General features: G+C 46.2%; 3 protein-coding genes and 1 pseudogene across 6 annotated transcripts in view; 2 read left to right on the top strand and 2 right to left on the bottom strand.

The window, feature by feature from the left end:
* LOC149356613 (DDB1- and CUL4-associated factor 12 homolog pseudogene) overlaps window positions 1-467 on the top strand; it is a 1,374-nt pseudogene extending 907 nt beyond the window's left edge.
* Window positions 468-14,987: 14,520 nt separating this feature from the next.
* Window positions 14,988-16,217, top strand: LOC149356612 (uncharacterized). Its single transcript, XM_089577806.1, has one exon. The coding sequence runs from the start codon at window positions 15,068-15,070 to the stop codon at window positions 16,040-16,042; it is 975 nt and encodes a 324-aa protein (XP_089433932.1). The 5' UTR covers window positions 14,988-15,067; the 3' UTR covers window positions 16,043-16,217.
* Window positions 16,218-38,561: 22,344 nt separating this feature from the next.
* Window positions 38,562-58,685, bottom strand: LOC149356611 (uncharacterized). Of its 4 annotated transcripts, none has more exons than XR_016291659.1 (4): window positions 58,468-58,685; window positions 57,920-58,132; window positions 57,692-57,854; window positions 38,562-41,765 (listed from the first exon to the last, which is right to left on the bottom strand). XR_016291659.1 is itself a non-coding variant. In XM_089584204.1 (4 exons), exons 1-4 carry the CDS (start codon window positions 58,605-58,607, stop codon window positions 41,621-41,623), a joined length of 519 nt encoding a protein of 172 aa, XP_089440330.1. In that variant the 5' UTR covers window positions 58,608-58,685; the 3' UTR covers window positions 38,562-41,620. The 4 variants fall into 4 exon arrangements, 2 of the variants coding, with proteins under 2 accessions (XP_089440330.1, XP_089440331.1); XM_089584204.1 differs by having other exon boundaries at window positions 57,920-57,990; XR_016291660.1 differs by lacking the exon at window positions 38,562-41,765 and adding an exon at window positions 45,558-45,657.
* An 8,784-nt stretch (window positions 58,686-67,469) lies between these two features.
* Window positions 67,470-71,850, bottom strand: part of LOC149356610 (uncharacterized) — an 8,160-nt gene continuing 3,779 nt past the window's right edge. Inside the window, exons 4-5 of the mRNA XM_089576388.1 lie at window positions 69,737-69,893; window positions 67,470-67,507 (exon numbers count right to left, since the gene is read on the bottom strand). Coding sequence (XP_089432514.1) covers window positions 67,470-67,507; window positions 69,737-69,893 — 195 coding nt within the window. The remainder of the gene's footprint in view (window positions 67,508-69,736; window positions 69,894-71,850) is intronic.

Here is a 71,850-nt window from a genome sequence, read left to right as displayed (position 1 = left end):
GGAAGGCGTCCTACAAGATCCCCTATTGCCAGGAGAACGCCTGCCTGGCGCAGCAGCCCGAGCGGAGGGTCTACGCCGTTGGTTCTAAGTCGTTTGTGACATTCCTGGACTCGCGGACACTGCAGCAGACGCACAAGGTGCCTTCCAAGTGCAGCGACTGTGGAATCTGCTCGCTGAGCTTCATGGACGATTTGCTGACCATCGGGACGGGCATTGGCGTGATACTGTTCTTCGACCTGCGCGCCTCCAAGTACCTGGAGGGCGCCGACCGTTCGCGTTACAGCATGCTCAAGGCCAACAGGGGCTGGGTCCACTCGGCCGAACTGTTCCGCGAGGTTTTCTGGAACGCCGAGTACGACCCGGCCATCTACACGCACTGCTATGACCCGTCGGGACTGCGGCTCTTTGCGGCCGGCGGGCCACTGCCTGCTCTCCTCCAGGGCAACTATGCCGGTTTGTGGTACTGACGAGGGAGTAACCTACGGCACTGGACACCTAGTAGAGGCACCGGCCGGTGTACTGAAGATACTTAGATATGTGGACGATTACCTCGTCGTTGTTAGGAACGATAGCTTTACTCAGCCTGTGCTGGACACCTTTGTCAGGAATGGCCATGGTCTTACCTTTACCATAGTCTATTCAACATGGCAGGATTCAGATTCTGGATCTAGAACTGAGGCTTGAGCCGGGGCATGTTTGCTGGTTGTATTCACCACGCTCCGTCAAGAGGTTACTAAGCTTCCATTCAGGGCATTCCAAGTTGGTGAAAGACGGCGTTGCCACTTAATGTATTCGAGCCACTCTAAATAAGTCGTGCCTCCATTCGAATAAGGAAAGTGTGAAAAGCCAAATTGCCAGGCTCAGGGAGGCAGGTTTCCATGAAGTTGCGATTGGAAGGCTGTGCGAAAGAATGGTGTCAAATGAAATCCAACCACATCCGTGAAGCAGCCAAGCGCCAGAGGGTCGCGGTTATTCCGTATGTCCACTCGGTCTCTCACCGTCTGAAGAAAGTGGGTCGTAAATATGAGGTAGACGTTTTATTTTCATCCCGTAGAAAATTGAGTAATATTTTCCCTGCTGTACAAAGAAGGCGTGAGTCCCTACTTGGTAGGAGGACCGAAAGTGAATGCACCACTAATCATGCTGAAAGGAGGGTCGATTGCGTGAAAGGGATAGTATACAGAATTCCCCTGTCTTGCGGCGCATGGTATGTAGGGCAGACAGGACGCTGTTTAAACGACCGCCTGAGGGAACATTTTAATTCATTGGACAAAGCAGGCGGATCAGACTTAGCTCTGCATTGCAGACAACGTGAACACACCTGTACCCCTCTGCTTCAAGACACGTCTGTAGTTTTCCAACACAAAGATCAGACGGTAAGAGAATTAGTAGAGGCCTATCACATTGATAAGGGGGGTTCTGCGTGTGTCGCTAAACCGTCATTGTCATTGATGAATCGTGAATTTGCCCTTCTTGAGAAGTCGTTGCCGGATGTTTAAGATAAGTAAAGTGGGTTTTTTGTGTGTTTGTTTGGCGCGATTATGTATATATGTCTTTTGTGTTAATACATTTTCAGTTGAAAGTCAGCGCTCGTGTTGTTGTGTGTGTAAATGTCGTCGTCTTTTCGCGCTGTTAAAAAATGGATAACCATAGCCTTTCGCGAGAATGCCAAACCCTGGTGGCAAGCCGCAGATTGCGGTTGCAGTCAGATGCATGCATTTTCTGCTGACTGCGTGTCACAAAATTCGGCGCATTTATCAAACAAACAAAGAGAAACACCGCCGCGCGCACGGCGTCTCGCCGGCGCGAGCCGAATGGGGGAGAAGGAAAACCCCCCCCGCTGAGCGCGTGGCTCTTTCCCCTCCACCACGGCTCACCGACACGGCGTGCGCCCAGGGCATGAATCATCAACGCCGATTTCTCTAGAACGTGCGAATCGTTTCTACTGTTTAAACGGGGGAAGAGGGCGTAGCCTTGCGTGCACTAAAACACGTCCCCCTCCTTTGCGCTCGGACGTCGGCGACGGCGCCACGCCAGAACACGCTCGAAACTTCGAGATGCGACCCCCGTACTCTGACCAATGAGGATGCGCGGCTGGCGAGAGAAAGGAAGGGAAACTATACGGGAGATACTGCGTGTATGTGCGCGCCTACTTTGGCGCGTACAACAAACAGACGGGAGAGCGAGCCTATAAAAGAAGTACGTGTACCGCTGTCAAGTCAGTCCGGACCGCCGTTTAAGCTTCATCGAAGCGTGCCCGTTCGACTCCCGGGATCACACCACTCGGCCAGCATCGGACCAACGAGGCAACGTTCGCCAGTCTGCGGGACGGCATCGTAGTGGAACTCTGGTCGTCGAACTGCCGCAGTGCCCGGTGAACAAATTGTGTTTTGTTTGTTTACCTCTCTCTCTTGTCCCGCAAGGGCACCTTGTGTAACGAGGTGTTGGTGCTTGGCGCCACCACGGACCCTTAGCCCCCATACCGAAGCTGTCATCCGTACCGTGGCGATAGGTTGAAAGGTGGAGGGAAGAAACCTTGAACGGTGGCGGTCGAGGAAGTGGTCAATCCTCGGCCGATGGGCTCCTCGTCTGTCTACCAGGCGGGGAGTCCCGGGACCTTCCCCTGTGTATAAGGGTGAATCAGAGGCGACAAAGTATGAGGAACCCTTAGCCAGTACATGCCGTATGGAAAAATTTGCAAAAAAATCTGATCGTCCCCCAGAAAGGGGTCGCACCGATGCGAAAAAATTGATGCCACAGAAACCAGAAGCGTTTCCAAAGTTTTTCATGGTTCACTCAAATACAGATGAACCTGTAGCAAACTTGTGTGCATTTGTGATCGCCAACACCCTACAAAGGTGTGTAGGCAAAGACTACAAAGCAAAAAAGCAGCGAACCGGAGATCTCCTTGTAGAAATTAACACAAAAGAACAGAGCACCAAACTGATGTCGCTACAGAATCTAGGAGAAACAAGTGTACAGGTAACCCCGCACCACATCCTGAACCACTCAAAGGACGTCATATCTGAATATGAACTCCTACAGAGTACCGATGCGAAAATGGAAGAACTATCTGAACAAAGAGTTATAGCACCCAGACGAATAACCACCAGGAGAAACAATGTTGAAATCAAGACAAAACACATTGTCTTAACCTTCAATACCACAACTCTGCCTGACTCAATCCCCGCCGCATACCTCCATTGTAAAGTCCGCCCATACATACCGAACCCGAGACGATGTTTCAAGTGCCAGCGCTTTGGACGCAGCATGTTGGCTTGTCGCGGTAAACCAACTTGTGTCACATGCGCAGAAGACGCACATACAGAGGAAAGATGCGAACGCACACCAAAATGCATCAACTGCAATGGCGCACATGGCGCGTACTCCAGGTCGTGCCCAGTCTGGAAAACAGAAAAACAAATCATAACTTTGAAGACCACAGAAAACCTGTCCTACCTTGAAGCAAAAAAAGGCGTCTCTTTCCAACAGAAAGGGACATACTCTGAAGCGGTGACGCGGGGACCGTCGCCGCCTTCAGTTTCTGTCGGCACACAGGTCGATCCGAAGGACCTGGGGTCGACAACCAAGTCCCCACCACAGAAGTCGGTGACACAGTCCACAGGGCTGAACATTTCGCGGGAAGACCACGGGATCCTCGCCGGAGGCCCTCAGGCCCCACTTTCAGCAGCGGCATCCTCGGCGAGAGACACCCAGAACAGCTCTGCTGAACTGGACCTGTCGCCCCACCCCTCTAAGAAGGCAACTGCTGGCCCAAGAGACTCTGCCCCTGGAGCAGAGCCTGGTTCAGTGGTGCCAACAAAAAAGACGAATGCGAAGGCCACGGGCCATCGTAAACAAGAAGCATCCTCCACGTCCACCGTGGAGGAGATGGATGTCAGCGAAAGTCCGCTGACATCTAAAACACACGCATCCGCGGATTCTCCGCGGAAATCCGGCGCCACGAAAGTGGCGATGGATACAACTCCTGGTTCGCCACCGCTGCAGCGGCGGCGAGACTCCCTAGAGAAAAAAGGGAAACCACGAATCACTGCTCCTGAGAATAAGTAACTTTCCCCAATCCCCAACTTATCACAATGGCGTATCTAATACAATGGAACTGTAGAGGTCTGCACAGAAACTACACAGACATAACCGATATGCTCAAAACAATGGCACCTACAGCTGTGTGCCTGCAAGAAACGAACCTTGGGCCACAGCACACAAACATCTTAAAAAAATATATGTTCCGGAAAGACCGAGTACAAGCTAGCCGACTCTCAGGAGGCGTCGCTATCATTACGCAAAGCAATGTCCCTGCAAGAGAGGTATCATTAAAGACGAACTTAGAAGCGGTCGCAGTAAACATCATTAGCCATAAAACAATAACAATATGCTCTGTGTACATACCACCACACAACACAATAGCCATGCATGACCTAGAAGAACTTCTGGAACAGTTGCCAGAGCCATATGTGATAATTGGGGATTTTAACGCACACTCCTCATTCTGGGGAAGTGAGCATACTGATTCCAGGGGTCAGCTCATCGAGGATTTTATTCTTTCAAATAACATATGTTTAATGAATACGGGAAAAGCAACTTACTGCTGCCCCAGCTCTGGAAACATGACCTGCCTAGATTTAGCGTTTGCATCACCATCGGTTTTTAATGATTTTATTTGGGATGTTTTAGACGACCCTCGGGGAAGTGATCACATACCTACAGTTTTAAAGCTAACATCAGCGACATCCATCCTCCCTAAAAAGCCACGGCGATGGAAAATTCACCTCGCCGATTGGGCACTTTTCAGAACGAAGGCCACACTTTAAAAAGAATATGCCGAAACCCTTACAATAGAAGAAATAAATGAAAAATTTGTCACATGCTTAATATCTGCAGCAATAGAAGCCATCCCACAAACGTCTCAAATTGCACGAAAAACACATAAAGTTTGGTGGTCAAATGAATGCACATTGGCTAAAAAGCAGCAAAACAAGGCTTGGGGCAACCTTCGCAGATATCCCACTGCAGGGAACTTGCTCACCTTCAAAAGGGCTAGAGCCAAAGCACGATACATTAGACGCAATGCAGAAAGGGCATCATGGCAACAGTACATATCCTCCATAAACAGCTCAATATCATCAAAGAAAATGTGGGAGCAGGTACGGAAATTCACTGGAAATTTTACTCCATTCACATTTCCAATGCTAACAACACCCGGTACTCAAACAACATTAGAAGATCAGGCCAACATATTGGGGGAGCATTTTTCCACAGTTTCAAGCGCATCCAACTACACACACACATTTCAAAAGCACAAAACAATAGTAGAAAAACAAAAACTTCCCTTCAGAACATGCATACATGAAGACTACAATCAGCTTATTACAATACACGAACTAAACACAGTACTAACATCCGGTAAAATGACAGCACCAGGCCCAGACAGTATACATTATGCCATGCTTGCTCACCTCTCTGAGACTGCCATAGAGGCTCTCCTAAAATTTTTCAATAAAATATGGATGAGTGGAGAAATCCCCCATGCATGGAAAGAAGCCATCATAGTACCCTTCCTAAAACCTGGCAAACCACCAACTAGCCGCACAAGTTACAGGCCAATAGCACTCACTAGCTGCATAGCAAAATCATTCGAAAGCATTCTAAACATCAGACTAACCTTCATACTTCAGTCCCGGCAACTTTTAGATATACATCAATGCGGGTTTAAAAAGACATGTTCCACAACCGATCACCTTGTCCGCTTCGAGAACACAGTCCGGGAAGCGTTCATCCACAACCAACACTGTATCGGGGTCTTCTTCGACCTGGAGAAGGCTTACGATACCACGTGGAGGTTCGGTATCCTCCGTGACCTAGCGGACCTAGGTATCCGCGGCAGGATGCTGAGCTGTTTGAGCGACTTCCTGACCAATCGCACGTTCAGAGTCCGCCTAGGCGCAACCTTCTCCAAGACTTTTTTCCAAGAAACTGGTGTACCCCAAGGGTGCATCCTCAGCACGACCTTATTTGTCATCAAAATGAACTCCATAGGAAAAGTAATCCCAAAATCCATAATGTACTCAGTTTACGTAGATGACCTCCAAATAGCATGCACGTCATCCAGCATACCTACCTGTGAGCGGCAAATACAAATAACAATAAACTGGCTACCTGGGCAGATAGAAACGGATTTAGATTTTCCCCTCAGAAAACAGTAGCGGTTCTGTTCTCTTTGAGACGAGGCCTACAGGCCGACCCCACACTATATTTAAACCAAACCCCATTACCGTTCAAACAAGAGCACAAATTTCTAGGGATAACTTTCGATAAAAAACTCACTTTCTTGCCACATATAAACAGCTTAAAGAAAAAAGCTTCCCAGGCCCTCAATGTGCTGAAAATACTATCAAGAAAACGCTGGGGGTCTGATAGAGCTTCCCTGTTACATATATATCGTTCTCTGGTTCGCTCTAAGTTAGACTATGGGTCCATAGTATATGGCTCAGCAAGACCGTCCTACATAAAACGACTCGATCCTGTCCACAATCTTGGTTTAAGGCTTTCTTCCGGTGCTTACAGAACTTCCCCAATAGCAAGTCTGTATGTGGAAACTAATGAACCTTCCTTAGAAGATCGAAGAACTGTACTAACTTGTGCATACATCCTAAAAATCCTTTCACAGCCCAAACATCTCTGTTACCCAATTGTCACGAAATGTCCATCCCGAATGCTCTTCAACAACAAGCCCCATGCGATTAAGCCGTTGCTCTTGCGCTTCGAAGAAAAATGTCAGTCTCTGAACATACTAAATGAAATCAAAAATATTGCCCCAAGACACGAAGCACTACCACCGTGGTACACTCTCCCCACAGTGTGTGACGTCACACTAACACGCCTTAGTAAAACCTGTACGCCACACGACCATATAATACAAGAATATCTAGCACTACAAGAAAAATACAGAAATTACACGTCATTTTATACTGACGGGTCAAAAACTCATGCACATGTAGGAAGCGCAGTAATACAAGGATAAAATAAAAATGCAGTACCACTGCCGTCTTGTGCTACAGTTTTCACCGCTGAGTGTTATGCCATTTGTGTTGCGGTACAGAAAATAACAAATGAAGACATCAAAAACAGCATCATTTATACAGATTCACTGAGCGTCCTTACAGCATTAAACTCCAAAAATGCCACGGAGCCACTGATAGGAAGCATCATACACAACATAGTAAAGATCACAACACAAAAACATGTTATAAAATTCTGCTGAGTTCCCAGTCACGTTGGCATTAGGGATAATGAGAGAGCCGACATGTGTGCTGCACAAGCCAGAACCATGGAAATAAAACATGTGAATTTGCCTCCTAGGGATTACATGAAGTTAGTACGTAGCAAACTAAAAGCCAAATTGCAAGCCTATTGGGAAAATGAAGGAAACAACAAGCTGCATACTGTAAAGCCCATTTTATAAGAATGGAAATCATGCCGCCATAAAGAGCGTTTTATCGATGTAATTTCATGTCGTTTACGCATAGGTCACACACACGTCACCCATAACTTCTTATTAACAAAAAAAGACAAACCTCTCCGTGAAATGTGTGGTGAGGAGCCCACAGTAAATCACATTTTAATTTCTTGTTCGCATCTCGAAGTACTTAGAAAAAGTTTTTTACGGTATTTTACAATGAACACATTCCATTTCATCCCGCATTGCTTTTAGGCGAGCAAACACTTGTCGAGTTTTCACTTGTTTGTAAGTTTCTAAAGAAAGCCAATGTTTTAAATCTATTATAGTGTAACCTCTGTACACTTGACATAACATCATCTAACTTTGTGTTTGGCGCATGATAGCCATAGTTGATTATGCGCCATAAAACACCATATAACTAACACCTCCCAAGCAAGAGCCGGAGAAGAACGCCGAGAGCCTCCTGCACCGAGACCTCCGCGTCTGCAGAGTCTCAGGAATTTTCCATACAAAGTCATCATCCGACCTAAAACCACGGTGGAACTACAATCTGTGGCTCCACGCTCCTACGATCTCGAATTAGGGATCCAAGCAGCCCTAACACCCCTCCACAAGAAAGGCCAACGCTGCGCGTTGTTAGCCACCAGAACATTATAATGGTGCGTACTCACTGTGTGAAGACGCGTTCCGTCTCGCCAAGCTTAATTGTCTGCACCTCGCCGGCAAGAGTACAACGGTCACCGCCTACGTTGCCTTGCCAGAGGATGTTTGCAGGGGTGTAATACATAATATGAAGCCTGAAGTGAGTGATGACTCTATCTTCCAAGACGTCTCCTCACCCAGCCATACAATCCTGGGAGCGCGCCGACTGGGCAAGACTACGTCGGCAGTCATCGTCTTCGCCGGGCAGAAGGTTCCTTTCACGGTCAACTACGGGTGGTCAGAGCGCCGCTGCTACATCTACCGTAAAACGAGGGCTGCTTGTATCAACTGTGGAACGCCAGGTCACCGAGCAGACGTCTGCCCGAAACCCAAGGGGGCTGCTTGCCAAACCTGTGGAACGCCGAGTCCAGATGAGACGCACGAGTGCACCCCCGTTTGCGCGCTGTGCAAGGGCCCACACAAGACTTATGCAAGAGACTGCAAGGAGAAATTCCAGAGACCGCTGAACAAGAACGCTAGTACCGCGTCATCAAACGCGTCATCAACAACGAAACTTGAAGACCAAGAAGGCAGGAGTAGGCCTAGGCAGAAGAGGCAGCCTGCACAGCGACAGCGAGGAGCGTCGTCATCACTCTCCCGCTCTCGTTCCGCCTCTCGCGGCCGTTCGAGCTCAAGACGCCGGCCAACAGGCTCCAACCAGAACGCCAGTCAAGTGGAGGCGGGTAAAGAACAAGGGAAGGAGAACCTCATCAAGCCCACCGGGGCGCTGAAGAAGACATCCTCGGGCCAGCTTTCAGATTCGAAGGTGAGCTTTGCAGAGTGGCCTCCCCTCCCCTCGTCCTCACCCCAGAATAACACGGAGTTGGCAGCACTCAAAAAAGAAATAGAAGGTCCGAAAAAACAAGTGAGCGCTTTAACAATCCAAAACCAAGAGCTTAAGCGAGCAACTACTAACGCAATAACGCTGGTAAATCAGCCGACTCCTGACAACCAAACACAGCAGGCAGTACCTAGCTCCCAGCCTGCCTTAGGCGAGGTCTACCAACAAATCATCCAAGAACTGAGGTCCTTCAAGGTGGAGTTTCAAGCTTTTCCAATTTGCGTGAACGCTCAATTCCAAGAAATTCGAGAGCAGATTGCAAACAACCGACGATACACGGAGACGGCAATTTGTGCACTTCGGAAGGAACATGCGTATAAAAGACATAAGTCGAAATTCGCCCGTACAATACAGGTGGACGAGGCATCCGATACGGATTCAACATGCCAGCCAAACCTAGAGTAAAGATCTGGCAGTGAAACTGCCGGGGATACAGGAGAAAGCAGGCTGCTCTTAATCTTCTTCTATCTAAGGAATCTGACCCACCGGCAGCTATCCTAATTCAAGAACCCCACCTAATGCCTAGTAAACTCCAAGACTATGTGACTTATCAGCACGACCAGTTAACTGCCACGTTAGTGCACAAATTATACACTGCCATATTGCATGATTCTTTCCAGCTGGACATTGCGCATTGCTATATAACTATTCTTCCTATCCAAAGAGGAGCGGCAAGCACGCACGTATTGAATGTCTACAGCCCTCCAAAAGACAGGCACGCAAAATTGGGTTCCCTCAAAGAAATTTCTCACCTTAGCGGGCCATGCCCCCTGCGTGATTGGGGGCGACTTCAACGCACCACACCCTTCATGGGGCTACCCGGCGGCGACACCAAAAGGCAGAAAACTGGAAGAAGTAGTGACGCAAGAGGTGTTATCGATCCTCACCGATCCCACTTAACCTACGAGGCTGGGAAACAGTGTCAGTAGAGATACATGTCCTGACCTGACGTTCACCAAGAACATACAAAACGCCATTTGGAAGAATACCGAACAGCACCTGGGAAGCGATCACTTCATACTCTCTCTGGAGATAAGCACAAACGCGTGCAAGCGCAAAATAGGTATCGCAAGAGTTACGAACTGGGACAGGTGGAGAAAGGCCAAGGCATCTACTGCAAACCCTATTACCGACCTAGAGGACTGGGTTAAAGATGAGGTGCATACTTTGAAAGCCTTTACGAAAGAGATCTGCACGACAGAAGATTGCCCAGCGGTCGATCCGCACCTTCTACATTTATGGGAAGCGAGGCACTCATTGACAAAGAGATGGCGCAGACAACGGCTTAACCGCAAACTGAAGAAAAAAATAGCCGCCGCGGTGACTCAGTGGCTATGGTGCTCGGCTGCTGGCCCGAAAGACGCGGGTTCGATCCCGGCCGCGGCGGTTGAATTTCTTTGGAGGAGAAATTCGATGCCCGTGTACTGTGCGATGTCAGTGCACGTTAAAGAACCCCAGGTGGTCGAAATTTCCGGAGCCCTCCACTACGGCGTCTCTCATATCCTCAGTCGCTTTGGGACGATAAACCCCATAAACCAAACCAAACCAAGAAAAAAAGAGAAGATAAACAAAAAGGCAGAATCCTATGCCATATCCTTAACCAGACAGAACTGGAATTCGCTCTGCGATGGTATTCAGGGGAAGCTAGGTGTGTCAAAGACTTGGAAGCTCCTACGTGTCCTAATCGACCCCCGCAGCAGCAAGTCGACCACTAAAGACAGGCTCACGAAGATCGTACACACCACCCCGGGTACGGACACAGAGTTGATGGAAAAGCTCAAGACCAGGTATCTGTGCACGGACCAAGTCGTGGAACAGCCGGAGTATTCTGGACTGACAAATCCCAAGCTGGACATCCCACTCACGAAAGAAGAAATCAAAGCAGAAATCGCGGCCATGAGAAAAAATGCAGCTCCAGGTCCAGATCAAATAACAGCGAAGCTCTTATTTAACCTCAGCGATGACACCATCACCTCGCTGGTGGAATGCTTCAACGAACAGCATTGGGCTACAGGAACGTTACCAATATCCTGGAAGACAGCCGAGGTTCGGTTCATTCCGAAGCCGAACAAACCCCTTAAACTGGATAATCTAAGACCGATATCGCTGACCTCGTGTTTGGGGAAGCTCATAGAGAGGGTCAACAGCACGAGACTGAGTAGATACTTAGAAGAAAACAACCTCCTACCTAATACTCAATTCGGCTTTCGCCCTCACCTATCGACACAGGACGCCCTCTTGTACCTGTACAAAGACCTCCTTGAGACACCTCCCAAGTCACAGACAAGGGCCATACTGGCACTTGATTTGAAAGGAGCGTTCGATAACGTTCTACATAAAAACATCCTGCAAAGCCTCGCCGATACCAACTGTGGCGCAAGAACCTACAACTATATCAAACTTCTTATCAGCCATGCAAGCAACTATAAACTTCGGCGAAATAAAATCAGATCCCATCACTCTAGGCCCGAGGGGAACTCCGCAAGGGGCGGTACTGTCACCCCTCTTGTTCAATTTGGCTATGAAACATCTACCAGGCCTTCTTTCCGAAATCCCCGGCATCAAACACACATTGTATGCGGATGATATCACTGTCTGGTGCAACTCGGGGAGTGACGCCGAGATCGAGGAGCGTCTTTAAGCAGCAGCCGACACGGTGGACCGGTACGCCAGGGAGAGAGGCCTCCAGTGTGCGCCGGAAAAGTCCGAGTTGCTAATCCTGAAGAACCCGAGGACACCCCTAGCGCAGAACATCTCGGTGTATATAGAGAACCATCCAGTACAGAAACTCACGGAGATAAAGATCCTAGGGCAGTATATCCCGCAGGGGCGACAGAACACCACCACTATGAAGAAGCTTACATCCACCGAGCAAATCCTCCGGATGATACATCGTATCCGAAATAAACACCATGGCAGGAAGGAAAGGGAACCATCCGCTTAGTGCAAGCTTTCGTGATCTCTCGGATAATGTACGGGACGGCATTCCTTAACCTCTCCAGGTCGGAAATTGAAACGTTGGAGGTACTCATCAGGAAAGCCAACAAGACGGCACTGGGGCTACCGAACTCCACGCCAACGGCAAAGCTCATGGCTCTAGGAGTACATAATACCCTCAAAGAGATGTGGGAAGCACAATGGCTCTCTCAACTGAATAGGCTCGCACTTACAAAACCCGGCAAAGAACTGCTCGAAAAAATCCATGTTAATCTGCCCTATACAATTGACCAAAGGGAAGAGGTGCCACGCGATGTGAGAAGACGCATAAACATGCACCCCATTCCGCGGAATATGCATCCCGCATATAACATCGAGAGGAGGAAAGCAAGAGGTGAAGCCCTGCAGAAGAAATGGGACAAGCAAATTAACACCCTTTACGTGGACGCAGCAGGACCAAAGAATGGAGTCATGACTATTTATTTTTATTCAAGAAAATTTAGACAACACAGTGCCTTGGTGCAGAGGGCAAAAGGCGAAAATCAATCCGCCTGACTGGGCCCTAAGCACCACTCGAACACAACAGCAAGGGGCACATATATGCACATACATAAACGATATAATGATCACAGTGCAAATGATTGTACAACACAACTTCCTAATAGAAACATTCATTATATTCTTATTAAGCAGAAAACACGTCTAAAAAATCACAGGAAAGGACAGTGCAAGAACATAGATCAAAAATATGTATGGAAACTAATAGTATACCTAGAAAAACAAAACAAAGAAGGAAAAAAACACACAAAACAGAGCAGTGCAAAAGCAGATACAGATCCCCCATATATATAGAAACTAACTGTGTACAGAAAAATAAAACAAATGTGCGATCAAAAGAAAGATGTAAGCAGAAAAAAATCGTGCATTTTCCTGAATATAAATTTTCGCCCGCTTACGAAAAGCAGAGAGGAAGATTTCTCCATAATGTCAATTAAGTCGGGATAGGAGATCAAAAGGTTTGGGATTTGCCAGTTGAAAGACTGCCTACCGTAGTTTGTTCTGTTTCTTGGTTTCTGTATTTTGGTGTGCCTGAACTCATATCGTGTTTGATCGGTCGTGTATTTAGAAAAAAATTGTTGACGATTGGCTATGAGTTCCAAGAATGCCACCTGAGACAGTCGCTCATAATGTTTGTATCGGTAGTATTTGGTTTTTGCTGAAGTAGGAAGATGTAGAGTCATATCTTGATAAATTTTCGATAAAGCGAGTAGATTTCTTTTGCAATAAAAAAAGGCTTTCAAGATTTTCTTTTCCAGTGACTCCCCAGATAAGCAAACAATAGCGCAACCTTGAATGAACTGCACTGAAATAAAGCTGGCGCCTTAGCCGGAGCGGTAGAAATGGGCGAAGCCTGTTGAGCATTCCAATGCATTGTGCTATGGTACGCTTAATGCGCTGAATATGCGGTGTCCAGCGGAGATTTTCGTGGAATTGTACGCCTAAGAATTTTACTTGCGTAACGCGCTCTAAAGGTCGAGACTGGAAAATTATTGGATTAGCGAGGCGAATTGGTCTGTTGCTAGAAGAAAATACAATATATTTTGTTTTATTAACATTGAGTGCTAGTTGGTTGGCTGCAAGCCACTGTGACAAATTCGTCAGCCATATATTTATAGTAGCAACTGCAGTTGATAAGTTAGGTGTAGAAAAGAAAACGCTGGTGTCGTCTGCATAGAGAATTTCTGGCGTGCCTGGTATTGATACAATGTCGTTAATATAGAGAAGGAATATCATAGGACCCAGTATGGAGCCTTGCGGTACACCATATATTATGTTTCTAAGTTCAGATTTAACGTTGTTGGCAACGACATATTGGGAACGGTTTGAGAGAACTTTCTAGTAGTGTAAGGGAAATACCTCGTATTCCATAAGACGGGAGTTTTCTAATAAGTATGTCATGTTTAATGGAGTCGAACGCTTTGCTAAAGTCTAAGAATATGCCCAGGGTATAGATATGAGTTTCTATGTTCTGAATAAGTGTTTCTTTTATACTAAGTAAGGCAGATTCAGTTGCCTTATGTTTCTGAAACCCATATTGACTGCTACATATCAAGTTGTGTTTCTGTAGATGGCTAGTAATCCGAGAATTAATAACCTTTTCAAAGATTTTTGAAAACAGAGGAAGTACTGAAATTGGCCTGTAATTTCCAAGATCGTTCACCGTGCCGCCTTTGTAAAGGACAACCACCCTCGCTATTTTCATTTTCTCTGGAAAAATGCCTGTTGTTAAAGTAAGATTTGCTATATGGCAGAGCACAACACATATTAAGTCAGAAATTGCTTTTATTGGTGCTGCTTTGATACCATCATAACCAGAGGAACAGTTGTTTTTTAAGCTATATATTAGGCTGCAGATTTCTGCAGGGCTAGTTGGAGACAAAAACATCGTATCTGCTAGCCTATGCTCTAAGTATTAGGCTTAGGCTTAGGCTTAGGTATTAGGTGGACTTGGTGGCACCGACCGGATACCAATGCTCAAACACTTCGTTTTTGTCGTACAGGTTGTTCTGTGGCCGTCCAGCCTCATCACCAGCACGGACGCGCATGTGCCGTTGGAAGGCAGTTTATCGGCGGTGACGGCAAAACAGCTGCTTTTCCACGAAGATGCATGTAATCTGCACTACAGCGAAGCAAGCCCGGAGAGCCGCTATCGCCGAGGTGCTGCTGGAACGTCAACGGAGCCACGCCTACGCGGGTATATAACCAGGATCCCGTCAGCTGGACACTTCAGTGGACTTGGTGGCACCGACCGGATACCAATGCTCAAACACTTCGTTTTTGTCGTACAGGTTGTTCTGTGGCCGTCCAGCCTCATCACCAGCACGGACGCGCATGTGCCGTTGGAAGGCAGTTTATCGGCGGTGACGGCAAAACAGCTGCTTTTCCACGAAGATGCATGTAATCTGCACTACAGCGAAGCAAGCCCGGAGAGCCGCTATCGCCGAGGTGCTGCTGGAACGTCAACGGAGCCACGCCTACGCGGGTATATAACCAGGATCCCGTCAGCTGGACACTTCAGTGGACTTGGTGGCACCGACCGGATACCAATGCTCAAACACTTCGTTTTTGTCGTACAGGTTGGTGGAAAATACTCTGTTTCCTCAGTTAGAGACAATGATGTAACCCTGACGGTGCTACCAAGTCCACAATTTCTCCTGAGCATGCTTTGTGACTGTTATAGTGTCATTAGGCTTTTACTGTTGACATCCGGTGACATTGAACTCAACCCAGGCCCTAGCTCTGACTCTGACTCTGACGGTCATCTTAGCAATGAACTACTGAAAAAGATTCTGAAAGAACAAGCAAAAACAAACAAAACTTTGCAGGAGTTAGTTACAAACCTAAAACATGTCGAGAGAACGGTTGATAATATGAGGTTGAGAATTGAAACAATTGAAAACGACTTAGGTAGGTTGAAGAAATGCGAAGAAAGACTTGATGAAAGTGAAAGACTAACCAGAAGTACGAACAAACACATTCACGGTATAGCAGCAAAAATAGATGACTTGGAAAACCGAAGTCGACGCAACAACTTATTGATTTATGGTGTGACCGAGAAACCGGAGGAAGACGCTAAATCACTTGAGGAACATGTTAAGCAAGAAATCTTCAGAGACAAGCTGGGCATGGAAGTGAAATCGGCCGAAAGAATTCACAGGATAGGTAATCCTAAAGGCAAAACACCACGTCCAGTCATAGTTCGGTTCTTCAATTCCGCAGAGAAAACAGATATTATGTCAAACTGTTTCAAACTAAAGGGCTCTAACATTTCCATATCTGAAGATTTTTCAAAAAGGGTACGAGACTTACGCACTAAGCTATGGCGCTCATCGGAGCGAGAGAGGGCGGTTGGGGCAAAGGTGTCGCTTTCCTTTGATAAGCTAAAGGTCAATGGCAAGGTTTTCATTTGGGATGAAACACAACAAACCAGGGTCGAAATAACAAGAAGGGCCGATGATGCAAGGCACACCCAGCCTAACTCAACTCCAGGAGCAGCAAGCTCGAACAGTAATCATATCTGACCGGCCAAAACCAAAACACTAAGAATCCTGTCATTCAATGCTAGAAGTATAGTAAACAAGTTAGGTCACCTCGAGCAGCTAATTCTGGGACACCATCCTCACATCATAATTATAACAGAAACATGGTTACAGGCAGGGGTACGGGATTCGGAAGTTGTTCCATCAACATATAAATTGCTACGTAAAGATAGGGGTTCGCGAGGGGGTGGTGTAGCTATAGCTATTAAAAACAACATAAAATATTCAGTCCTGAAGGGTATTGATGACCACGAAAGTGTGTGGTGCAAAATAACATATTCCGGTAAATGTATATTACTGGGAGGCGTGTATCGACCCCCAAACGCCCCGCCAGATTATCTTGAAAAAATGAACGATTATCTGTCCCAGCACACTAACTCAAGATCTAAGTTGATTTTATCGGGGGACTTTAACTTGCCAGGGATAAATTGGGCGGACTTTTCACACGACGGAAAAGATGCCCAAAGCGCGGAAACGCTTTTATTTACAGCATTTAGTTTTTCCTTAGATCAGCTGGTTACCGATAACACCCGAGTTCTGTCGTCTTCCTCTTCACTTCTTGATTTAATTTTTGTTAGCAGTACACTTCCAGGGTGTTCAGTGCGCATCGAAGACGGCATATCTGACCACAAACTGCTAGTATTGTCATGCCCCATAGTAGTCACTTGCAAAAAGAAGAAAACACTGCCAACCTTTGTCAAGGACTATGAGCGTGCAGATGACCCTGCAATTCTAAATGCACTTGAGAACAGCTTTGCCGAATTCAGCGCACTGACCGATGTTCATGAACTATGGTCCTGTTTCAAAAACATTGTAAATACTTGCGAAAAGAGATACGTTCCGCTTCGAAAAAAACGCATAAACAGGGAGTACCCGTGGATAACGCGCGAGATAATTCAACTTAAAAGAAAAATAAAACGACGGCGTAAAAAAGGAAACAAGAATGACATTGCAAGTCTTGTTAACTGCTTACAGAGCAAAATCCGAGACGCAAAAACTCGCTTCTTTGATTTGACGCTGCCTTCCTTCATGGCTCACAACCCTCATAAGTTTTGGCGCTACTTATCTGAAGAACAGTCAACTGGTTCCATCATTACAGATTTCAGCGACACCATAAGTAAACCTGATGACATTGCAAATGAATTCAATAAGTTTTTCCAGTCTGTTTTCACCAGAACAGCCTCTCACGCTTCTCTACCCGCATACACAATCAAGGAACCCATGACAGAACTAATCATTAGTGAAGATGGAATCCTTTCTCTTTTACAAACACTTGACACAAAAAAATCTCCGGGTCCTGATTCCATCTCGAACACATTTTTAGTCCGATACGCTGACTGGGTGTCTAAATACCTGCATAAAATTTACACAACATCTTTACAAACACTCGTAATTCCAGATGACTGGCGCTGTGCCAAAATAATTCCTATACACAAATCGGGTCCTAAAACTGAACTGAATAATTATCGTCCGATATCGTTAACAAGCACTAGTTGTAAAATGATGGAACACATTATTTTTAAAGCCATAATCTCATATCTAGAAAATAATAATCTCATTTATGAAAAACAACATGGTTTCAGAACAGGGCTTTCAACAGTAACGCAGCTTGCTGAAATTACTCACGACATCGCTAACACAATTAATGAAGGCTACCAGATAGATGCTATATTCTTAGACTTCTCTAAAGCTTTTGATGTTGTTCCTCACGATGACCTTGTAACAAAATTACTATCTTTTGGCATTGATCGCAACATTGTGTCATGGATTTCCTGCTATTTGCAGAACAGAAAACAATGCGTTAAAATAGGTGAATACGTTTCGCAAAACCTGGATGTGTATTCGGGTGTACCCCAGGGATCAGTACTTGCGCCTCTTTTGTTCCTCATTTATATAAATGATATTCATTCCTGTGTTAGTTCATCGATCCAGCTTCGCCTTTTTGCAGACGATTGTGTCGTATATATAGCTGTAAAAAAATCTGACGATCAAATTCTCCTTAACAATTCCCTAGAATCAATCCACGCTTGGTGTATGACCTGGGGAATGAAACTTAACGCAGATAAAACCAAAAGTATCACATTCACTAATAAGAAGCATCCTCTAAGTTTTACATACACACTTGGTGACACACAGGTTAAAAAATATGATCAGGTGAAGTATCTGGGGCTCATCCTAACATCTAACCTGCGTTGGGAGCCCTACATCAAATCCATTTGCTCTAAAGCTGAAGGTAAATTACATTATTTAAGGAGAAAGCTCCGTAACACGCCGGCCCATATTAAACTCAGTGCCTATAAAACTCTTATAAGACCTACCCTAGAATATGCGGATATAGTCTGGAGCCCCCATCAAAAAAGTTTAATCAACAAATTATAGCGCATCCAAAAACTAGCAGTGAGGTTCGTCTATTCAAAGTATTCACGTCAAACTAGCGCTACCAGTCTAATAGTTCAGTCAAATTTACAAAGCCTGTCACAGAGAAGAATCATTTCAAGATTAAAGTTTTTGTTCCAACTTCTTCACGGTCACTTCAAAATAGCCAATTCACAATACTTACACCCGCCATTCAAACACTCGTCTAGAACAAACCATAGTAAAACACTTCGTCAACCAGTCAGCCGTGTAAATATCCACAGGTACTCCCTGTTTCCAGATGCTATATCATATTGGAATAAATTGCCTGAAGATGCGGTGAAGTGTACGTCCGTGGAACTATTTCTTAAATATATCGAAAAAATTGACTTTTCTGTTTAATTCTCTCCTGGTCTTTTTGTGTTTGGGTCAGAGAACATCTCTGTATTTTTGAATTTTTGTTTTTACTCTGTTTGATCAATGATGTATTGTAAACACTCCTGCATGGGCCCGAAAAGGGCCTGCAGTATGTTCAAATAAATAAAATAAATAAATAAATGTCCAGAGCCAACCCCATCAAAATTTCCAGAAGTTAAGAAGTGTTTGTTCATTACATTGGCAAGAGCTTCACCTCTTAGGACCTCCCCCCCCTATTTCCATTTCAAGCGGGATTTGTGTTTGCGATCTTTGCAGAAGTTTCTTGACAGTACGCCACGTTTTCTGCGGATCATAGTAAATTTCTGAAAACCTTCCACTGTAGTAATGAATTCGAGATTTCTTCAGGTCCGAGCCTAATTTATTCCTAACTTTTTTTATACTGTTCTAGAGTTGACAAATCTTTCGTTTTTATAAATCTGTCAAACAGATGGTTTCGGGCTCTTATGCGCTTTACTAAATCAGAAGTAATCCAAGGGTTTCGTGCTTTTTTGCACTTGGTTAAGATTGCTATAGGAAAAGCGCAATTGTACAACTCTATTATTTTTTCTATAAACGTATTGTATGCTACACTGGGGTCGATTTCGTGAAGACAGTCGTTCCAATTTACAGAGGAAACCAAGTTTCGGAAGTGTTGAATTTTTTCCTGTGTTATTGGCTGAACCGTAATTTCCGAGGATTTCAGTGCAGTGATTTGTGCACGCGATCTTGGAATAAAGCAAAAGGTTGACAGGTGGTCACTAAAATCGCTTAACAAGACACCTGACGTCGGGTCCTCTTCGTCGTAATTAGTCAGGCATAAATCAATTAGGGTCTCACTCGAGCTAGTAACACGTGTAGGCACAGTAATAATGTTAGAGAAGCCATATAAAGATATGATGTCGAGAAAGTAACTTGTTGCCGGTGATTCTTCCAACACATTCATGTTAAAATCACCCATAATTACAATTGGTTTCTTATCAGAAGACAGCATATCTAATGTATTATCAAGGAAAGAAAAAAATTCTTGCATAGACGCAGAAGGGGGTCGATACACAACACCAAACACAAAACCACTTGTTTTGATAAAAAGTGTTTCATAGTGCAGAGTTGACAAACTGTACTCAGGAATAGCCTGATACGAAAGATTATTTTTAATGTACAGTGCAACTCCACCGCCTTTATTTTTTCTAGACATGGTTTCGCACCTGTGTCCTTCGAAGTGGACAATGTCGGCAGTATCTGCATACCATGTTTCACTGAATGCCAATACGTCAAAACTGTGGTTTAAAGAAGACAAAAAAATGTTGACCTCCTCATCCTTATTTTTTAAGCTACGCACGATTGCGTGGTCTCAACGCCTTCAGGGTCGATGGTGAACTGCGCCTCGGTGAAAACATCTAACCCCACTCACGCAGAGGAGTCAGCTATTGCATTAGCTGTAGCATCTAACCCCTACGCCGTTGTGCTCACTGATTCCCAGAACGCCTGTCTCGCAACTTCAATAACGGATTAATTCACAAGTCAGGGTTCTCATTGCTGACTAAGCATCCACCCAACCAGGTCTCAGTCATCTGGTTCCCGGTCACCTGGAACTACCAGGAGGAAACGAAGCCGCCCACAGGCATGCCCGAGCTCTTCTATACCGGACGTCTCCCCCTGATGACCATGAAGGGTGCCGCGACCTAATATGTTTAGCAGTGCATGCTGACAACCTTGCGCCATAAAGAACAGCCAGAAAGGAGTACCCAACACCACACAAATCCCTCAACAAGTTAGAAGAGAACACCCTTAGGAGACTACAAACCAACACATACCCAACACCAGCTAAATTACACCAGTGGTACCCTACACTATACTCTCCGCAGTGTCCACATTGTGGAGCGGTAGCTAACCTCTACCATATGGTGTGGGCATGCCAATATAATCCCTTAGTTGACCCCATTCCCAACCCCTCGGAGGAGCAGTGGGAGGCTATTCTGCTCAGCGATGATCCTGACCGTCAGCACTGGCTGGTGGGGAGGGCCAGCGCAGCAGCAGCAGCCAGTGGACTACCGGACTAGGCGGCCCACCCACATGTTCTGAGAATATTGAAGAAATAAAGATGTTTGTAATCAATCAATCAAGTGAAGACTACCACATCATTGACTGCGCTCCTTAGCCTCCGGGAGAACTGGTACCTCATGTTTGTCCGTCTTTCCCATAGTAGAACTGCCCGACTATGGTAGACAAAAGCTGCAGTTGACAGGGTCATACATGCTTGCTTGGTGGCCCTTAACCATGGAGAAAGTTGTTATAGGGGACTCTGTGTTTTGTTAAATGTTAAAAAGATACTCCATAGCGCTGCACTCAATCAAGCTAAGTGTTCTCACCTCAAGCCTATAGTACATGTGCATCTGCTCACGCTCTTATATGTGCCACACATCGTCATGAGTGTCGTTCTACATGAAAAAAAAAGTTTCGAACATTCGTTAACAGTGCTTTATGCTGAATAGGACTGGACGTTCATCTTACGAGTGTAACATCTATTAAGCATGCTTGAGGTGAAAAGTGTACTGAGGTCCCTCAAGGAGTGTTTTTTTTTTGTCATGTGCACAATGACAAACAGGTTGGCAATTACAATGCCTTGCCATCAGTGTTCACAGCATCAAACTCTTCGTATCAAATTAATGGACTGCGAGGCTCTCGAAAGGCTACCCAATGGAAGACTGGACTCAACCTCAAGATAACCTCAAGGTGGTCGAAATTTCCGGCGCCCTTCACTACGGCGTCCCTCAATAAACCCAATAAACCCCATAAACCAAGTACAGGGCGTGACATGCAGCACAATTGTTGTGGGCCTGTTGCATTCGCAGAAAGCTTGCAGATGAGAAGGCAGGGCTTTGCATTGAGAAGTACAATATGCACCAGGTGTAGGTGTTCGGCTGAACAGAAAAAATTTTTTGCACACACTGCGCGCAGTGGGTCATTTGCAAAAATTAAGAAACATAACAAAATGATAAAAACATAGCAAAATATACTTACTGATTCTTAATGCCCTGGGCACTTTAATATCACATATAATCAAGGCTCATGCGTACAACGCGGTCTGCAGTCAAGAAATTGCGTCAACTTTACAGCAGTGCTTTTTTGACCAAAATAGCCTATTAAAGGTCATGTCGTCCTCGTGGCACTTCTTACACTTTAGATTCATTTGGGTTTACCGTCCCAAAGCGACTCAGGCTATGAGGGACACCGTAGTGGAGGGCTCAGGAAATTTCGACCACCTGGAGTTCTTTAACCTGCACTGACATCGCACAGTACACGGGCCTCTAAAATTTTGCCTCCATCGAAATTCGACCGCAGCGGCCGGGATTGAGTCCACGTCTTTCGGGTCAGCAGCCGAGCGCCATAACCACTGAGCCACCACAACGGCTACAGTGTGCAGTTCAAATTGTAACCTGATTTCACTTTTAAATAGCAGTCAGCAGTTGCATATTTAGTAGATTGAAATGATAGCGTACAAACCTTTGCTTGGGTGAAATCGCTTTGTCCAGTGTTCTAGTAGTACATTCCATGACGGTGAGGCTATCTGTGCCGCCTTTGATCTCGTCAAAAATGCATGCCAATATCGGAGGCATTTTGCTTCCATGACTCATATGGATGGCATCTACTACCTTTTGCTGCTGTTGTGGAAGAAAACAGTAATAATAGCAGGATACATTGCTGGGCTAGTTGAAACCAATGGAGGCAGGCTAGACTGTCATACTTGCACGCGATGAAAACCTGCCTGCATTTTCATAACAGGGCCCCCCAAGAACGTGCACACATGTTGCTTGTGTTCTTAGAAGTGTTCTTAAAAGCAAGACGAATTATGTGTACTACAGGAGTTAGATGTATGCTGTCAACGTTTCTGTCGGCTTCATTTCTAGGAACTCGCCATGCTGCTGGCTCGGCCAGACAGTTTCACAAGGCCGCGATGTGTTGTACAGACACTAGCAACTGTTACCATGTTGCCAAGGTGGTAGTTATTTACTCCCCGATAACACACACAGACTAGGCACAAGTACCAAGGAAGAGAGAAGGTGGACAAGCGGGTGAATATTCTGAACCGCTATTTTCAACCAAAACAGCTTTGCGTAGAAGCCTTAAATTTATGGGAGTAACTTCCATGAAAAATACCACCTTAAAGGGCAACTGAAGGGGTTTTAGAATTTGGTGAGTTTAAGGTTGCCGAATGTGTGAAATGTGCAGGTAAAGCCTGTGAAATCGTTTTGTTCTAGCATTTGAAATGATGGCGTAATCGCCGAATAAAGTCATCGTCGGCGTTCAGGCTTCTCTGAAGTGCACAGCGATGGGCAGAGGCCCCAATAATGACGTCGCGTATGATGGCACTAAGTTTCCTGCAAAGAAACGGTAGTGAAGGCCGGTTAGAGTGGGCAAGGGCAGGTCCGGTCCCAGAACAGTTGGTGCTCTCGCCTCGCGCCGCGCGTCAGCTCTGCTGCTTCAGCTGCTGATCGTCTTCTCGCCTCGCGCCGCGCATCGGTTCTGTTGCTCCGACTGCTAAGCATCTTCCTCTTTACATTTGGCCCCGGGGGAAAAAGAGCCATCCTGGCGATTTAGGGGGTCAACAGAACGCAGGGGTCGTAATACGGCTTCAAACGCGAAACGTGGACGGTCTCGCGCCAACGTTGTCGGAGATCGGGTGATGGCGTCACGGGCTCAACGATGTAATTGACGGGAGAAGTGCGCTCAAGGACACGGTAGGGTCAGTGGTTGTTTGGGAGCAATTTTGTAGAGAGTCCTGGTGCACATGGAAGAAAACCGACGCCATCGAGGTTGAAGCTCACGATGCATTGTTTGGCGCCATCTGACGGCGCACAGCAGCATGCAGGCGTAAGCAGCGGACATCTTAAATTTCAGCAACAATGACGTCACTGCCGAGTTTCCTCGCACTCCTTCAACGTAGTGAGGAGAAGCCTAAACATAGTCGCTGTTTTAATCGATGATTATGTCACCATTTTAAATGATAGTGCAATAATACTGTGCATGCTTTATCTAGAAGCTTCATAGATTTGAATTTTTAAATAACCTCAAATTCTCAAAAAACCGTTTCAGCTTCCATTTAACAAAACTTTTCCTTGCGATCTTTCATGTTTTTTCATACTGCTGATTATTATTTACATGGCTTGGGCGCACAGCCTCAAGGCTAGCGATGTGCACCGGGTGTTTCACCTAAGATGTTTTGAACTTTTGTAAAATAAGCTTTTTAAGTTAGAAAAGCGCTTTACCCAATATACCATTGTCGGCAGTGTGAAGTTATAACTGAACAGGCCTATTTTTCAAAATTGCAATACATCTCAGGTGGAACACCTTGTATATCAGCATGCCTTTTCAACAATGCCATGGTCTTGACAGTAATGCCCTACCTGTCTCGTTTTAGTGAGTGCGATATCACTTTGCTTGTTTGGCTGAGAAGTTACTCCTCCTTTCCTGAACACATGGTAAGAGTTCTTCACGAGGTAGAACCGGAGCAGGAATCTGAGGGAGCGAATACTAGCGCAGGCAAGAAAGCGATGTTGGGAACAAAAATAAACACATTTTTGCGAAACTTCAGTGATTCTCTAGACATATTTTACTTAATACAGGTGAATATAATGTATTTTCCAAGAGCACAAATCGGAAAATTCTTCACACAACTAGATATGACTGAAATGCTGTAAGATGCCTTTTCCATGTACTGAATACACAGCAAAGAAAGAAAAAAACCAAAAGTAAAGAAATTAAGTTTTTTAAAAGAGTACAACGTAATAGATTACAATAGGTCTCCACCCACTGGCTCACCTGAATAAATACTGCAGGGGACGTTTCCACCCTAAGGGTATGATGCAATTACCTTAATGGGTCAATGCCCATATATGTGGAATCGGCCATTGTGCAGACGTCGCCGCCTTAAAGAGGGACGCAGAAGATGAAGAGGCCAAACTGATACAAAATAAAATCCAACCTCATCTATCAGCACCTTTTCTTGATCGTCTTTTCTTGGGCTAGTTGGTTTTTCATGCTGTAGGTGTTTGCAGCGCACACGAAACACGGACGGACAGAAAAGGGAACGGACGGACAGAAAGGGGGCAGCGCTGTGTTTCGTTCCCTTTTCTGTCCGTCCGTGTTTCGTGTGCGCTGCAAACACCTACAACCTTTTCTTGGTTCCCGACAGTTTACATGGCCAGTTTTGAGGTACTGCAGCAAAGAAGCTCAGTACGTACACTGCAGCTGATGCTGCTAGCATAACAACAATATCGTGGCGGCAATTTTCTAAAGCTTCAAGCTTCGAGAAGTCAGTCCCCAAATCCTCTTCTTGCAAAATGGGTCCTCACACACTCGGAGTGCAATAAAGCTGACCAATTTTGTTTGTATTCTTGTAATATTTTACTCTTTCGTAAGGAAATTGATACTCTGCCAACATGATGACTAAGGTTTTAAATTAATTAATTTGGTTTTTGAGGAAAGGAAATGGCGCAGTATCTGTCTCACATATCTGCCCATTTTTCAACATATGTGTTGAGGACACGAGGGTAAGCTGACAGCTTCATCCTGATATCAGCAAAATAACGTGTGTGCACCAAATTTCATTAAATTTTGTGTAAAAACAGCCAAGCTTTAGTTGTCATGTTTCCGTGAAAAAATATTGACACGTTAACACTAAGCCCGGATTCCCAGTCGTGCAGAAAAGCAGCTTGATAAACGAGGACATTTTCTATCGGCGGAAAGACGGCAGACTAACCACAGTCCGAAACTAGACTCTGGAAACAAAAAGAAAAAAAGAAAGCGTGATTAAATACAGCAGCACACTCCCGTTGTTTATTTGCAGTAAAGGAAACCTGTACTCTTTCGCAGATGTACCCCATCGCAAGTGCGCTTGAAATTGAGCACCCGTGACAAGACGTTCAAATCAGAGCCGTGGACTTACACTCAACAAAAGGCCTTGCCTTTGTTGCAGGGCACCATTCATGCAGTGTCCTGTAAAAAAGAAAACACAAATAAATGTAGCTATTTATTGCACGCTGCACAGCTGCATGAGATTCCGCTACAACAGCTGTGAAAAAATAAGAGATTATAAATATGGTTGTACGACTTGGGACCCTGAAACAAGCAAACTTGAACGAATTCAAAAACGAGCGGCAAGGTTTGTGTCCGCAAACTATGATTTCGTCAAAAGCTCCTCTCAGATGTGCAAAAATTTGGGCTGGCCTCTATTGCAACACAGACGCAAATAGCTTTTGACAGGCACAACAGGTTTGTCTAAAGATCCATACATGAAAGCCACCAGCTATATATCCTACCGTTTAGATCGTTCTTGAAAGGTTCAAGAATACCAGTGCCGTATAAATGTCCTTAAAAACTCATTTTTCCCCAAAACAGTGCATGATTTTAATAAATTGCCAGAAGTTGTCTTAGCCCCGCACTCTTCTTTTGAAAATGCTCTGTCGCACCTTCTGTTGAACTTGCCTTTTTTACGTCTTTCTTGGCTTCATGATTCTTTTGTTATCAGTTTGCTCAGTATTGGAACGCGTTGTATTTGCTATTGTTTGTTTGTTTTTGCAGTGTCATCTGCATGACGATGTATGCTTTGCAACTGTATCCGCCCAACAAAAATGCCCTCAACGGGTGCTGCAGGTACCTAAATAAATAAACAAACAAAGATGGCACGTACCACCATTGAGTTTTGCAATATCAGAAATGGTTATCAAAAATCGTTAAACCTTAATCTAAAGCCTTTAACTGTACTCACAGGGCCTACAGGGTGAATCAAAGCTGGCCATAAGAGCACTACAGTTGTACTGGCGCCCACAAACGTTTTCGGAACATGAAAATTACAACAAAGTCTAATTACTGGGTAGCCTACCCAAGCAGCACAAACTGATTGGTCCAACAGTGACAAAAGAGTGGCGGAAATTGGCATAAATATTGGTCCTACATCGGCATTTGAGCAATCCGAGACTTTTTCCAACAATGGCCCTTAATTCATACCAAGATTGGGCCTATACTCAGCCAGTCTAGCTACCAGCATTGACCCATCATTCACGCCTGCGTTGGGCCTACGTTCAGCCAGTCTATCCACAAAGGCCCAACGTTCGTGCCAAGACTATGCCCATGTTCAGCCAATCGATTAATTATGGCCCGACATTCGTGCCAATACTATGCCCATATTCAGCCAATCTATAAATTATGGCTCGACATTCACGCCAATAGTATGCCCACATTTAGCCAATCTGTCAATAATGGCCCTACGTTCGCACCAATCGTATGCCCACATTCAGCCAGTATCAATAATGACCCCAGGTTCGCTTCGACTTGTGCCCGCTTTTCCACCCTTGATCTAACTTTTATAGGTGGCATATCAATTGCAAGGCCAGTGGGAAATTGTATTCGATCGGGGGTCCCACTTAGTTTTGTACCACACCTCTTGCGGGCAAACAACAATGCAGACATATTCCACTTGTTTTCCACCAGCCGGAGCTTGTATATGTAACATTTTACATATAAGTAGACATACAAAAAAGAAGGAACGGATTCAAGGAACGAAATTTATTGCATCTACGGTGCCAGTACATCGTGAAATGCATTGTGCCCGGAGCCGCTGGATCGATGAGTCATATCGGCACTAATCGTTGCACTCCTCTCGTAAGAGAACTTTTGCAGTGCCTTGAAACAAATTCCTCGCCAAGCTCTTGCACGCTGACCTGGCTCTGCATCGCAGCTGCAAAGAGATGCATGATGTGATCTTGAGTGTAAGTACAACCATCGCAGAAAAAAGACAAGAAATAAAATAACACATTGAGCTTAGTGGCGCGCCGTATGCGAGAAGGTACTCGCAAGACATGATGAAGGTACAATTTCTAAATGATGCTTAATATAAATCCCCACATTAATAGCAAAATGTTGAATGGAATTTACCAATTTTTTCCACCGTATTGCTAATTTGTAATCCCAATTTGCCGTGTCACACCCTCAAATACATATTAAAAGTCAAAAAAGAGATCAATATAGTGTTTAATACAAATCAATCTATTTTTATATTTCCTATCAAAAGTACGTGTCTATTGCGAGCTAGTTGTTTGCCTTTTTGTTCCAGCAAAGTATGGCACAGGTGGTAGCATCTCCTCCCCATTGAACAGCTGTGAGCTTTTTTTTCTCTGTGAAAAATATTCCATGCAAAGACGGCTTGCACAGTTTTGCGAAATGCGCTGAACGCAGGAGACCGAATACACTTTTTTTTAAAGTAAGCAGATTAGCGATGTCGCTTTGCATGCATGTAACAGGGGAAACGGAAATCTTACTTGAAGACCACACGAAATCACTCTTCGATAGTCCATGGGTGATTAATTCAGAGACAACATGGATAAAGTTTGCTGGGACCAGGAATTCCACATTTTATTGTACGCCTGCAACTGGCCAAGACAAAGGCACCTGGCACGGAAATATCACACGCGGCCAAAGAACTGCTGCAGTGGAAGAAAAAGCGCTTCTGATACTCATCTTGCACAAACGATAGACGACCAATGTCGTAATGAACCCAACATGAGTCGGGCCACACAACACTCCGCCACGGTGATTGAAGAGATAGTCAACGTTCGGTAAATCCATTTCATCAAAGCCGAAAAATAAGGTTCTCACCATTCTGTGCATGCCTTTGCGCTAGACATTTCCCTGTTAAAGTTGGCATTCAGAAGTCGCGCCATTGCTTTGTCACTTTCTCTTTTCCTGCCGGAGAAAAAAAAGGTCGGCGCTGAGTCAAAGCGCCAATTACGCCAAGAACCATATTCATTTCCGAACACATTTCAAGATAAAAGTATGGTGGTACTCACAAATAGAATCTTGCGGGCCAGGCTACTGAATTACGTCATAATTGTCAGAACGTATCACATGTGGATTCTCGACAACGAACGGCGTCAGCTTGAGCGCGCATGCTTCGTCGGCACGCTGGTTGTGTGGCTTTTCGCCGCCTTGCTAGCTACAGGCGATACTCGTTGGGCAAGTGTTGGGGAAAGGAGGAGACGACGATGGGACAGGTTTCTTATATTTTTCGGAGAATTTGCTGCAGCAAGAGAAACGGCAGCTGGAAAAGGGGTAGAAGAAAATCTAGGGAGGGTGGATGAGCGGCGTTGCGCTTAGTTGGGCGCGAGGGGAAAACAGGTTAGAGAAGGTCAGTACACCTAAAACCACAAAGAAAAAAATAACTTCTAGCATGGTGAGGGCCAGCGTTCTTCCAAGAAAGAGGCTCGGCCCAGCAAAAGGCGGCTGCATGGGACTTGAAAAGGGGGGGGGGGGGGGGGGGTGAAATGAGTGAAAGAATTCCGGAATGTGCGGAGGATGCGTCATAGGCAGTTGAGCACGTGGAAAGCGGCAAGGAAACAACAGTGCCAAGATGTTGGAAGTGGAAACGTGGAGCTTGGGCATGGATTTCGTCAAAACGGCTCCAAACATTAGCGTAATCTCTGCGGTCATGTGCCTCTTTGGTTGAAGCTGAGATAAATGTGTTACTATGAAAACACCGGAAATATAAAACATTAACTAAAATTGGCGGTAACAATGCGTTTTCTTTGAGTGTTTCAAATATGATACTTGTGGCGGACAAAGTAGGATGAAATATGTCCAAGAAACACCATTCATCAATATAATCCAGTCATTCGCTTCTAGAGCGACGAATACCCTACATTTTATACACACCAGTGTAGGCAGGTCGGTCTGAGCCATAGTCATGCGGCCCACCCGTGCGTGTCTGCGCTAGCTCGAAATGACGCGACGCGCTACTCAGCAGTGCACCTGTTCTGGCTCATTGGTATTAAGCATTCGCGCAAAGAAAAGGCAAACAAAAACGAGTGGAAATGCGATCGGGAAAAAGTTCCGATCTTTAACTTGATAAACGTGATAATTTAAAGCAAGAACGTATGCAAGAGCCGTCCATATAGAATACCCAAAAAGCACAGCAGAATAACAAAACAATTTGCGACATTAAAAAACCTAGCCACCTTAGCTTCGCGGCTTCAGGAAGCAGAGCCGTTTGTTCGCTTATTTTTTTTTAAATCTAACATACGTCTACATTTTCTTTCCCGTCTGCTGCTTCTTCACACAGTAAAGGTGGAGCAAGTTGTTCACGTCAACTGTTTATTTGCGATAAAATCAAAATCGCGTTTTGCTCAGATCGTTTCTTCTCTCCAAATGCGCCACGCATAAATTTGTGACCTAGTTAAGTTGTAGTAGAGGAAAAAGCGATTTATTTGTTTTTTTATAGGGTGAACGCATCCTTTGGGTGATGCATTGTGTTCCGGATTGTGTCATATGGTTCAGCGTTTCGTGCAGCATAAACTTATTAGTTAAGTTGAGCCTATATCTTGAGACACGAATTTGAACCGGCAACCTATAATCGGGGGCTGTGGGTGTCCGCAGAGCTATGCGAGGCAGTGCGTTAATTAGTGCGTTATTATACCATTATTCGAATCGAAATTTAATTTTCTTGATTGTGGCACCTCTTTCTCTCTTTCTTTTTTTCTTTGCATACCATAATTACAAAAGACACCGCTTTTTAAAATTCGTATACCTTCGTGAATGAATCTGACCTCTGCTCACTTTCGCGCGATCAATTACATCGCGTTTTTTATTGTAATTTAGCGTCAGTGTTCGACGCTAGCGCTGTTGTTGGTCATAAAGAAGAAATAAATAAACAAGTCCGAATATTAAAAAAAAACAGATTGAGAAAAATAACCACCGATAATCACAGGGACATCCTTGGGTGTGTCGTGGAGCGGCACTGCCAATACAGGGAAAACAGCGGACAAGTACTGTCATCGTTGCGGGTGTAATGAGGCGGCGCTGCCAATATGGGGAAGCCAGCGGACATTTAGGGTACGGCAAAACAGCGCTGACGGACGGGACGGAAGAAGATGAGACAAACACATGCGCTGACACATTTAGGGCCATCGCTAGAGGCGCAACTAAGCGGCATTGCCAATACGGGGATTCCAGCGGACATTATGGGCCATCGCTGGAGGTGTAACTAAGCGGCATTGCCAATGTGTGGACGACAGCGGACATTTAGGGCCATCGTTGGAGGGGTAACTAAGCGGCATTGCCAATATGGGGAAAACATCGGACAAGTAGGGCCAATGTTGGAAATGTCACATTGTGGCAGTGGCAATATGGGGACAATGAAGGCGACATTGGCCCTGTATAGGGCCACACATAGCCAACAGACTCCCAATATTGGGCCAACGGTTTGTGCTGCCTGGGTAAGCATGAAGCCATGAACTGAAAGTGTGACCTGCACCTCCACACCTCAGTGCCTAGCTGGGCTTGCAGTCAGCGAGGAAATTGACGTTTTTCGTGATTTCGGCGTTCCGAAAACTTTTGTGGGCACCTGTACACATGCTTTGTTAGAAATGCATACTTTACAGAAATTTCCCGACCCTCGGCCACTGGTTCTTGCCGTGTCACAGCCATTCGAAGGTTATAGGGGGCAACAATCGTGTCTTTCCTCTTTGCCAAAAGCTTTGAGTGCCACTAAATTTGAAAACACATACACACAAAAAGAAAAAGTGCAGGGGTCAATCATTTCGTAGCCGCATGGTTTTACAAAGATGTGCCCACGAGAAATGCTGACAGCAAGAAAGCTTTATGTAACAAAAATATTGCTACGGGTCGACTCAGAGAAGATGAGGCCGACGAAGTGAGAGGGCGCTTGGCGCGTGCTCGGGCTCCGAATCCTGGACGGTGGCCTGTGTTTTGGCATCCGGTGCGCCCTGTGCTTGTGTTCTGTTCAGCGTGAGTGCACCAGTGTTCTTCGTGGCGTGAACGCCTCCTGCCACGTAACAATATTCAATACAAACTACAGGCAGCACTGGATGTGAGTGAAGAAACGGTACGAAAACCCCAGTGGCTACTGTCAAGCAGTGAAAGGGCCTTAGGCCAACATATTCAAGCACAGCAACACAGGGTCAAACCAGAACAACCAGGACTACAAAAGTTCAAAGAAACTAAACATGATTTAGCACTAACTGCTGTGCCTAACAAACAACACAAATGGGACAGCAATACTTTACTGCAAGACTGATGACATAAAGCATTCCACTAGCATTGACACGCAGAGATAAGAATCTGCCAGCATTTTCACAATGCAAGAACAGGTTCGTCTAGCTAAAGACGACTGCGCTATATGTAGAGGTTGGACGTTTCAATTTTTAATTTTTGAGCATTTGGCAGACTTTTTTTCAATGTTTATTTCAGCAACAAGCATTCATTTCGGCTAATGAATTACTGCACGCGTTTGTGTGTTTTTTTTCTTCAGGGTGGTAATCCTGTGCAGTCAAAAGTCACTTAAAATTTATTTTGCCTTTTTGTCAGCCTAGAATTCGACTTACAAGTAAAAATGTTATTGCCATTTAATAAACTAATGGAAGCTAAATGATGGAGCCGTCAGGTGTAAGCTGAAGTGGAAGTTGACTGCCAAAGGTGGGTTGTCTTGTTATCGTTTGGCTGCAGCACTGGGTTCAGCGAGAGGGTGGGGCATCACATAGTTTGAATGCTGACAGTAACAACGAAACTGTTGCACTCTAGGCAGAACACAATTTTAAGGAAGCTTTTGCATGGTTTCGCATCAGTGTCCTGCACACAGTGAAGAAGCCTACCCGGGTAACTGCCCTGGGTGTAATAACAGTGAACAACTCTACGCTACCAGCCGACGATTTGGCAAGGAATTTGAGCCTCCCAGTATAGAGCGGCACGTAATGTAGCAAAGCAACAGCTCAAAACGCACGACTGTGTGGCTTAATACACACAGAACCACCGTCCTACCACGACCTTGTCTTATGTACTGCATTTTTTCTCCCACTCACTAGCCAGCTAGCTGGACACCGATCTTTTTCGGTTAGAACCAAATTTTGTTAATTAAATTAGGCGCACTATAATTGGTTTAAAATAAGAAGTCCTTCCCCTAGCTACACGATATGATCACACGGGTTGTAAAGATAATCACGACGAGTGTAAGACTCATTCTCCAGGTTTGTCCAGCAGAAGATCTAAAGAGCACAAGGTCGAGATTGTACAATTCGACATTTAAGTCCCAAAACTACACCCCTGCTATGGTAAGGAAAAATGTTTTCCAATTTCAACTGCCTGCCTGATCCTCTTGCATGTGCACTGATATCTCAACAGGTGAGCACACTTGAATTGTCCTTTACTTCAAGGCAGGCCCAAGAACGAAGTATTGAATCAATGACCTTCTTTTGATCATTAATTTGATGGTTTATGGCCTAAGGCCAGTCTACACTGATGGCTATTGCGGTTTAAAAACTATGTTGGGTGCAAAGTTAGGGAATGATTATCGCAGTGGGAAGATGCGCACTTTGAACTCGTGCTCATGACCTTGTAAATGACCTGTACACTTTCCAGTGGTACATGACCGGTAACATGGCGTTGTGCTCAGAGGGGCTCATCGACCACTTTTCACATGCAGAGGCGGGTCCACTGTGCAGCCTTGGGCATCTGTACGCAGCACTGGTGCTATGAAACCGTTTTAAGAGGTGAATGCGGACTGTGCTCGAGGGTGGCCTTCGATCTCTTGTAGTCATTTTCGACGTCACATCGCTGTCATGCGGTGAAGCCAACCTAACTAAAGCCTACTGGCGGCTCTCGCCTGGCATGCTTCATTCACTTCGCCTCCGAAGACATTATGGAAACAAACTTTACCTTACTTTTAATGGGTGATCATTTTATTTACAGTGAACTGGGAACAGCATTAGACGTCTTTAATAGGTATACCAGCAACTTCCAAAGGAGCCTCCGCTGTGGCTTCGATGCACAGCAGGTTAAACCTAGCCACACCTGGCGAGCAGTGCACTGAAGTGTGTCTCTAGTGTGAGTGCAACGTATCCTTGCTTCCAATTTACAGATAAGCTTATTTACTGTTGTTTTTCATCTATTGAATTATCAATATGCTGAACTATTCTGCGATTACCTCTCAGTGCGATAAAACTAGCCAAAGGGCTTGTTCAGATTGTGTAACCATTTTTATTATCAAAACCACCGTTCTTCAAATTACAAAGAGAGCAAGTTACCCGGCACTGTGGGCAGGCATCGCAACTTTGACGAGTGAACTGCATTTGCCGCTCATACAGAAGCACATTCCACTCATTCAATGCTAGGGTGTTTACTCACAATGCACAACTGTTGTGGGTCAACAATTAGTGGGTTAGCATCTTATCATGGCATGCAGTGGGCCCAATTAATGCTGAATTGTTGCTGCATCCTCACACCGCTTGTTCTTTACCCGGATTGAGCATTTGAGACTATTCCAGCTGACGAAATGGGAGCGGATGTGAGAGGGCAGCAGCTGTAATTGCGTCCACTGTACACAACTCTGCCATTCGCCGTGATAACATGCTGACCAAGTGAATGGCTCCAGCTCTCACAGTGCTATAAAGCGAGCTTCACACACTGACATGAGAAGATTTGTCTGAACCGGTCTTCTGCTGGACAAAGAGAGAGACCTGAGGAGATCCGTTATGTTGGGGGCTCAGTGTTTTTACTTTTAAGGCGAAAGCCTTTAATGTCTCGTCGTTGTAAGCAGCAGTTGTCGACAGAAATGTCACGCTTTTCAATTGGTGGAAACGGTCGTGACGTCACAGTGCGCGAATTTCAAACGGGGCCAATTGTACTTTGGCTAGTAACCATGCAAACAATTGAAGGGATCATGTAGTGATGCTCCAAGTAAGTGGGACTGAGCTTAGTTAATTGCTTAATGACCCAATTAGCCGAATTAACTTTTCTAGTCAGGCCATATAAATAAATAAAACTGAGTAGGAAATTGGTCGAGCTCGGGAATCGAACCCCGGTCTTCGGAGTGTGAGACGAGCATGCTATCCACTCCGCCATGCCAGCTCAATGGTTTCGAATGAACAAAGGCGCGTCTAGTGAATACGGTGTCTTCGCTCACTCTCATCCTCCTCCCTTCCATTCCGGCGAGGCTTAGGTGTCACCGAGATATGAGAGGCAGATAATTTCCTTTCCTCAAAAACCAATTTACCGACGAGCGAGGCGTACAGCCGAACGGGCGATGGCGTTCTATGGACTCCCTGGCAGCTTTGCAAGACGTTGTCGCGTTCCACTTAGAGGCGAAGCTTAACATCTTAACCACACATCAGTGACCGCACTTTAGGTCAAAAAAGTGCCCCCCTGAATTTTGACGGGTGTCCACCGAGATATGTGAGACCGTTACTGCGTAATTTCCTTTCCTCAAATACAATTTTCATTTTCTTCATTACAGCCCATCTTTGTCTTTCTTCTTTCACTCCCACTTCCTCCCTTCCTCTACGGTGCGGTTCAGGTGTCCACCGAGATGACAGAGAATTACTGCGCCATTCGCTTTCCTCAAAAAGCGTTGCATTCAGAGGGAAACGCATCGCGCCGAACGGGTGGTGGCGTTCCGTCGACTCCCTGGCAGCGCTACAACACGCTGTCGCGTTCCACTCCTAAAGGCGAAGCTTAAGCGTCATTAATTAGCAGTTAATTAGTATTCAGGCATTAATCAGTAATTTATCATTAATTAGTGATTTGTCATCACTTAGTAATTAGTACTGAATTATATGTGACGCCACCAGTGCCACAGAGGCAGCGAAAGTGGTGCGGAAAACGCTTTCACCTCTACGCACTTTAGACAGTCAAAGTGCCCCCTGAATTTTTTGTCATTCTCACTGGTACGCAGAGGAATTTTCCATAAAAAATACTATGGGCTTTAAAAGTATCAGTGTAATCCGCGCTGCTCACAGATTATGTCAGAGCAGAAATGCATGCATACTTCTCTGCATTTGTTGCATACTTAACAACCAAGTGTTGTCAGTAAACAGAGCTTTATTTCCTCGGATGTCTTTTACGCCATCGCCTAGGATGGTGAGAAATGACAGGTGGTGGCTAATGTACGAGAAATAAACTCATGTTTGTCACATCTACATATAGCATGCCGATGTAGTTGACACCTCTCACACAATTCTAGTGTTAAGTTGGAGTTAATGTTTGGCTACATTTATGTTGATGAACTCTCCTATACGCAGCATTTTTCATTGGCGTCTGTGCTCAAGTCCCCAAATGATGGCGGTTACATCCAATTTGGCTGCTATTTGGCTGTATTTCAGCCAGGCTATGTTACTAAAAGGCCCTCACAACGCAATATTTGGATCCACATTTCACCTCACCAGTCCCCTTCTGCTTCTGTTTCTTGTTCCTCTTAATTCGATGCTGCGGATTGCTTTTATTTCGATCATTGTACACCCGCGCTGCATTGTTCTCTTCTGCCACAATCTTTGATGCGCCAAACTTTTTTACCATGGTTTATGCCGCATCAATTCATCATTTTCGTCTCCCAGCCCTATTTCTCATTTCTGCATGCTGCGTTCTGCTATCAGCCGTCACTATGCATCCATCAGACAATGTTTTGGTTGTTGATGGGCCATGCAAGCTCCGCCTTCTCAGGAACCCTTTAGTGCTTACCGCGCAGTCAAGAGCATGACCACTGCCTGCGGTGAGTGGTAAGGACCCTAGTTTCTCGCGACTCCGCAAAAAAAAATTAAAAAATCGGAGATTTTAGCCCCCCCCCCCCCCCCCCCGCCATCTTTCACAAAGAAAGAAAAGGGGAGAGGGGCACGCTGAAATACAGACTAAACGGATAGGTCCAAGTTATTTAAAAGGCAACGCTTCAAAGGAGCGCGCCACAGTCTAGCGAAGCTAATCCTCCATTACGGTAATGCACGCGCATCACGCAGCAGCAGCCGCGCCGTCATGATCCGTGCCGCCGGTGCTCGGCGTTTCGAGCTGTCCAGCTCCAGCACCCGTTTCGCTTCTTTGCTGTCCCTACTTCGCACAACTCCTGCAGTGCCTTTTATTTCGCAACGACCCGTACCGCCTTTCTGCATCCACACCCACAAGTATGCACTTGCTCGCCCTGCGTTTTGTTTCAAAATCACTGAAAAGCGGGCTTCTTCTCGCGGCTTGCGAGCTTATTGGCAAAGGTCGCTTTTGCAACGTTGCACAGCTCGGAAAGAAAAAAAAAAAACACTTGCGGATTCTTTATCAGTTCACGGAATGTAAAACTTTTCGCCACAGAAAGTCAATGGGCGCTAGCATATGACGTAAAGAAGTCGGTGAATTACCGGCTGTGCTTGAGACGCTGCAGCGGATTCCTTTTGCAGCCGGCTCCATGTCGTCTGCCGCGGAATTTTCGGTGATAGCGCATTAGGCTGCAAATAGGCGCGGTAGCGCTTTTTGGGAGGCATGATGGAGCACCTCCTTTGCATGCTTCTAGCAGGCTTGTGGCTCGTATAAGGTGCAAGAACGAGCACACTGAAGGCAGACGGAACGCACAACCAAGGAGACGACGACAGATTGCGCGGGAAATTCCACGCGCCTGGCTCTCATTTTTTTTTTATAGCCTGCCTCGATGCGTGCCCGCCTCTCCCAGCAAGGCAAACGCTTCAAGCTAGCCAAAAATAAAGTAACGTTTACAAAGTTAACTACTACATTCGCAACATATAATATAGATAATAACTCCATCTGTTTCAGAGCAACGCGCTAAAGCTGGGTGCAGTCTTGTCAGCATGCAATTTTTTTTTTGACAAGCCTACAGCGCCACACGCACCACTACGTTATTAAAAGATCATGTAGAGAGTTTGTTCTTACTACGCGAGGTTGGTGACGCAGTGACGCTTGTTCACGAGTGTCTATCAGCTGTTTCTCTGTTACTCCCTGAGCAGTACCAAAAAATCACGGTTGAGCAATAGTTTTTTACGTCTATGTGAAGTTTCTTCTCGACAGCGTGAAAAAAGTGACGTCGTCGGTGCTGATGAAAGGTTTTCATCCGAAGAGCATAAATGATTTTGCGGCGGGACAGATATCATGGGTAACGAGAAATCAAAGGGCGGCTATTACGACGCAGAAATCCTTCAGATGACAGGTAAGAACACCTTTATTATTGTCTGAGTACTTTTGTAATTTCTACTTTGCGGTAGCTGTAGCTACCCGTGTTTTGCCAGTTCCTTTAATGTACACGTAGAGCGTTGAGTGATATTGAAACCTCCTTCATTCAGCCTCTGTGTATGTACTACCGCCGTGAGCACGCTAAACACGAACGCTCGAGCGATTGTCTTTCACTGACATTAGTGCCGCTGGGCGTCGGCCGCTGCGTCTGAGACAAAATTAAAGTGTACGCAGGGCACGAGCTGTCTCCAGCCTCCGCAAACATACCGTGCAGCGTGGTGTTGGACTCAGCGCCCGGCGCTCAGAGGCTGTAATATTATTGCAGGACACGCAATCGAGCGTTCCTCTTAAGTGTGCTGACGGCGGTACAGCACATGAATTTTCTTTTCAGGGCTACAGGAATGTGTTCTTGAGCTTTTAGAAAAGCGCACCGCTGTTGGGCAGTTCTGACGTGCAACTTACAGGTTTGCGAATGCCGTCTTGTTTGCAGCATGTTGCATGTTGATGGATGTAACGAAACTAATCTGGCAGTGTCCGGTAGATGGTAGAGTCGCCCGGCTGAAATTCTCCCGGCACCGCCATCAACTGCGCTCCGTGAATACGTTTGTGTTTTTTTTTCCACTGGCGCCCTTCTAGACACCCTTCATTTGTAGTAATAAAGTGTCTTATGTACAAGTGATGAGTGGCTGGTCTTCCCAGGGTGAACCCGTTGCGTTTGGGGGGGGGGGGGTTGTGTGTATCACTGGGGACTAGTTCGGAAGCATAAAATGTATAGTTCACTGCTCTCGGTTCCAGCTCAGTTAATGACCACGTCCTAGCTAGGTGTACCGAATATTAAACTGTGAAGGCCTCCGTAGCCGAGGAAGCTGCCAAATGTGACAGAGGCTCTCACGCCACACTAGGTAGTGTTTGGTTTTGGCATCCCACCACTGCCACCACTGTTGGGACTGGGTGTCCGAGCCAGGAAACGGTCGAGGCGACGGTGAGTCAAAGGACTCTTATGTACAGTATGTACTAGGGCTTTTACATGATACAAGGGACAAGAGCACCACGGGCTAGCACAAAGAAGGAAGGCGGCCCCGGCGGCGAGCGTAGCTCCGGCGTGATGGCTCTTCTGCTGCCCGTCTGCTGCTCGGGCTCAGCGCGGCTCCGTTTTTAAAGCCACCGGTGTCCGTTGCGGCAGCCAGCAGTTCAAATCCTCCAATCAGGTCACGGCACTGGCCACCATTCTGATTACAACAATGGTCGAGAAGCGACGGCCGGCGAAGCGCCGTAGGAGTTCACACCGACGGTGAGGAGGGGAGGAGGAAGGGTCCGCGTCGGCGCCGGCGAGGCGGATGATTCACGCTGCAAGCCGCGACATGTCCGAGAGATTCTGGGCCTGCTTTGAGCGACGGCGAACGCGCAGCGCTGGTTTCCAGAGAGGCCAGCCAGCGAAATGTGGGCGCCGGCACTACAGCACCACCGCCGCCAGACAATGCGCCACGAAGACGAGCTACTTCCGCGTGGCTCGGATGCGGGGCGCGCTCGTACGCCAGGCTCCTCCAAGTTCTCGTCCGATGTTCAACCGCAGGTAGCTCCAGGCTGCTTTCCGTGAACAGGTCCCGCTCTTCAGGACAGGATCACTTCTCCGCAGCTTTGTCGCCCAGGTGACTGGATCAGCTTCGCTCGGTTCTTCAGAAGAGCTCGCTTCTCAGCATCGGTCGTTGATCGTTCTGCATGTTGCCAAGAACCGACCGACAACAGGCAACACCCAACACGAGCAAGTGCCCTCCGTCACCCGTCAAAACGCCAGACTTAAAGGTCATAAAAACTCCGCTGGCAATAGTTCAGTCCCCTTTTCGCTCCCTCTTCTACAAGACACATGTGGGATACAAGAACAGTAAAGTAATAACTCAAACAAACTGTCAAACATGTAACACGGAATGAAATGAATGCAAAATAAATTTGCTCTCTTGAGATCACTCGGCCAGGAAAACACTCGGCTGAGGCCACAAATGAGGACATAATTTTTTTCCCGATCTACGAGCGACCTTAACAGCTGTTCGCGAAGAGACAAAATGTAGGTCACGAGGAGGCGAAGGCAGCCTTGCTTAGAACACACGGCTTAGTGCGTCTACGTCAGCGTTTAACTCGGTTAAACGACACCCGCCACCGCGGAAGCTAATGACTCTGCCTCTTTCGCCGTAGCTGCGCTTTTCTCTCTGTACTACGGCGGTAGCTAATGTCTCTGCCTCTTTCGCTGTAGACGCGCTTTTCTTTCTCTCTTTACTTGTCTTTCTAGTTTCTACGGGCGGTACAGTATGAGAATGATTTGTTTTCTCTTACTAGCGACTTGTCCCTTTCTTTGCGCTTCGCGCGCCAGTCGCGACGTCCCATAGCAAGTGCGCAACGTTTCCGGAGGGACCGTTCTTTCTCTTTGTTCGTGGTGGCAAGTGAGATCCACGAGTCCTCGATTTCTCGCGCACCCGTCCTTTTCGGTCGATGCGAGGTCCGCATCTACCAGGCCTTTTGAATTTGCGCCTAGTAAATGGCGTTATTTCCACTCGCGGCTTTCCATCGCGATACCTAAGCTTGGCCGAGCGCTTAGACGGTTTCTTGCCAATTTTCTTGCCCCTGGCACTGCGACCTCGTACAATCTTGCACTTTTTGAGCCGTACACGCGTTTTCCTTGCGCGCGCGTGCCGCTTTCTGTGGGAGCGCGGTTTCTCCCGTGACTGCAGCGGAAAGCGACAGACTTCATGAGAGTACGCGCCTTTGCGCATCTTGCTCTCTTTGTGATGGCGGCAAGATTCTCCCTTGTCGCGCTTCATAATTTTTCTCCTCCCGGGCAGCGCTCTCTTGAATCTCGGTTTGCTCCCTCGATACTCTTTCCCGCGTGAATTCTTGTATGATTTATTTTTGCAGTTTATCCGACTGCTCAGATCTATATGCCTCGACACACATATTCTCTTTCCTTTACGCGATAGTGATGCCTCGCACATTTCTCTAGCTCCGATTGTGACACTAGCTTCAAGGCTAACAACGTTACTGACGTTGCTGCTGTCAATGTGCCGGTGAAGCTTATGCTTCCTACGGCGGCAACTACTTCTCGCTTGCTTGCCCTTTCTCTCTTTTCGGCGGCGCCACTGTTTCTTATGCCTGCCTTTCATCGCCTTTCGGTGACAGCTCTCTTTCTTGCGCTTGCCTTTCCTGTCCTTCCGGCGGCAGCACTGTTTGTCTATCACCTTGTGGTGATAGCTCAATTTTCGGAACTGGCTCTTACTTTCCTTCCGGTTGCAGCTTTCTTTCTTATCCTTGCCTTTCATTTTTCGATTGCAATACTGTTTCGCTAGCTGGTTCTTCGAAAGCACAGGCTGCTTCCGTAGCCTAGGTTCCTGCTGTCTGAAAATACCGCTCCGATTGTCAGCCGATTCGCATGTGCTACCTAGATCAGGCCTGTCTTTAGCGCCTTTACTAGCGTCCTCCAAACTGCGTTCTTCCTCATCAGCCTCTCTGAGTGCACATACGTGCTCATCTCCCTCGGATGGAATGACGTCTACCACTCCTATATCATCTGGAACGTTCGGTTCTCCACTGTCGTCCAGCACCTTAGTTTTCAGTGTTTTCAGCATTGACAAGTGTGTCTAGGATGACAATGCGCAGGTGCGCAAGCTCGAGTATTGTATGAAAATTGATGCTTGCTTTCCTAGAAAAAATTTAGAGCTGTCTCTGTCCACTTCTATATCCCGCGTCATTTTTTGTGCTGCTTAAAAAAAAAAGAACGCGGCATGCAAGCACATGTCTTTATCACTTCTCTTGACTCAGGACCCAGCTGGCTGTGATGCTCTTCAACGAGAACACCATCAGGGGGCAAGTGGAGACGGCGGACGGTGAGCAGCGCTGGAAGGTGACAACCTCGAAAGCGAGAAGGGGCCACTTCACTGTCACTCCGCTAAAAGAGGAGCCAACACACGGTAAGCAAACAATGCACGACTCAACACACCAGTAACATCATTGCTTGGTCATTCCACGTGAAATGTCCTAGATGCCAAATACGGCCACCAATAATGTAATGTGGACATTAACCGTTGATGTAGCATGACGTTAGTGCAGTTCACTCTGAAAAAGATATGTGATGATTGGCGCAGAGTTCCAATGAGTCATGTTCTTGCGTACCTCAAAATTTCTTGATCTGCTGTACTTAGAGAACGACAACTCAGCATGGTGCACAATGTCTTGCTTCTGAAACCTCTCTAGTCAATACAACTGCCTCAAGGCAGTCATGGTTAACTTTCATCACACAAATGTATTGTCGTAAAATGTGGTTGCCGGAGCACCAACATAAAGCCATGAGATTGGAAAATTTAATGCCATTCACTGCACAGAAAACCATATTCCAGAAAAATGGTGGCAAGTGCATGTTCTGCACTGAAGAAGGCAGTTTAGCAAGATGTACTGAGGAGACTCCTTGTGGATTTCATTAATTTTTTTTCACCCCTGAGACAGAATTTACTTTAATGAAAATTTGTACATTATCAGCAACCAAGTGTGTGTGTATTTGAGCAGCCTCGCGCTTTTGTATTTGGAGGGCCTTAATTCTTAATTTAGGTATGAATCTCAGTAACTAAATACGTTACATTTGTGAACTTCGGGAGCAATTTTCATTAAAACCATTGCGTTTAACAAGCTTCAATTATTTACACCGTATACTACAGCAACAGGAAAACCTAAAGCAAAATGATTGTGACTGAGGCAGTAACATTGCTTATGTAAAAAAGTGATAGAACGCCACCATTTTTGCCTTTTTTACTGAACCAAGGAAGCGTAGAAAATTCTTGCATGGCTTCATTAATGAAGTCAGATGAAGGAACACCACAAGTGAGATATTCTAAAATTAAGATTTAGCATTGCACCTTGTTTTGCATTTGATTTTACAATATTTACTCCGACCAACTTTTGCTTTTTTTTGGAAACTGTAAATAATGCTGAAGTGTGCAAAAAAATTTTTCCAAGAAGAATATTTTCTTGATATACCATGTGCGCGATCAGCAACAAGTCCAATTTTTTTAAAAACATAATCAGAGGTGGTCGCTTTCGGGATCTGGAACATTTTGCATGGAATGACTGTTATAAAAGCATTTATTTAAAATTTATTCCCTTATAACAAGGCCTTACAGATTTGCAACAATATGAGAGGACTCACTATCGTTTGGGTTAAAGGGAGACTGAAGCAGTTTTTTTTGAAAATCAGGCTGGCACCGTCGTCCTATAGTTTTTCATGCTGTATACTTGAATATCGCATCCAAATAAAGGAAAAACAAGCGGGAATTGCCTTTTTTTAGCAGAAATATGCGGCCTGTGCCGCGGGGCACGCCGTGCGGCGCGCCGCCGCCCGTGATTGGTCAAGAGAGGTCGTGACGTCACTTTGAGGACTGGAGAAGCTGCCGATGCGGATCCGGCGCTGCGTTGAGTACAGATCGCATCTTTCCGTTTTTTTGTAAAAGCGAATATGGCGACTATTTTTTTACTGACCTCCAAAGAAAAGGATGCTACAGTTTGTTCACTCCACATATCACCTGAAAGCGAAAAAGACACAAGCAAAAAATTCTATGCCTAGCACAAGCATACGCCAGCGTGAAAGACGCGTATGCAGACCATGCGCAAAGGGTGCCAGCACAACCTCGGCTCGTGTTCTCGGAAAGAAAGGGGTGCGAACAATACTCAAGTCAATTACCACCACCGGACGCCTTCTGGCTCGCCCGAAAGAGCGTCATCCTAAAGAAAAGGCCCAAAGTGCTGTGTACAAAAAATCCTCTTCTCAGTACCCGGCGTTGTAGGTTGGGGCAAGAAAGTATTTCAAGGAAACGATGAAGCAGCACAAAGATGATGTCAAAATGAGCGAAGTGCCCCGCCGCGGTGGCTCAGTGGCTACGGCACTCGGCTGCTGGCCCGAAAGACGCGGGTTCGATCCCGGTCGCGGCGGCTGAATTTCGATGAAGGCGAAATTCTAGAGGCCCGTGTGCTGTGCGATGTCAGTGCACGTTAAAGAACCCCAGGTGGTCGAAATTTCCGGAGCCCTTCACTACGGCGTCCCTCATAGCCTCAGTTGCTTTGGGACGTTAAACCCCAATAAACCAAACCAAAATGAGCGAAGCGCAGGGGCGAAGCGCTGCGAGGCATGTGACCACAGGTTAGTGACGCAATCATTGTGCGCTGGAAACCAAGCCGAATACGCGCACAAGGCTGCTGCTTCACTCGTGGCACGTTCAGCAGATGCCAGAAAATATTAATCGCTGCCTCGGAAACGTTCGCCCTTCCTAGATTTGCAGTTTAGGTTCAGTGAAGTAGTGGCCAACTACATGTGTGTTTAAAAGCCAAGCTAGCTGCAACTCGCCCGCTGCCACAACTTGATGAAAAAAAACGGTTGCGAAACATGCATTTTTTGGCAAAAACTTGGTTGGCATTCAGTTCTCTCTTAAATTTGCATCCGAAATCAAAACGTAGAACGCTTTCATTTTAATCGCTTAGCTAGGATTAAACGAGATGCCGCATATGAAGAGCTTCGATGCTTGCTTGCTTTGATTTATTGTGCTTTTCATTGCTTGCTTGCTTGCTTGCTTGCTTGCTTGCTTGCTTGCTTGCTTGCTTGCTTGCTTGCTTGCTTGCTTGCTTGCTTGCTTGCTTGCTTGCTTGCTTGCTTGCTTGCTTGCTTGCTTGCTTGCTTGCTTGCTTGCTTGCTTGCTTGCTTGCTTGCTTGCTTGCTTGCTTGCTTGCTTGCTTGCTTGCTTGCTTGCTTGCTTGCTTGCTTGCTTGCTTGCTTGCTTGCTTGCTTGCTTGCTTGCTTGCTTGCTTGCTTGCTTGCTTGCTTGCTTGCTTGCTTGCTTGCTTGCTTGCTTGCTTGCTTGCTTGCTTGCTTGCTTGCTTGCTTGCTTGCTTGCTTGCTTGCTTGCTTGCTTGCTTGCTTGCTTGCTTGCTTGCTTGCTTGCTTGCTTGCTTGCTTGCTTGCTTGCTTGCTTGCTTGCTTGCTTGCTTGCTTGCTTGCTTGCTTGCTTGCTTGCTTGCTTGCTTGCTTGCTTGCTTGCTTGCTTGCTTGCTTGCTTGCTTGCTTGCTTGCTTGCTTGCTTGCTTGCTTGCTTGCTTGCTTGCTTGCTTGCTTGCTTGCTTGCTTGCTTGCTTGCTTGCTTGCTTGCTTGCTTGCTTGCTTGCTTGCTTGCTTGCTTGCTTGCTTGCTTGCTTGCTTGCTTGCTTGCTTGCTTGCTTGCTTGCTTGCTTGCTTGCTTGCTTGCTTGCTTGCTTGCTTGCTTGCTTGCTTGCTTGCTTGCTTGCTTGCTTGCTTGCTTGCTTGCTTGCTTGCTTGCTTGCTTGCTTGCTTGCTTGCTTGCTTGCTTGCTTGCTTGCTTGCTTGCTTGCTTGCTTGCTTGCTTGCTTGCTTGCTTGCTTGCTTGCTTGCTTGCTTGCTTGCTTGCTTGCTTGCTTGCTTGCTTGCTTGCTTGCTTGCTTGCTTGCTTGCTTGCTTGCTTGCTTGCTTGCTTGCTTGCTTGCTTGCTTGCTTGCTTGCTTGCTTGCTTGCTTGCTTGCTTGCTTGCTTGCTTGCTTGCTTGCTTGCTTGCTTGCTTGCTTGCTTGCTTGCTTGCTTGCTTGCTTGCTTGCTTGCTTGCTTGCTTGCTTGCTTGCTTGCTTGCTTGCTTGCTTGCTTGCTTGCTTGCTTGCTTGCTTGCTTGCTTGCTTGCTTGCTTGCTTGCTTGCTTGCTTGCTTGCTTGCTTGCTTGGACAGGTCGAACCGAGTATAAAAGCACTAACCGAGCCTTGCTTAGCACGCCCCAGGTGGTGTGGCCGCACCTAAGCTGAGGAGAGAGACACATGCTTGAGCCTGTATAAGGTTTATGCAGGGGCTAAATGAGCATGTGTCTGCTTTTAGAAGAGGCGCTTCTTGGGAATTGTGACACGCCTCTCATGCGCCAGAAGATGGAAGGAACTGTGTCATAGTTCAGCCGCGCCTTTTCGACAGAAATCTCCAGAGATCACATTAGGTACAAGCTCTGCATGTAGCCGCTCTTACGAAAGTGCTTCGAACAGAGTAGGCTTGCTTTGGTTGGCTTGAATTCATCGCCGCAGCAGCGAGCGCTTGCGCTGCGAGCTTATGATCTTGCGGAAAACAGTGGAAGACGACACAGTTGTGGCCGTAGTTGTTCGTGGACACGAACGCATACTAGTACCTCGTGTTGAATCTGATTTTCAAGGTCGGCTGACACGCTTTGTTCGTCACAACACATGCAGTACAAGGAACAACGCATGCAGCACGAGAAACAACGCGCGCTGAAAGCTCGCTCGGGTGCGCCGAAGTACCCCGACTCCTCAACGTGACGTCACGTTGGCCGACATGGACGAGGTTTCCCTCTCCGCTGTTCTCTCCAGCGCTCGCGCAGGACGTGGGAGATTTAAACATCGCGTTTTTAATTGTGGATTGCGCCACTGTTTTACCCAACATAAAAAAAATAATTGCACAGACGTGATCAGCAATGACACTACTTCAAGATCCTAAAAAATTAGCTGATTCGAAAACCGCCTCAGTGTCCCTTTAATGCGAATGCATGTTTTATTTATCTAGCAACTTGATGACGATTAGGCCAACTTGCATAAACATATCTAATACTGCTGTTGTGTACTTGAATGGTTCCCACTTTGCTGCTTTTACCTGCAGTCTACGTGAACACCCTACTGAAGGATGTGGTAGAACAGTGCGAGCATTCAACGTACAAAGAAAGCTTCATCAAGAATGCACCACAAAACCTGCACCACATGACCAGCCACCATGAACGGCCAACAAAGCAACAGCTCATTTCTGCCCGACACTCCCGGTTCTCCAAACCCACTCTGCCACCGCTCCCACTGCCTGCCCTACCGTCCACATCCGCACATCCCAGGCAACGCTGAACCGGCCCTCTGTTGCAACATACCCACCAAGAGTGGAAGCTACACTCTTCATTGTCATGAACATCGGCCTGACTACGCCCACTGCAGGACAAAGGCCTCGCCCATGTCTCTCCAATTAACCCTGTCCTGTATACCAGCTGCGGCCACCGTATCCCCGCAAACTTCCTAATCTCATCCGCCCATCTAACCAGCCCACTGTCATGACCACTTGTGTACTGAATTGCTCTGCAAAGCCTTCTACGGATTTCCTTATAGGCTCAACGAACGCAAAGCTTTTGCCCTCAGACACGTCTCTGCCTGCAGTGCGCCTGGACCAGGGTGTCGAACCGGAACTGAACCCGAACCCGAAACCGGAACCGAACCCGAATTTTCCCCCGGAACCGGAACCGAACCGAACCCATAATTTTTTCGCCATCTTGGAACTGAACCCGAACCGGAACGATTCAAAGGAACCGTTCCGAACCGGTTCGGGACCCGGTTCGGCCCCACTTTTTTTTGCATCGCGGCATGCGTCTTGTTTTCCGACAAAATGAGATGATCTATCGCATAGATTTACCCACCCGTAGCTCTCAGCGCTGGGAAGTGAGAAAATTGTACCCAGTATATGCGACAGCAAACTTACAGGAGATGTGGTGCCTGGGAAGAAGCCTAATTGACGCTTCTGTATTGTACTACCGCCAATTCTAAACACTTGTAGAGTACGGTCCACTGTTGAAGGGAACATGCGATTGCGTGGCCTCCGCGCTTCGCGTAGCGCTACCGCCGAGAACTTGTGGGAATTGTCGGCACAAGACGCATGCGCAGTAAGCATGACGGCTGGTGACTCCGCGCATGCGCCTGATGCCGCCTATTCTCGCCGCATCCAGGCGGCAGGGCTTCCTGAAGCGCAGAGCACACGCGATCGCATGTTCCCTTTAACAATGAACCGTACTGTACGTCAGGTTTATGTGAAATCTTGAGTTAGTATTCCTCCCCTTTTACATATTTGCGTAAATCTTTAATCAAATTGTTAGGACTGCTCTAACTCAATAAAGTACTACTGCCGCCGCGGTGGCTCAGTGGTTATGGTGCTCGGCTGCTGACCCGAAAGACGCGGGTTCGATCCCGGCCGCGGCGGTGGAATTTCTTTGGAGGAGAAATTCTAGAGGCCCGTGTACTGTGCGATGTCAGTGCTCGTTAAAGAACCCCAGGTGGTCGAAATTTCCGGAGCCCTCCACTGAGGCGTCTCTCAAAGCCTTAGTCGCTTTGGGACGTTAAACCCCATAAACCATAAACCAATCAATAAAGTACTATAGCCACCAAACTTTTGCTTGCGTGCTTTCTTCTTTCAAACAATGCGTTAGGCATTGGGGTACATAGAGCACCGCGTGGTGTTCACCAACACATAATAAACAATTTATATTTTAATTTCTTCTTGACCCTGTTTCGGTTTCACCAACATAACGATGGGTGTGACGTGTAGTGGAAATTTGGTCACGTGAGGGGCTATAACACAGCAATATAACTGCTGATACGTCGTTCGTTGTAATGATAGGTCTTGAAGCCGGCTGATTTAAGTGGTACAGTGAGTGAAAACAACGCATCAGCGTTTGTATTAGTTTTCCCGTGCCTCACGTGACCTAATGTTGAACTCACGTAACAGCCATCATTCGGTTGATGAAACCGAAACAGCATGGAAGAATAAATTCTTTTCTAAATTATTTAGCGGCAGTAGCCGAATACCACACGGTGATCCATGCATTCTAATATCTATGGCGTCATTTGAAAGGAGAAAACACGCAATTAAACTGGGTGTCTATAGACATTTTAGTACCGATTGAGAATGCCTTCCTTTTCTTTGCGTCATTTCCCACAAATAGACGAAATATTAGCGCGAGGACCCAACTATGTTGTTATGGTGGTTTTTGAGAAAAGGAAATGGCGCAGTCTGTCTCACTTCTTGATGGACACCTGAACCGCGTCGTAAGAGGGAGGAAGGTAGGGATGGAAGAAAAAAGAGAAACAGGCGCAGTAGGGGTGAGCTCCGGAATAATTTCTACCAGCTGCGAATCCTTAAAGGGCAACTGCATAGGTTTTAGACATCGACGAGATTAAAAGGGTCAATTTGTGAAACTTCCATGTAGAGTATGCGAAGTCCTTTTGGCCTAGCACTTGAAACGGTGTCGTAATCAATTAAAATTGCGTCGGCCTTCAAGCTTCTCCGCAGCACACAACGCTAAGGGGGGGGGGGGGGGCGGCATAATGACGTCATCGAAAGTATCCGTACATTTCCAACGCATAAACGCCTTTGAAAGAAAAAAAACCAACGCCACCGAAGTCAAAGCCCGCCGAACGTTGTTTGGCAGCGTCCAACGAGGCACGGCAGGGCGTGGCTGACGGCAGCAGTAATTTGAAATCATACCTTCCGTGACATCACATTGAACTTCGCCGCACTCCACTGTTGCTTTGAGGAGAAGTGCAATATTTAATCGTCGATTACGTCACTTTTTAAAATGGTAGTGCAAAAAACTTAGCATGCGTTACCTACAGCCTATATAGATTTGAATCCTTGAGTATCGCGAAATTCTCAAAAAGTGGCGCAGTTGCCCTTTAACGTGCACTGACATCGCGCAGCCCACGGTGCCTTTTGCGTTTCGCCTCCAACAAAACGTGGTCGGCGGAGGCGAGTTCGAGCCCGGGTACACCGAGCGCCCTAACCACTGAGAAACCGCAGTGGGTAGTGCAACATTTACTTTTGTGGGCGCTCATTGTCTGAGACAGCAAGTTCTAAATAGAACCCCTCACGATGGGTCTGAAGGGCAATAAAGAAAAAAAAAATGGCTCAATGGCTGTGGAGCTCGGCTGCTGATTCCAAAAATATAAAAACCAGCGTGACGTCGAAAATCCCCAGCTGGTCTCCGTTAATCTGGAGCCCTCCACTACACCGTCTGTCATGTAGCCCCAATGTCTACTCGACACGTCAAACCAGAGATACTACTACTAGTATTACCAAAAGAAGGATGTATAAATTGGTGCAGCTTCTTTTTCCTTTAGAATTCGCATGTTCTTGTTTGCACACGACAGAAATAAGCAACGAAAGGCGGGTTCTTGGCAACGGTGGAGATGTACTAAGAAGAAAAAAAAATAAATACCGATTACACAAAAGGACAATGCGGAAATACATGCGCTCGCTGGCATGCGATAGTTATTCCGCCCAGAAAGATGCTGCTGCGATGAAATGTAACTACGATGAAGTGATTTCGTTATGCCGATTCGCTGAAATCGTTCTGCTTCTAAGAAAGAATTGCTGCCAGTCGCCAGCGCGCGGCTCCATCCGCTGTTCTCGCACTGCTCGATCTTGAATTCTCTGTCTGGCGACTTATATCTACTTCTCGCAGTCATAATTGCCGTTCATAGTGTTTGACACGACAGGCTCATGCTTTTTTGGCATTTTTTGCGTAGAACGCTTGGGCGACTGAATACGTTGAGCCTTCGCAACAATCTGCCTCGGCTATATCGGGTACAGGTGGGTGATGAGGGATGGAGAGATGGTTGAGTTTTTGAAGGGGCATTTTTACCAGTGAATGCTCTGATGTACGTCCACCGGAGTGTGAATCAAGGATGGAGGCTGCACGCACGCAGCGAAGTTATTTTTGGGAAAGCAGGCTATACTGCTAACGCAGTAAAATGAATAACTAAAAGAGTATGCATAGTCTAACCTCTGACTCCGAGCGGGATTCGTACTAATGGCGGCGCAACAGAAAACTTTGTTTACAGATGCTTTAAGCTATTCGGCTATCTTGTAGGCTTTTTTTATGGTTGTTGCATGGAATATTTGGAACCTCTCTGACCCTCCTCATGCCTTGCTTGACCGCGTCGATTTCAGCGATCTCGGCATAAGGCGTGCCACCATAACTCCTTGCCTCCGCCCGCACATGCTATGCATATGCATACCACGCGACTAGCATGTCCAGCAAGGATTTCAGAATTATCTAATCGCTGTTGTGAGTTGATCCGCGACCATGGTCAGTAGCTTCGCTTTTGACGATGCCCCTTTCTCACGCGCACCGCGCTTCTTCCATTCGGGATGCTTTGCCGAGCCGGCGAACACGTAGGCAATGATTGCCCTCGTTGGCCATCGACGCGGGTTTGGCCGGCGGTTACTTACTATTTCAATAGTACTTACTATTCGAACCGTGCCGTTTTTAGCGTTTACAGTGCTACCGGACGCCGGACTTAACGGTTAGCGCTGCGCACAGCAGTGCCGCCTTTTAATTCCATTTCTGGGTTGACATGTTCTTTCCGGGGCGGCGTCGTGAAGGTTGAGGGGCGCTATTTCATTTGCGTGCTTAACGGAAGGACGACCTCTACAACCTCAGGGTAGTGCACCACGCCACCTCGTTCGCTATAACCGAGTGGTGTGGCCAGAGTTGCTCGCTGTATGTGCGACGAATTTCCGTTGCCCTTATGCATATTTTCATAGTAGCACCACACCCGCTCGCAATAAGCGAGCGTTCGTTATATCTGCGGCCATTAAAGTGGGCTCCACTGTACATCCGCTGACTTTGCTTTAATACACCAGTATCAAGAAAGTCTAGGTAAGGCTGTATATGTATGGGTAGAGGAAGTAATGCCCGATCGCAACATTTGTCATCTGCCTTGTGGAGAGGCCGTACAGGTAAGTAAAAGCGAAGAGTGGGAAAACCGAATGAATCAGCACTCGCGAGCATGTCCAGAAAAGACAGGCGAGCCCTTAGTCACCTATTAAGCACAGCTGTCAGAAAGGGGCTGTTTGTAGTTTTGAAAATAAATGCCTGAAACAAGTTGGCGGACAAATGGTGCACGCCAGATTAACCACTCTTTATCACTCTATCAAGGGCGCAAAAAATTCTGTTGACGAAAAGATTGCCTTTCATAGCGCCCCAGTAAAAGTCCTAAACATTATATCACAAACAAATTTCTTACTTTACTATAGTGAGAAGCCACGATTAGCTGAGTTTTTGAAGCTACTGAGCTATAGGGGCTTGGGATATATAACGTGAGTCACAAAGGCGATGTCGAATAGGTGATTTAAATAAAATATGTTTGGTAAGTTCTGCATGTTAGGGAGAGCCAGTGCTCCCTCGAGGCTCTCGTTGGGTGGGGGATGGGCGGTGGAGGGATTCTCCGACATATTCTTACTATGTAGTAAAGGAGGGGGGGACTGGCAAGTCGGTTTCGGGGTGACGGAAAGGTATCTGCCTGTATATGTATACGTGCCAACACATGACAGTTTCGTTTCTCAGTAGTGCGCGGGAACGTAGAGGGCACGTGCGGCGGAAATTCTGGTGCCCCGTAAGTACACTGCGTACGAGACAGTACCAACTAACTAAAGCTTCAAACCTATTACTCGCGCTACGGGGTCTCCCAACAGGAGGGTCTTGTAGATGCAAAGTCCATCGGCTTTTCGTCCTACACCTCATAAGGTGGATTATAGCGTATATACATAGCCCATTTCCATTAATTTCGAGTTCATTTCATTTTGCGGCTCTTGCCGTAAATTCGTCTTTTTGCTGCGGACAATAAATAAAATAGGTAAAGTGAGAACATCTCACATTAAACAATTTTTTCATGCTCAAGTAACGCAGTAAACACGACAAAAGGAAGACGGGAGACGACACGAGCGCAGACTAACAACTGGTTATTTTATTCTGGGAAAAGTATATAAACGCGCAGGACACAGGAAACAGCCCCAAAAGCAGAACAAAGGTTAAAACTTAAAAACCATGTGGCGCATGCACATCACATCCTGACGTCTCTTTAACGAAATTCGATTAGTATTTTCCACAGCAGACGGCACTCCCCTATATCCTGGACTTCACACAACACCAAGAAAGCCTGACTCCTTACCTACCAAATTGATAGATGGTGAAGCAACACACTCATCGGCTTCCTTCCAGATCCCATTGGCCTCAACCAACTCCCTACAAATGCAAACGGGGTTATTAAACAGGACACTTGTCTTATCTACTGGGGGAAGCAATCGTTTCACTCGCTGCAATGCAAAGCCAAGTTGTACGACACCGCTACTTTTTTCACCCATCTGTGATGTTCGAACAATTGCTCATTGCTTCCCCAATTAGAAAGACAAGTCTCCTGTTTAATCACCCTGATCGAATTTGTAGGGAGATGGTCGAGGCCTTTATGATCAGGAAGGAAGAAGATGAGCGTGTTGCTCAACCATACTTCAATTTCATTGATAAGGAGCCAGGCTTTCTTGGCAACTGTGTGAGCTCCAGGAGATAGGGGAGCGCCGTCTACTATAGAATATAGTCTTCCAATTTCGTTGAAAAAGATGTCATGACTCGACTATGATGTGCATGCACAGTATGTTTTTTTTTAATCTTTGCTCTTCTGTTTTTTGGATTGTTCACGGTGTCCTGCGCCTTCCTATACGTTTCCGAGAATGTAATAACAGTTGTTAGTCAGCGTCTGTGTAGTCTCCAGACTTCTTTTCGTCCTTTTTCATGAACCCTTACCAACTATCCCAGTTTTATGTTCTTGTAAACAAATCTTTGGATTTTTTATTTTGTACCGTGATGTGCAAGAAAAAGGAAAACGCTTAGCAAGGTTGACTAAAACCCCTCGGCGTTATATTTTTTTTTTGTTCTGAACCCGTTTGAACCGGTTCGAGACGGTCCGAACCGGTTCGAACCGGAACGGAATGGCCCTCTGGAGCCGAACCTGGAACTGAACCCGAAAGGCGTGAACCCGAACCCGAACCGAACCCGAAAAAATGCCGGTTCGACACCCTGGCCTGGACATCCCTTTCACAACATAAGTGCAGTATTGCTGGTCTCACAGTTCTGTCTTTTGTGCCCAGCTACACATCCACCTCTCTTCAAGCTCACAGTTCTGTCTTTTGTGCCCAGCTACACATCCACTTCTCTTCAAGCCCAAAATCCATATGGATACTACCATCAGTGGAGAGTGAAGAAGAAGCTGAGAGTGCAAGCATCCATGCTGTTCGAATGAAACAGTAAATGCCAGGTGCATTGAAGTCAACATCTCGCACATCTTCCCGGAGCCGACAACTCTGAGTTAAAATTTTGCTGACGAGGATGGTTCGATTCTGCGGACAAACTACACAGCAGCACAACGAATGAGAGCATGGCAATCTGACTGACTTCTTGGGGTGGATGGAGTTCAGCAGTTCATCTGGTGCTTCATGGACGGCATGGTACGGCCGTCTCAAGTTTCTGTTCAAAGCAAACAATGCGACTGGCCCAGTCAAGCAATGTGCGCAGCTTCTTACGTTATGTGCAGCCCTGACTTGCGATTTGGTTTGCGCACTTCTGCAGCCAAAAACGCCAGACCAAGTGAAATACGCCAACGTCATACAGATGCCTCAGGCACACTTTGAGCCTCGCCAGTCCAAGGTTTGCAGTCACGTTTCAATCTGTTGGTGAATACGTGACTGCGTTACAAAAGTTGGCTTTGAGCTGTAACTTGGGGTTTTGCAAGCGTCAAGTGCAGCAGGGACTAAGTCGATAACTATGGCTGCTACAACTACTGTGATGAACCTTATGGAATTAAGATGACAGCCAAGTGCCGATGCCAACGACGACAAAGCTCTGGAGGCGGCCAGCTGACACTCGCACTGAGAACTGGTTGCTTTGAGAAGTGCCTTTCGCCCCGCTGTTTTCCCAATTACATGTGGCCGAGTCTTCATTGCCAGCGCTGCACACGTCCCCATAAACCACACTTCACTTAAGTTGTTACCATTAGACGTGATGCTCCGTGAGAGGCTCGTGTCTGGCCTATGCGACGAGCAGTGGCTCTTCGCGGAGCGTGACCTGACAATCATGGCTTTCAATTTTGCCATTTGTGTAGAAAGTGCGGCATAGCAGCAGCAAGGGATGAGGAATGAGCATGCAGACATAAACAAAGCAACTACCAATACAGGTGTCAGACCGCTTTTTTCAGAAGGGGAAGAAGTTTCTGTGCACACCTATAGGGGCACAAGTAACTGGGTGTCCGTAATCGTCATAAACAGAACAGGACCTCTTTCATATGAACTGGAAGTTGGAGGAACTACCTGGAGACGTCACATCGATCAACTATGGAAAGGCTACACTGAAGACAAACGATTCTGAACTCGGAAGCTGAATTCTGACCCAATATACAGACCTGCCCAGACACTCAGATATCACCTGCTCGTGTTCTAGATGACGACACAGACCTGCATGCACCACCTCAACGTGATCAGTGTGCCAGTGCACTCGAAGACAAGCTTGATGTCCCCCATGTAGCAGTCCCTGTGAGCCTCCTTAATCCTGCCATGGCCCGTCCAGTGAGAGTGCAATGAGCGGCACAGAAATTGGACTAGTGAAAAATTTGCAAGGGAGGAAATGTTGCGTGCTGGCAACAGTGGACACACATGTGTGCGTGTTCGTAGCTCAAAGCATCTTGTGCCAGGAGGCATGGTTTCAAAGTTTGGTACTGAGTTCCTTGTTGTGTAATAAACTAGTTCCCGACACAACAATGCCCGCTGTCCAAAAACATGCAAATTCAAGGCAATTAAGTACTATGACATCAATGGTGAACTGATTCTGTTAGTCGATGCAAAGTCAAGAACAATGGGAGCAGTGCTCATGCAGAATTGAAAGAACTTGCACATGCATCAGCTACAGTACCAAGTGCTTCGCAGGTCAATCCCCCACAGATCAAACAGGCCCTCGCAATCAAGTAGGGTTGCAAGAAGTTTCACTCCTACATTTATATGGCTGTACGCTGATCATTGAGACTGATCATCATTCGCTAGAAACCATCAGAGAGAAACCCTTGTGAGCAGCACCACCAAGAGGAATCCCTTTGATATAAAACATTATGCTCCAATGATTGTGTACCAAGAGAAGAAAAGACCTACACAATGCTCACCTGCTAAGCCGTGAGTGCACATGAAGTGAAAGTGCAGAAGATATGATCGTCGTGGGCATGGAAGTCCTCGCAATACTACCAGTGGGTGAAGATGCCTTCGATGAACTCGTCAGAGATGAAACGGGAAAAAGCACTGCGAAGCACAGTATGAGCAGTGCAATATGGTTGGCCAAGAACAACACGACTGACAGAAGGACACAAAATCTTCACCACCAGACATGACAAAGTGTCAACTTAAGAAGGTCTGCTCTTTCAAGGCGACCATATAGTCATACCTGAGACATGGAAAGGTAGAGTGCAGAAAACCATATGCAATGATCATTTAGGCATAAACAGCAGTCTTAGATGAGCAAGACAGATGACGCACTGGCCAGTCATGTAAAAAACACTACAGATCTCATTGAAAGGTGCAAGGTGCGCGAAACATCACAAAGACAGCCACCCAAAGAATCACTTCCGCTGAAACGCTCCAAAGCTGCCTTGGGAACAGGTGCCCGTAGACCTAGTTGACTGCAAACGCAAACCCAACATTGTAATTATGGATAGCTATTCGGGGTGCATAGACTTTGGCGAACCCAAGAACGCAACTGCAGCACAAGCGATTCCAAAAATGAAGCCTTGGTTTGCGACCTATGGCATACCAAGAGTCGTAGAGTCGGATGGTGGAACCTGCTTCATAGCACATGAATTCTGAAAGTTCCAGGAAGACTGGTTGTTCCAGCAACAAATGTCCAGTCCATTATGCCCTAGGTCTAATGGCCTCACAGAGGGAGCCATACAGGCAGTGAAGAACGTCCTCAAACACTGTGTATTGTACGGCAGCGACGTGCAAAAAGAAATTCTGCATCTCAGTAATGTACCTCGCTATAAAGACTTTGGCTCATCTGTTCAGCATCTGTACGGGAGGACAACGACAACAGCAGTTCCATCCAAGGATGAAGTTCTGAGGCCGAAAATAATCATGAGTGTCCTAAAGAAGACCTTGAATGCATGCATGAAACAAAAAGAGAGCTCTGATAAAACTGCCAGACCGGTACCCACTGTGGGCATAGGTGAGCATGAGTATTGTGTGTGGGAAAGACCATAAAAGTGGATCTCAGCCAGGGTGTTGGACAGCCACCCACCTCAGAGGTCCTATATACTACAGACAAATCAATGCTTATTAAGGAGAAACGCAACTATGATCTCGCTGGCCACAGCTTAGCTAAGCACCCCCACACCGCAGGCAGGAACAATCGCACTTTCAGCTGAAGATCCTTATGAGAACCAACACTAGACCAATACGCCTCCAAAACAGGACATGCTGACATTCATGCTCGAAACCACTTTGGCTCATGTGGGCTGCACAGTCAAACATGAGGCTAAGCTCGACCTCTAACAAAATACGGGCGTTGTGACGCCACCAGACTGTTGCGCTGCATAGCACAGACTTGGCTCACGTCACCTCTCTTTAAAGCATTGTGTTGGCATGTTTAGGCAGCGAATACGTTTAGCCCGCATTAAAAAGTATAAGTTCAAGCTGTCAGTTAGTTACTCGCGACCACTCACAACTTAGTAGCACAGAAGCTGTAGAAACCCTCATGCACAAAGGATGAGGGCACTGGGGGAGTTGGGAGAGATGAAAAAAGAAGGAAACACCGAGTGCGTGCATATGCAATAAAAAGAATGAATTGTCAATCGCAGTACATTTTTTTTCTACTCACAAAGCTGGCAACACAGTTGCTGCTGCCGACTGCTCATTCTTGAAACTCAAGTTCTGATTTAATGTCATTTAAGCAAGCACACGTTTTACTTAGTGCACATAGTGGCCTTATTTAGGAAGCTTTAAAAAATAAAAGGAGCATGCACTCATGTCTGTTGGCCCTGCACACATGTTTTTATCCTGAAGCTGTGCTGAAGCCATGCTAAAGCCCTGCCAACAGTATCAAAAAGTTGATGACAAACATAAGCAGATGGCAACACTAAGCAATAAATGTGATTTAATATACAGTTGTCCGTAATTGTGCACGTACGACCTTTACCGTACCACCATCATCAGACCATTACCTGCATTTAGAGGGCAGGGTATTGAAAGCCAACGTAGTTGTCAGAAGGAAACTCGCGTCGGATGCGGGTGACGACGCACGCAGGTAGCACAAACCGGTTTCACCTCCCAAGAGTTCGCCAGATCCACCGGGTAAACATTCGGTAGGCGGTGTACCGATATGCTCTGAAAAAGCCACGGATTGTGGTGAAGCATTACTGCATATCAGACGCAAGACACTTCTGGCTTACCTGTGTACCTCTTCGTCCCCTTCAACGTCGACCGCGTTTTCCCGCATCTCCCAGGATACCACCCGGAGCACCTGCGGCAGACAGGAAATGCTTTTGAAATCCGGGTGGTGGGTGATGCAACGTTCGGCGTTCATTGCGACGATGGCTGGCACGTCGCGGCAACAGACTCGCTCGACTGGTGAGTTCATTTCTGGGCAGGAGCCGCAACTGCACCTGCGTCAAGAAAATCAGCGGAATATGCAATAGGAGGAGTGACAGCGGGAAATAATGCTAACGGAAATGCACATTCGATTGGTTCTCAGTCATTTGCGACATCTCTCGGGAAGGCAAGCATTTACGCTAGCCATCATGTATGTACATACATACACTGTTGTACGATTTGTAGCACTTATTACCGATTCGTTATCCTCTCTCGCTATCGCTCCTACCTGTGCTTTTCCTACCTATCACATTTTTAAGCCTGACGACGGGGGATAGGCCTCTCCAAGCAGTACCTTTTCGTATCGTTTTCCTTTTTTTATTTATGAAAATGTACTGCTGCTACTTACCACTGAGCGCCTTCGCCGTCGCTGTCGTCGGGAGAGTCCGGCGAGCCCGCCGACGAGTCTCTGTCGTCGTCGTCAGGATTCAGCGCCGGATTTCGGAACGGCGTGTCCTTATCAGGCTGAAATCCCATTTCAGCACTCATCCGCAAAATTCGTTCCTTCAGCTCGGGATCCACAGTTCGAGAGAACCCGCAGCGACGGTAGCAAGAGGAAGGTGAAGGCAGCAGACAGCGGGAAAGCGAGCGAGCGATAAAAGCGCGTCAACCGGAAGTAAACAAACCGATCTCGTCGATGACGTGTTTGTGGGCGGAGGATGGTCCCGGCCTGTAATCTTTATTTTTATATGGTTCACTCTGGTGTGCGAGTTGAGAGGTAAAAGGCTGGTGGGCATTTTTATTGCCATTATCTCTGGTTCTACGCAAGGTACATCAAAAATTTTTGCGGTAGGATGATGGATCTTCCAATGTCTATCAGTATTTCGACTTCTCTTTGCCTGCTTGGCCACCTTTTCAGGGATCCTTTATAGGGAACCTCGCGCAGCGTGGCCGCCGCGCTCCGCGAAGCGCCCCTCTTGACGAGCGGCGAGAATCGGCGACACCAGGCGCATGCCCAGTAACCGTGGGAGGTGGAGCTGCAGCCCCGCGCAGTGTGCTACGGCGCTCTCTTGGCGCTTGGCTTGCGAGGTAGAATCTCTGGACCACGACGACTGAACTAAGCATAAAAACCAGATTTTCCTCGCAGCTACATAATGGACGTGCGTTATTCAGACTCCCAGAGGCTGGATTATGTTTATTCGACGGACTCCCGATGTGGCGACGTACCGAGCCTCAAATATTAGCACTCTGCCCTGAACTGCATATTACATCGTATTCTGCGTCCCTATGACTATGACAAATTTCAAATTTTCAGACCACCGTTGATAGGCCGAGAGAAAATCCGGCTGCACAATTTCGTTTTCGGAGCATCGATGTCATGCAGCACGCTGCGACGGCAACTACCGCCCGCGCATATCAGACACCCAGCGAAGCGTGTAGCTGCTCGCCGTTTAGAATAAAGATTGCCTTGTCACTGAACCTTCTTCATCAAGTTTTTCGAAGTAGTCTTGCCCCTTCACAGCCAATGCGCGCTTCCCTTCCCTCTGCCAGCGCTGCATTTCTGTTCTTCCGGCGAGTCGAAACTGCGCGCTTTGTACATGCTTTTCACCGTTTGAGCGGTAGAGCTGCCTCCACTGCGAAACCACTTGCAAAAATGCTCCAGCGGGAGCAGCTACCATACAGTTAAAGTAGCCGCTGAAACCTTTGCAATGATGGATCAGTTTCGCTTCCGACACTCTGGATATTGTGAAGAATTCGAAGACTTCAAAAAAACTATAAAAAAATGTCATTGTCACGTAGTATTCGTCCTACGAGCAAAGGACCATTGCGAAGTTTTTCACGAAATAAATTTAGCGTTCACGCGAACCCTTTTCGGAACCTTTCGGTAATTCTACATTCGGATAATTCGGCTGTTTTTCCAACTCCTTTAAACTTCGAATTAACAAGTTTTACTTTCACCATGACTTTATGCGAGAAATATTTTTCGTTTTTTCCCGCCTTAACCAGGTGTAGTAATTTCGAAAACGAGAAGCCACCCAAAGGAACGTGCATATATCGTGAATATGGCAGTGTGCTTTAAGTATAAAAAAACTGCTTCGCAAGTAGTGGTTGTGAGGGACTTTTCTCTAATTTATTTACAACAAATAAGGCGGGCGGCTTAACAAGCACTTCATTACTGCATATTGGGCGAGTTGGTTAACATACATCTTGCAAAATTTTAGCGCGAAAAACACGGACAGAAATCGTAGACGACACGAGCGCTCGTGTCGTCTACTCTTTCTGTCCGTGTTTTTCGCGCTAAAATTTTGCAAGAAGCACTTCATCCACTTAGTAGCGTGTAATGTCGCCTTCAGATTCGATTACTGCACTCATACGCTTGGGAAATGATCGGTACAACGTCTCGGTTAATGTTCCGTCGCGCTTCAGCCGCTCCCATTCGGACTCCACTGCAGCCCACAAGTTGTCTGCAGACAGTCCGTGTAGACACTGACGTGCCAGAGAAACCTTCATCATCCCCCAAATGTTTTCGATGGCGTTTAGGTCGGGTGACTGAGGTGTCCATGGGAGGACAGCCACGCCATGTTGCTGTAGAAGCGCTTCCACTTTCTTCGCAGTGTGCACGAGTGGTCATGCTGAAACACGTACTCTTCGTCGGGAAACGGGCCACATGCGAGGTAGGGCAACGCTACGTGATTCAATATGTCGCAGTTCCTCCTAGCCTTGATCGAGTGGCAATGGCATATAAAATTGATATGCTAGTTGCGAAGGTGGTGAATTTCATGCACAGTGCATGTGGTGACACAAATATAAAAAGCTAAAGTATGAAGATTAGTGTAAAAAAAAGTTTCCGTCTGCAGTACTTCTGCACAGTATTTCTCCTACACTGGACGCTTTTCTTTCTGTCAAAGCTAGGCAGAGTCCTATCATCACTTGCGTGAACTTAATTGCAGTTACCACGTGCCAGTGTCGAACACTTTCGTTCTGCATCAAGCAAGGTGTGGTGCCCCTCCAAGTTCAAGCTTTGTCTAGAGTTGTGTCGCCGTCCCTGGGCCACGCCAGGCAGTTGTGCAGGATTCTCAAGGCTGAAGGATGGCGCCAAGTCCGAATGTATGAAGACTGGCTTCGTGTACTCGTCCATGAAGGAGAAGACCCGCTCGGTGCGGCAAGGAAGTTCGATGAGTACAGAAAGTTGGTGGCACAGAGCACGGAATTCTTATGGCATAGAGCCCGTCTGTCCCTTCCGCCAAAGAGAAGAACCTAGACAACACCCAGCAAGGTGGACGTTTTGGGCGACATTACGTTGTTGGATGAAATCTGTTGCATCCTTGAAAAAGAGCACAAATTCTGCTTTGAGCCTGCTCCTGGGAAGCCGGAACTACTGGCCGTGGTGCGCCGCATCGCAGGAAGAGCGAAGGAGCGAGACTAAAGGCGGGGACACATGTCAGGGGGGCGCTCCGAATCCGGTCCGGCTCGCCGCGTCCGGCGGCGCCTCTCCGGACAGCCGGCGACCGCCGGACGCGCCAAACCGCGTAGATATGTCCGGCGCACCGCGTCCGAAGAATGTCCGGCACGCCGCTCCGGCGGGCAGTGTCAGCCAATGAGAGCGCGCAGAGCGCCAACGTCACGATGACGTCGATTCCGCGACGTCACAGGCGAGCCCGACAGAGGTACAGAGGTGAGCAGTGTGTCGGCTGCTAAATTGTAGGCATAGTTTGACAGCTCTGTTTTCACCGAACGCCATGTCTTCCTTCAAGCAGATCCGTATTTGGGAGAACGAACAACTTTTAGCAGCGGTGCAGAGAAATCCACCTCTTTGGGACCAGAGGACCGCAGACTAAAAATGTTAATCGGCGATATTCCAGCTGGATTACCGTAGCCAAAGACATTGGCCTGGGGAGAACCCAAGGTATGTATTCTATGGGACCTATACGCGTGCGAACAAAACAGTTTGCCTGTTTCCGCGAGTTCGCCGCCCTTTTTCCAGCACTGCCTTTAAGTTTGGGCCAGCGGGCTACACAGCTTTGAGAGAAGCGCGAGGCAGGCCACAGCATCAACTGCGTGCCTTGTGCGGGCGGCCGCTCGCGCGCTCTGCATGGCTGATCGAAGCTGAGGTACTGCACTTGAGCTATCGCAAGCGAGAATACTCACGAGCGTATATAGTGGAGATCGCAAAGTTATTTGTTGCTTTAATTGTGGCCTAAACGAGTTATTGACGGGATTTTCCCCAATACTTCCGCTAGCGGTTTTCGCACCTGTATTGCGACGTGATTACAAGACGACGTGTTGCGATATTTTCGCAGTGGGCAGACGGTTTGAATAGCACCAGAGCAAACATGAGAACTAGTATGCTTTATTGCAATTTACTAACAATGTTGGTAGAATCTCAAGCCCAGAGGGTACTTTAGGCACAAGCAACCATATAAAAAGCACACGTAACATACAGAAGGCTGAAAAGTGTGCATGATCAATTAACAGCCCAGGCAACATTACAGATCAGTAGCGCGATCATTGTCTAATACATTAGATGTGCACCATTTCCTAGATCATTAAACCACAGTAAAGTAAGCCTTCACTTTAAAAATAAATGTGATGTGACCATGTATCACTTCAAGTCACTGACGTTGGTGGCCACTATGATGTGTTCAGAGGGCCATTTAGCCACAAGCCGCCACATGAATAATTGAATGCATCATACAAAATGTAATACAGTGTACATAACACAGAAAATTAGTTCAACATCACAGATCAAACAGTATTGCATAATGTGTTATGTATACCGACAACAAATGGTAGGTCAGTTAAAATAAACATTGAATTGAATTGAAACGAAGAAAAATCACTTTATAAAGTCCATGTGCCACCACGCTGCAGAGCACTAAAGGAGGAAATGCACACATTTGTCAAAAATGTACTTCCCGAGGAGTTTTCTTCTGAGTTTGCATCTTTGGTAACCCGAAATCTCATAAAGACGACAAGAACTCTCATCCTCAACCCTCCCAGTCATAGGGCTGCCAAATGTGCTATAGAGCCCCGCTATCTGCCTTAGACGCTAACCCCTTTGGCTATATATTTTTGACAAAGGTTATACTACCCAGTCTCTTGCATGATGACACCTGACCCCCATAATAACACTTGGTTGCCCGGTTTTATGTTGTTGGAACATTGCATGTTAATGACTACAGAAGGTGTTCAGCTCACTAAGCTTCCTCGAGCCTTTAGGAGCTAGGGGTTCGGCAAGTGTTACAGCCGGTGTTAAAACGACAGTAAACCAAGCGATTGTTTCACTCTTGACCTTGACCCTTGCAGAAATACTTTTGGTGCAGTAGACAGTAAATTGATTGGACACGCGTTCTGCCAAGTAAAGGAATAGAAAAGCAAGAAATGGTTTGCATGCTACGAGAGATCATACTGGCAATCCTTTTTTTTCGGTAACAGTCTGCACTAAGGTACAATGATATGCTCTGATTAGAACAGTGTCTTGAAGTTTAAAATGCTGAGAAGAAAAGAATGGTACATCGCTACATCACCACTAGTGCATAAAATAGCTCCCTAACTAAATTTGAAAGATGGAGTAAACCTTGAAATTGTCTTATTTTTGGACTACTTCTAGGCTTTTAGATAGAAGTGTGCTCGGACTACACAGCACTACTAGGATTTAAGATGTATATAATGCTGATTTCTTGACAGTGTCCTGGCATTTTCAATCTATCTGTAGGTGACGTGAAGACTGTGACGCTGAGGTGGCGAAACCTCCGAGACACGTTTTGCAAAAAAATAAAAGAACTTAAGAAAAAAAGTGGCTCGGAAGCAGGCGATACCAGCTCATCATGGCCGTATTTTGAGAGGATGATTCATTAAAACTTCCTGTTGGGCGAGTTGGTAGTTCATATTGAATTAGAAATATTATAGCGCAAACAAAGACACGGACAAAAAAGAGAGGAAACACACACACGAGCGCTATTTTTTTTGTGTGTGTGTGTGTGTTTCCTCTCTTTTTTGTCCGTGTCTTTGTTTGCGCTATAATATTTCTAATTCAATATGAGAGGATGATGTTTCTGCGGGACATCATCGTTCCCGTGGGTGAGTATAACACTCCTTGATCCATAATCTTTTTTGGGATTGTTTTGCCGGCTTGTTCACTCTTGAGGTTTCAAACTAATTTTTGCACAAGTGTTCACTTAATTTAACAGTAAGGTGAGAAGAGGTAGCTGAGGCATGTACAGTCATGAAATTTAGGAGGGTGAACACGGAAGCGCGTGGCATATAGCCTCGAGTCCTATTTGTGGCGATACGAGGCGGCGGTCTTTAGCAATGTGGCGGAAAGGGTTATGCCGCCTTGCCACCTCCCTTTCTACTTTGTTTATGAAGGCGGCCGCTACAAATCGCCACGAGTAGCCATGAGTAGGGTTCGAGGCTATCTGCCACGCGCCACCGTGTTCACGCTTATAAATTTCATGACGGTACACTTTGATGGAGGCAAAATGCATTAATTCGGTACGCGATGTTATTGCAGGTTCAAGAGCTTCAGATTGTCTAAATCTGAAGCCCTCTGACATGGTGCGTCTCATAGTCTATGTAAAACATTGCAACATTTAATACCGCATACCATCAGTCCAAAATCCTGTTTTGGAAGAAATGTCTTGCATTTATCAACGAACGCAAGTACAGCATAGGGGCAACGAACAACTGTGCTAAAATATCCTAGCGTGCTATTGAAGTAGGATTGCTGGGCAGGACAATAGCTAGATTTCTCAGCAAATAAATGACCTTAGTAAGAAAAGCCAGATCACATAAGTTTGATAATCAAACATGAAATAAATCTAGCCTGTCTTCCAAACTGAGACTTGTAAAATACAGTCCATTTTCATGTCAAGCATGAAGTCAGAACAAAAATTTCGCTGGGGCACGAAAGTTGGAGCTGATACAAGATAGAATTTATGCTGAAGGCTTATTGTGTTGACAAGCAAGTGGCGTTTCCTCCGCAGATCTTCCAGCAATGTGCGTGGAGAAGCTGCTGAAGCAAACTCGTTCGACGAGTTGGTAGTAGAGTATGAAGAAGAAGAACATGCAGACTCCACGACACAAGTTTTTTATAGATATGGCTTCGGAAGGCTCAACTCCAAGCCCAAAAAACAAGGTGTTCTGGTGCACCCAAAAACTTTCCTCATCCGCATAAGTCCAATTCGTCCCCATGTCCGTCCCTACCCTCGCCCGATGCCATATCATCCGCATTTTCAAGTGCCACCCCACAACACCCTTCTGGGATCAAGAGAAAATCTAAACGAAAAGCTGAAGAATCCGATGCCGAAATTGAGAGCATTGACAGACAGCTGAATGCCAAACCGGATTAAACTGAATATCTTTGCTTGTCTTTGGCAAAAGACATTGATAAAATTCCAGATGCGCTGCAAGAATACTGCAAGATCTATATTATGGGCATCATTATGAAATACAGAGAAGGGAAAGTGCCCACTAGTATACTGCAATTGAGTCCACCAAATGATCACTAATTACATGTATCTTATAATTAAGTGACCATATCGCTGCGTCAATTAGACTGATCATGCAATGTGTGCAATGCAGTGCAGCTATGCTAATGCAATAAAATATGCTACAACTCATTTCTGATGTTGTCCTCATTTGGAGGTAAATGGTGCTGTCGCTGCACTTTACTTGTGGAATGATTGATCGTTCAGATAACCAAACTGATTTTTTTTGCATGCCTCATACACGTCTTTGAGACAAACATTAAAATACAGGCAAATAACATTTATTTGACAGCATGTAATGGCTAATGTTATGTGCTCTCAGTACAGTACAGCGTCCTGCCAAGGCACTCTGCCAACAGGACTGCTAAAATATTGCCGGTACATCTCCCGAACATAGCGGGCCCTGGCTCCAAAGTTTCTTGCAGTGGTGCGTGCGACTTGCATGGGTGGCTGTGCTAGTCGCTGACGCCCCTGGCCATCTTTTTGCTGGCCACTTGCGCTCACCGTGTCGCCATACTCAGGGGGACAATAACTGCTGTCTCCTAGACTGTTGGACATCAAATAATTGTGCAGTACGCACAATGCCTTCACCAGATCTTCAGCGTTCCTTGGCGTTTCCCTTACGTCCTTTCTAGGATCCTCCAATGAGTTACAAGGATTCCAAATGCATTTTCAGCACATCTCCTGTTTGAGGAAGAAAATACAGAATCACATCAGTTGTCCCATGGCACGAGTTTAGACACTCTACGCATAAATTTCACATGCAATGTGAAGACTGTAATTTGCAATAAATGCTGTAGCTGTTCTCACTTCATACCTGTGCACAAAATCTTAAGCATATCTGTAACCTGACACCAAGCCAAACTTCCAGTATATAATGACGGTATCAGTTTTGTTCTTGTTACCTTGCTCGGCTGAGGCGGTAGTTGAAGATCCGTTTGCTGGCCTCCAAACCACGCCCGGGGTATGGCCTCAAGAAATCATGTCGCAGTTGGAAGGCCTCATCCCCGACAAAGACGCAAGGTGCAGGCAGGGTTGTGGCAGGCAGGGGCAGGTCTCTCGGCAAGCCTAGCTGTCCACTCTCAAGGCGCTTTCCAAAATTTGATTCTTGCAGGACTCCCCCATCACTCTGCTTCCCGTACGCACCAACGTCTACTACAGTGAACTTGTAGGTGCTGTCCACTGCGGCAAGGAGAACAATGGAGAAGGTGCCCTGAAATGAAAAAAAGTTGCGATAATTCTTTTAAGATGGGAGCCACAGTAATAAGTTTATTTCATAAGTATCCCCAGACATTTTGAATGCGTTACAACAAAAATAATGTTCGTATCATTATTAGTTTGGTAGTTACCGAAACTAAAATACATGGCTTTCTGTGGCCAGTTATATTTTTTATAGTTATTATTATCGTTAATTTTTTTTTTATAATCGCATGTCTGCAACGGTGACTGGTACCCTCATGCTTGGTGACGGATTTATTATTTTCAAATCCTAAAAAAAAAACGGCTGCAAAGGGGATGCCTGACTCTCGAAGTATGTTTGTTGTTTTCCTTAGTCTGGCTTTGATTAGACGATGCTGAAGTGCTAAAATAGTGTTTTGCAGCTTTTACATGTGCTGCGATACAGCGTATGGAGCATTTAGAATGTATTCTAACTGGCATGGCTAAAAACTTGTATTGAACCAGCGTACTACAAAATAAAATCTTGCAATGTTAGAGACCACCAGCGCATGCAGAAGGCTCTATGAAAATCAACTTATAAGACGAAGCGAGCTGAAGTATTAAGGTAGCAATATATGCCCCACAATGGAAACTTACCTTATAGTTGAAGTACATGCTCCCAGAATTGGCAGGGGCTCTTATCTCGATATGTTTCCCATCCACAGCCCCAATACAGTTCGGAAACTGCCAGCTCTCCGCAAAGTCATTGCCAATACGCACCCAAGTTGCCAGATCTGGATCCTGAAAAAAGGTACACAAGAAAATGAAAACACACCCATTAGGCAAACAGTAATTGATGGTGGTGACATACACTGCAATTCTTAATTTTACATGTTTATTTATTTATGAGACTCAAAATGCATTTAGCATGGCCAACAAATGATAAAAATTGTGGGGTGTAATGGCCAAAAGAGATTCATGGGCTATGAGGGAGACTTTAGGGTTGGGCCTCGAATAAATTTCACCCCATGAGGTTTTCAACGTGCACTGGCATGACAAAGTATATGGACCTGTTGCAATTCACCTCCATACAAATGCATCGACCAGGTCAACAAATTTTTGAGCAGCGATTACATTACCAGGTTATAAAAAACACAGATAAGCAGAATTAGTACAGGTCTGTCAGGTGGTGCCTGCTGCACATTTATTTTGTTATTCATTCTAATGCTCCTGCCTCGTGAAAATGAAAGACATCTTGTACACAGCATTTAGATTAGATTGTTCTTACATTTTAACTTTCCTAATCGTGCTTCTCCCCTGGTAGATTTTGCGGGCGCAAATAAACTCGTCCTTTCAGTGGTACTCAGTATGTGCGCTGTCCGTCACTAAGTCAGCTGTTCAGCCGCTTTTAAACCCACTTAATTGCAAGACTATTTTAAATAACCAGCCGAAATTGCAGTGTAATGGACTTCTCATGCAAAACTAACAAAGACTGTCGAGTAAGTATTCAGGTGACCTAGCTAAAGTTGCAACTACACCAGGCATCTGTTATTTCAAAAATGAAATGTAAGAAGCTAATATGCATCTGTTGCTGTAGTCGTCACATTACTTTTCTCAAAATGTCTGAAGCACACTCCTTTGGTAGTAAAATATGCTTTTGTTCCCTCCAAGATGTAATGAATTTAAATGCCTTACCCTCTTTTTTAATTATCATTCCATGTTTATGTCACACACGGCCATATGAAACAAATGTCCTTCATACATAAGTACTCACAGGCATGTACAGAGGCTGAAGTCTGGACCACAGAGCTTGACATGTCACACGTATTGCTGCCCTTGCTGTCGAAATCCCCACACGAAAAGAAAGGGAAACATTTCTTATAAGGTCACCTGATGACAAGTACCTGGGAAATTGATGTGGTAACAGATGTAAAGAAATTCATTTTGCATAGGAAGCTGTAAGCAGCCAACAAAATGCTTTTACTAGAATGTAATGCGAATATGTACCAAACAACTGAAAAAGATGCCTGGATGATTCAGCAAAAGAAGCACACAGCTCAAGTTTTACAGCTCTGTGGTAGTACTGCATTACATTTTAAGTATCTGTGGCTCGATTTAACTCTATTATCTCAGAGAAAATTGTTTTCTTTCTTGTCCATCTCAGATCGCAAGCACAGTAGTAGCTGCAAGCTTGTTCTATGGTGCATGAAAATAGCCATCACATCTGACACTTCACATACCTGAGAGTAATAGCCAACCTTTAAGCAGGGCATATTGGCTCCCTGACAACATATTTCCTCTAGAGGTCTTCTCCAACAAGTGATAAAATGAAGTAAAACTCCTGTGGGTTCATTCTGTAATACTTTTTGAAGTAATTCAAATCTCCCTCCCTCATCTTTTTCATCTGAAATACAATGAAGCCAATAATGATTACACAACACACAAGAAAAACAAGAAAAAAATACCCGAGGACGCAGAAGGAAAGTTTCTGCTGCAGCCCGCCTCCACTCATATTTTTGATATTACAGAGTTTAGAACGTAAGCGGCGCTGGTCTACAAGGTCACGCGGACTATGTGAATAGCAAAACATCCAATGATTGCCGCGTATCCTGTCACAGTTGCCGCACGGTAGTCCGCGACATGCAGATTCAGTGAACCACCCGCGGCGCGCAGAGGCGGCGATAAGCTTTAGCAGATAAGTGGCTGGGGGCGACAGCGCCACAGCGCTGCAAAAACGTCAGCGCTCCGCGAGTACCACGCCTGTAACGATTCGCTGCTCCACGTTAGCTTTAAAAAGTTGGCACTACGCCGTGTTTAAACAAGATGGGTCGCTCAGGGCGTCAGCGTCACTGACTTCATTTTACACTAACGAAGTCCAAAGTTCGGCTAGCTAGAACTGGTTGTTAGCCCAGCGCATGTGTCTGTCTCCTCTTCCTACCCGTACGTCAGCGCTGTTTCGTCGTACCGTTCAACATGAACCAACCACACCGACTCAGCCCTCTCCTAAGATAGAATTTACATGGTTCTTACCGTCGTGAAGAATTCGCTCTCTGTGTGGCGAGCTCTCCAGGCTGGCCGCACCCACCACCTCCGCTTCATCCTCTTCTGCTTTTCTTTCAGAAGAAGCAGCTTCTTCTTCAGAAGCAGCAGCCTTCGTCTCAGTGAGAGTAGTACTGCGAGAGTAGTACTGCGATGAAACACAGCGGCGTTCGCCTCATGAAACCAATAAAAATACCAAAACGCACCTGCAGAAAGCTGTTGTTGCCAGTCTCAAGACAAAGCTTGTCCTAAAATGAAACATTTCTTTCAAATTTTTCTATTACAACAATTACGACGCAGTCAAATGCAGATATAACTTTATTTATTACAAAAAAAAACGGTGATGTCATTCGTTTAAAGAACATGAATTGCCAATATTTTTTCCATTCCTTCGCGCGGATGCAAAAAAAGTGAACATCAGTCTGGTAACATTGCAAATAGGCGGAGCCTGATCGGCTGGCGCGCCGCGGCTGGCGTCGCTCCCATGTGTTCCTACATGCCGTGGTTCGGAAGTTCGGAAGCGGCGACCGGAGCGGCGCGCCGGACGCGTTGCCAGACATGTGTTCCCTGCTTAAGACTTAGCCATCTTGGACGGAGCTGAATCCGCGGCAAGGAACGTGAGTCGGATTTCAAAGCGCGTTCCACAGCACAAAAACGTGGTTAGCTTTCTTAAGCAGCATGGCCTCATGGTTATACAATCCGACAAAGAGGGAGGTTTTGTAGTGCTACTAAAGAAGAGAAACACTATATTTTTCTGTGCAGCACCAAATCTGGTAGGTTAAGGTTAGATTACATGAATCGAAAAAAGGTGGTACTAAGTGGTTAACTGTGATGAAATGCAGGCAGTGCATTTGAATGGATCCAAGGGTGGAAGTAAGAAATGACAACTGAGGAAGCCAAATAGCCGAACCATATTGTAGTTTAGAACTAATGTGTTTTATCGAACATTAATTTTAATGAAAGAGGGCACAGGTAAAAATTAGCTGCATTGTTTGTATATATATATATATAGCACAGTAAGATAAACGTACTTGGTTGCTAGAAATAAGATGCGAAATTAAGAAACGCTTCCCTTAAGTAAACATTTACTGGGAGTCGACGTTTCGGACAGAGCCTGTCCTTTATATATATATATATATATATATATATATATATATATATATATATATATATACTGTGCGATGTCAGTGCACGTTAAAGAACCCCAGGTGGTCGAAATTTCCGGAGCCCTCCACTACGGCGTCTCTCAAAGCCTTAGGGCCGAATTATAAAACGCTCCTTACCTAAGACCATTTCCTTACCTTACCAAAGGAGGCCTTCATGCCCCCTAAACGTAAGGCGCCCTTCGAGGGCCACCCCGAATTCTGAAAGCTCCCTTCACGCCACTTCACCCTCCCTCACGTAAGGAGCCCTAAGGGGCTCCCGGACCCTTCTGTTGTCGAGGGTATATGCTATAAATATGAAGAATATGCTAACATTTGACAAAAATAACTAATTGCGTTTAAGAACCTACATTTATATTGATATATCCGGGCACAATGCGAATTCTATTGCTCACGTTCTCGCTGAAAGTTTTGAAAAATGTTGCACGCGGCGGAGAAACAGGCTCCTCTGGCAACAAGGGCAACACGTACTTGCTGTGTGCGCCGAGTGCGGTAGCAGGTCGTCGTGCCGTGCTCGGCCGAGCGTACTTCACCGAAGACGAGAAAGACCTCTATCGAGCTTGTAAGCAAATATAGAAATGCAGTGGAATGCAAGAAGACTGATGCCGTGTCGCTCAACGCAAAATCAAGAGCGCGGGAGCGCTTACGCTCGGACAACAACAGTATGCTCAACCGTGGCCGCCGCGATCTGCTCCGGCGGCGGCGCACGGCTCAACGTTCGCCCACGAGTAGTCGGAGAGCTGATGAAGTTGTGGGACTGTTTGAAACGAAAGCTTAAAAAGGAGAACGCGAGGCAAAAAAAAGAAGTGACGCGACGGGTAAGTTTCCGTTTCTTCTTTAACATTCCGTTGTGCAATGTTGCGGTGGCCGGCGCCGACCTCGCTGCTTAAGTCGAGACCAAAATACTTTGAATATTTTGGAAGCTACTTTGAAAGCAAGGAG

This window comes from Amblyomma mixtum, chromosome 3 (genome assembly GCF_055824585.1).
Source record: "Amblyomma mixtum isolate Tamu chromosome 3, ASM5582458v1, whole genome shotgun sequence".
NCBI lineage: Eukaryota > Metazoa > Arthropoda > Arachnida > Ixodida > Ixodidae > Amblyomma > Amblyomma mixtum.
This window is presented reverse-complemented; position numbering and strand designations above follow the sequence as displayed.

What these genes read in the sequence shown, in the direction of transcription:
- LOC149356612 (XM_089577806.1), top strand. Translation starts at nt 15,068, where the DNA reads ATGCTCAAACACTTCGTTTTTGTCGTACAGGTTGGTGGAAAATACTCT.
- LOC149356611 (XM_089584204.1), bottom strand. Translation starts at nt 58,607, where the DNA reads ATGAGTGCTGAAATGGGATTTCAGCCTGATAAGGACACGCCGTTCCGA. An exon ending in GACGGCGAAGGCGCTCAGTG is followed by an intron (nt 57,991 to 58,467) that starts GTAAGTAGCAGC and finishes TGTCTGCCGCAG; the next exon opens with GTGCTCCGGGTGGTATCCTG. An exon ending in ACCCTGCCCTCTAAATGCAG is followed by an intron (nt 41,766 to 57,691) that starts GTAATGGTCTGA and finishes CTCCTCTTTTAG; the next exon opens with CGGAGTGACAGTGAAGTGGC.